The sequence below is a fragment of the Phocoena phocoena genome, chromosome 9 (assembly GCF_963924675.1).
Source record: "Phocoena phocoena chromosome 9, mPhoPho1.1, whole genome shotgun sequence".
Lineage (NCBI taxonomy): Eukaryota > Metazoa > Chordata > Mammalia > Artiodactyla > Phocoenidae > Phocoena > Phocoena phocoena.
In genome coordinates, this window is record NC_089227.1 from 33818967 (window position 1) to 33891055 (window position 72089).

General features: G+C 37.0%; 2 protein-coding genes across 3 annotated transcripts in view; both read left to right on the forward strand.

The window, feature by feature from the left end:
- Positions 1-1287: 1287 nt before the first annotated feature.
- Positions 1288-53209, forward strand: TMEM196 (transmembrane protein 196). 2 transcript variants are annotated; one of them, XM_065884264.1, is made up of 4 exons: positions 1288-1452; positions 44805-44861; positions 48866-49120; positions 53150-53209. In XM_065884264.1, exons 1-4 carry the CDS (start codon positions 1288-1290, stop codon positions 53207-53209), a joined length of 537 nt encoding a protein of 178 aa, XP_065740336.1. The 2 variants fall into 2 exon arrangements, with proteins under 2 accessions (XP_065740336.1, XP_065740337.1); XM_065884265.1 differs by having other exon boundaries at positions 1288-1434.
- Positions 53210-66261: 13052 nt separating this feature from the next.
- The window catches only part of POLR1F (RNA polymerase I subunit F), a 19961-nt gene continuing 14133 nt past the window's right edge, over positions 66262-72089 (forward strand). Inside the window, exons 1-2 of the mRNA XM_065884079.1 lie at positions 66262-66570; positions 71257-71398. Of these exons, the coding sequence (XP_065740151.1) occupies positions 66317-66570; positions 71257-71398 (396 nt within the window). The 5' untranslated portion in view covers positions 66262-66316. The remainder of the gene's footprint in view (positions 66571-71256; positions 71399-72089) is intronic.

Below are 72089 nucleotides of genomic sequence, written 5' to 3' on the forward strand. Positions count from 1 at the left end.
AGGGGAGAGCTGGGGAGGAACCGCGGGCACCTCCCCCGCAGGGGTGAGGCCCCAGCCAACTGCATCTTCCCAACCTTCGGACATGGAAGGTGACAGGTTGTGACAGCAGGGAGTGGCCAACTCCTTAAAGCAGGCTTGAGTGTAACTCTTCTTGAGAGAGGAGTTCCTTGGTGAGTGTTCTTTGGAGTCCTAGTGAATTTAGGAGTCTGTATTTTCTCCCTCCCCTGTGTTCTCTCTGCCTTTCTTTACACACTGTGCTCCCACGTCACCCTGTGTACACGCAGAAGAAAGTTTTATACAGAATGAGCCCCGTGTTGACGTAGGCATCACCTCCCCTCCCATCTGGACAGAAGCCCAGAAGGCAGCGAGAGGGGGGTTGGGGGAATGCGAAGGTAGGGATCGCTTGGATCCCTGTGGTAAGCGTCCCGAGGCGGGGCCGATCAAGGGCCAGACTAGAGTATTGGTTCTGGACCCACAAATAGATCAAGCTTTTCCCTCCTCCATCACCCTCTTAAATCCCAATGAGGTCATTGCAATGAGAGAGAATCAGATCAAGAGACAAGGGGAGGAAGAGGACGACGACGAGGGAGAAGAAACCCAGACGGAAAAAGGCCATCAGACAAGGTCGCTTTTTCTGGCGACACAGAAACTGTGCGGAGTGTGGTGCTGAATATCATCTGCCCGCTCAGCCTGGGGACCAAGGGACTCGTAGAAGCACTTTGTGTTACCACGAAAACAAAGGAAAGGAGACGAGAGGGAGAGAGAAGCTCTGAGCAGTTCCGCCTTGGATCTGGGGAAGCAAAGCTCATCTACTTGGCAAGGAAAGAAAGGGGAGCCTGAAAGGGTTTGGGAGGCTGAGGAGGGAGCGGGATTTCCCTGCGGAGAGTTGGGACGCGGCAGAACTCTGGACAGCGCCTCCCGAGCCGGATTCCAGGCTCGGGGCTCCGGAGCTCCGTGGCTCCTCCAGGGTTCCAGCTCCTTGTTGAAAGCCCTTTCTACCGGTGTGCTCTCCTCTCCTGGACTCCGACCACCGAACCGAACCGGGAAAATCCTTCTACGATCCCTGTCCGAACGTGCCAGGGGATGGAGCGTCTCTGCCTCTGACCCGGTCAGGGAAGAGGGTCTCCAGTTCTGGAAATCCAGTCCTTGTGGATAATGCTTCGCCGGTGAAGAAAGAAAAGTTTTGGGGTCTGGTAGGGGGCAGAAGGGGTAAGGAGGATAGTGGAAGAAAGAAGGTGGATGGTTGGCTTCTCTCTCTGATCTGGAAGGAATGATGACCGAGGAAGGATGTGCACCAGCGGCCAGATTATTGGGAGCCTCTTGGTTCTCTCTGTGCTGGAGATAGGGCTGGGGGTGTCCAGCGTGGCCGTAGGAGCGGTCAGCTTCAGCCTGGCCCTCCGAGAGCACAAGCCGCAGCTTGGAGACTCGTCCCCGGTATGGAGCGGGGTGTGTGTACGTTGAGCCATTTCACTCTCTCTTTACCTCTTTACGGTGATGGTCAGTGTGTGTGCGTTAGTCACTCCCTCCCTGGGGAAGAAAATTATAAATCTCCTCTGGCTTGCATGTAGGTTCATGTTGGCAGGCTATACTTTATGTTGTCCTTTATTTATTATTGTGTTTCCTTTTTTCTTACCTTGACTTGATACCAAATTAAATGGCTTTGTTTAAAGTTGGGGGGAGGGCAGTTTCCACTGGCTGAATCTGCAAAAGCCTGCAGAGTGGTGCTGATTAGGGCATCACACCTGTCAAGGGCAGACTCACTTAATTTCTTTTACAAGGAAAATCAAAATGAAAGTGTCATATCATTTTCTTATACCAGGAACAAGCAAGGGTAGAATCGTGCGTTTATTTCTGGATAACAGTGCCCAAAGTACACTAAAGGCAACACCGATATCACAAAAGGAGAAATGGGGTGTGAGTGTGAAAGGAGCATTTTATCCCAGAAAACACTGCTCTTAATTTTCCCTTGTTAGCGTCTATAGAACTCTTTTGTAAGTTATAGGCAATAAGGTAAACAACAGATTATGATATGTAACATTCTAATTGCAGAATAACTCAGCTTAAAGAGTACCTAATGCTCAGAGAAAATGTCATAATTTTCTCTAGGTCAGAGGGCAGACCCAGTGAGCTTCTTGTTTATTTACTTTGGGTGAATCTCCAGGAAAGCTTTGGAGACCCATTCCTTCTACCAAGGATCAATAAAATAACAGCACTATTCCTAGTGTGAGCCTAATTGTGAAAATCAGCTTTTCTTCTCCTTTAAGTTATATAGCTGCTATATCCACGTCCTTCTGGGTCTCTGGCTTGATTCTATTTTCTCAGATAGTTTAATAGGATGTTATTCTGTCACAGATAATCAGTGAGTATAATTAACAGTCATGGCTTAGTCATGCTCTAGGTCACTGAGGAAAAAATTATTTATGAGTTAAAGAATAATTCTGAAGCAATTTACTTTTGAGAGAAGTTGTAGCATTCTTAAAACTGGCATACTTGTGCTTTAGAAAATTAGTTTTTATATTTTAACTTTTCAGAGTGAAGTGTTTTTAATTTGCAGAAGTTATAAGAAGAAAGAAAAATGGTGTTCATCTCTAACATGGAATTTTTCTAGGAATCCTTGTTCTGAATTCAATAAGTTACCACCAACCTCAACTAATTACCTTTCTCTTTATTATGTAATTTTATCAATGTATATTTTAAATTTAAGTATGAAAGACTAAAAGGCAAATCTTCAACCTAGTAATTTTACATCTTATATGTAGTAGTGATTATTTTGAGATTTGTAGTATTATTTTATTATTATTTAAATAGAAATTGTTAGACTTTAAAACTTCTATCAGACAATTGTCAAAAGTAACTGTAATGTCAACATTTAAATCACGGGAAGAAAATGTGATCTTCTGGTGGCTTATGAGGAAGAAGCCTCAAATACTCTTCAAATCAATTCCCCTCTGAAATTCAAGAAACTGAGTAGATAAATGTAGGTTGTGTCTAAATAGCATTAAAGTATCCAGTTTCAAAAATAAAAAAAAAGTGGTTACATTTGCTTAGTGTCAAGTAAGAAAAATAATTAAATGATTTTTTCCTTTCTTTCCCAACTATTTACCATTATCTAGGTGAGTCGACATATGTGTATGTACAGAAAATGAAAATTCTGAAGCAGCTCAGTGAAAAGCAAATAAAATAATAATACAGTCATTATCATAAAGAATTATTTCCAGTTTTAACACTTTGTTTCCTTAGAGTAACCAAAATTCACCTAGGATTCTCAAATAATAGTTTCAAATTCTATTGTCTGATTCAGTTAAAAAAAAAATCCATATGATTGAATGAATGGATTTAAAACTTGAGTGCCCATAGATTTGGTCACTTTTATTAACTCAACATAAAAAATCAAATTTGTGAAGATATAAATATCCAAATTTGATCTTTGTTTATCACATTATAGGCATGCTAAATTGATTTTTAAAATAATTTTTCAGAGGTCATTTGTGATACATACTGAATTCTCTCTTAATTCTGGCGATGATGAATTCATATAACCAGTATTTATAGAGGGCTTACCATATGCAAGGTGTTTTACTATTTAACACAAAGCCTATTAAGGTGAATCAGAATGCCTAGCAGAGGAAACAAGATGGGTATGTCACAAACTTTTATCAGTAGTGAGAAATTAGTTTGACTTCAGGGAGTTACAGGAGTAGATAAAGGGGAGAGAGGAAATACCCACGGGAGAACTATTATTTTTCTCTTGATCTTTAAAGTTTATTGAAACTTGGAATTAATGTATCACAGTGTTAAGTAATGTATCACAGTATGAAATCTGGAGTTTGCCTGGGTACAAATCGCAGCTCAGCCGTTAGCCATTTACTATTTGGATGACTAGCCAAAGTTGCCTCATACTCTGTAAAATAGGGTTGCTAGAAGTCGCAAATGAAATAATGCTCTTAGTAAAATGCATGGTATGTAGTAAGCACTGAATAAATGCAAACAGCTAGTACTGGGTGCATAGACTAACAGTAAAGGGCATGAGAAAGAGGAACTTTTAGGCAGCAAGGATGAAGACAAAAAACTGGGACGGGATGGGTTGTGTTTCAGGTAGAACAGGCTCTTCTATTTTTCTGGGGCTTACGTGCGTGAGGGAGAGATAAGAATGGAAAGAGTGGAAGGGACCAGACCATGGGAGGCTGCGTGCCAGTCTAAGGCAATAGATTTATTTCCTCACAGTTTTAATATAATAATAATAATAATAATACCAATTTTTAGTTCCCAAAGAGACTGCAGGAATATGCAGCAGAAAACTAGATTGAAAACTACTAATCTCTTTGGTATTCGGTGAATTAAAAATCTGTGTTATTTATAAACACTGGATGGGATTTTATATTAATTAACCTTTCAGGTCATAGTGTATAATCAGAGTGTGTTTTGATTGGTGCCATGAAGTTTTTTCAACACAAATATCATTATTGCCAGATTTCGAATTAAATTTTAGAAGCCAATGGAAATAAAAACTGCACTACGAAGGGATTACTTATTATAATGGACCTCAACATCATAAGCTTTTTTCTAGGTCAAATGCACTAAGAGTTCAGGCAACTATTTGATTATTTGGACTTAAATTATTATTGGATATTTTTGGATTATTGGAAAAATTATTGGACGAAAATTTTTTTTATTGTATTTTATTGTGATAAGAACATTTAACAAGAGATCTTAGCAAACTTTTAAATGTACAATATGTTATTGTGGACTATAGGTACAATTCTGTGCATCAGATCTCTAGAGCTTATTCATCTGATTAAATGAAATTTTATGCCCCTTGATCCATAACTCCCATTTCCTTCTCCCCACTACCCCCTGGAAGTCACCATTCCACTCTTTGATTATGTAAACTCCACTATTTTACATTCCTTATATAAGATGAATCATGCAGTATTTGTTTGTATGTGATTGGCTTATTTCATTTAGTATAGTGTGCTCAGGTTCATCCATGTTTTCACACATGACATAATTTCCTTCTGACTTTCCTTCAGAATTAAGGCTGAATCGTATTCCATTGAATGTATATACCATATTTTCTTTACATATTCATCTGTTGATGGACATTTAGGTTGTTTCCACATTTTGGCTATTGTGAATAGTGCTGCAATGAACATGAAATGCTAATATATCTTTGAGATCCTGATTTCATTCTTTTGGCTAAATACCCAGAAAAAGGATTGTTGGATCAAATGGTAGTTCCATTTTAAGTTTTTTGAGGAACCTCCATACCGTTGTCATAGTGGCTACACCATTTATCATTCTCACCAACAGTGTGCTAACGTTCCAGTTCATCCACATTCTTGCCAACACTTTTTAAGTGGCTTAAAAAAAGAAAAAGGGCTTAAAATCCACAAGGTGGATGCTTATACAGACTATCTCCAGTCACTATTTCACAATCAGGCAAAGGGTACGTCCTGGGACCAGTCTAAAAGATGTGGGCAATTAGAAGGAACAATTACTTAACTATAATTTCATAGTGAAAGAAAGCTATAAATGCCTTATAGGATTTTGGCCACCTCCTGATTCTTTGTTACAGTTTATATAGACACCTCCTTGAGAGCATGAAAGAATACATTATTACTAGATAACAATAAATAAACCATTGAGTAAACTGCTTTGGAAAAGACATAGGCATGGTGAAATATAATTGATGTGTAAGGTATATTGACAGGGAGTTAAATAGACAGGGCTATGTTTCCAAGCTGCTGTGGGATAGTCATTTTTCTCAGTCTCCAGTGAATCATGTATAATGGAAGTGGATTATATTTAGTGGTACACAGATCCAGGAGAATTTTATTTTGTTGCTCTAAGTTGGTACTTGAAAAATCTAAAGATTCGAATGGTGATGTCCAGAGAAGCATCTGATACTGAGTTTTATTTGATACATACCATGCTGAATTCCATCCATCTATATCTGATATTCATTCTATAAATTAAATATATTAAAATAACTTTTCTTAGGCTCCTTACCCCACATGTAAAATAGTTTTTTAAAATATTCAAAGTTTTTCTGATCAAAATCATATAAAGTTTGAGCGCTTTTTATTGCTTATTTTTCTGAAGCATACTTGATTTGTACATCATAACTTCATCTGCTTAAAAAATCCTCTACTTTAGGTGAGTGAAATTTATAGCATAATCAAGTCACATACTTAGTATGTAGACTCCTGATTCACCATGGCAACAACTCAGCCAGTGGTAAGATTGTGTTGAAATTCACCTACTGTACAATCTGACCCATACCATAGCACCACAAATGAGATGCTATGTATAAATGATAGCTGCTCAAAAATGTTATTTCTAATATTTAAGTCTGTTCAGTTAATTTAAGGAAAAACAAAATAAAGTGAAAGAAACCCCTCAAACAGTTACTTCAATTGTACAAAATTTGAAGCTAGTGTGTCTCTGGCCAGATAATACATCATTTTTCTCCAAAGTTAAAATATATAATATAAAGGATGCGTATAATTTGTCATGAGATGAAAACACTGCCCCCATCCTCAGAAATAATTACAAATGAACATTTATATCCAATTTTTTAATTAATTTGAATTATATAAGTAATTCACAAATATTGTTTCAAAGGGTTAAAAAAAGATCAAAACTGAAGTTCTCTTCCCTACCACCTCATCAAGATTAGCCACCATTATACATTTAGTGTGTAATCTCAAGATATTTCTTTATGCATAAATAGTATTGTTTGAACATATAGACTAATTTTAATATCAAGTTTCTGGATATAATAAAGCCCCTTCATGGACTCTCTAGAGCCAGGTAAAGAATATCTTCCTTATCTGAGGCACACCCTTATACTCAAGTGCTACTTGTTATCTACTCAAGTCAGGACAATTAGATAACTGGCAATTAGATGAGTTAGACAAGCTAAACAGTTGGAAAATGTAGTTATTATTCAAGGAATCATACTCTGTGTCAAAAAAAATAAAATGCCAATTTCTGGTGTTGATTGATAATGGTAAGATGGAAGAAAAATGGTGAGTTTTGCCATTATCCGTTGATATTTTTTTTGTTTTAGTCTGTATTTCACCCACACGTAAGTGACATGTGTTGAAATTTCCGTGCAGAGGCCATGAAAAATTCTGCTTCAGAATTTTGGCCCTCATTCAAGGGTATAACTGGTCTTGAAGAATTTGCCATAGAAACGTGAGGGGATAAGTGATAATAATAGCATCACTCACCTATTTGTTGACAGTTTGCTCCATACAACATGATCTAGACAAAGTCACATCTTTTCATTTGGATGTTTTTGCTTAAAATGTTCAAGCTGGCTCTCCATATTGACTTAATTATTAGCCAGATCATCCAATATGTGCTTTGAATATGGCGAAGCAATTTAACTTTCCTGTATATTCACTTAGCCCTCAGATACTTAATTTTATTAGTAGATGGGAGGCATAACCCAGCCATCCAAACTTCATCCAAAGCTATCTTGAAAATTCAGTAAAAATTAGAATAGATTTTGGTGTGTGTGTGTTTACACACTCACCAAAGGGGAAAAACCCCAACAATTTTCTGTTTTCTCTTCAAATGATGTTGGCTCATTCACTTACGAACTGAACAAAACTTCATCCTACTACTGCATTATATATATATATTGATACATAATTCTATTCATTCAAATGGCATTTCTATACCTAAATAACTAAGCCCAGAGTTGTTCAAAATATTTAACTTTATTGTCCTAATAATTTAGTCAAATTACAAGGTGGTTGCTCTGCAAATAGGTGTCCATGTTGAAATACATGGACAATGGCAGATTAATTAGATGATAGTATATAAAGACTCTCACTGAGCATCATTCTAGGAGAAAAAGAGAGAAAGAAAAGACACTATGTGACTACTTTCCTCTGTGATGTATAAAGCCATGCAATCCTTGTCATGAATGCAGATCTAATCTATATATACTTTACTCATATTGAATGACAGATGGGATTCATACATCTCACTCAATATTACTGTAGCTCTGGATAACTATGTGTCTTCACTGAGTCAAGGAGTACCTATTTTACAGGTTGCTGTGAAGTTACTGTGAAGCTAAGACAATGCTTATAAAGCTGTCAGTAACGAGCCTGGCGCAAAGTAAGTGCTCAGTGAGCATTAGCCATGTTTGGCTCCATGACTGCCTGGGACCATTAACCCACTAGTGGTGCACTGGTTCTCAACATTTCTCCAACACCCTTAATCAACTCTAGTTTGACTCATCATTTTTGTTTTTGTTTTTTCTTTTCATGTATAGTATCTAGTTAGCTTTTGATTTAATCCAGGTATATACATTAACGACTAAAAAAATGTACCGAAATATCTACATTAGAGAAGTCATGTAAATATTCACCTTAAAACCGAATGGGGACACAGCTGCTGCTGTAAGACACCTCTCTTTTTGTTTTTCTGTTGGAGGTGGAGAGGGTAGAAACCCTGTGATAAAAATATTTGAAAATCAGATAAGTTAGACAATTATCTAAGTTAGGCAAGTCAAACAGGGGAGGTATGGTAACCACGTTTTATACCATAAAACAAAGTCCTCGAAACACATATAAAACCATATGTTACTGTCATAAAGTCAAAATAAAAGTACAAATTAATACTTCTGACAAAGATACTCAATATCTTGGAAATTCATATGGTTTTGCCCTAACAACCCAAATAGCTTTTGAAGCAATGTTGATTTCATGTTGTACTATTAACAGATTCATCAATGAAATATCTAGATTTCAACAATGACTCTTACAATGTTAATGAGTGATCATGATTTTTAGTGCCAATATTGCAACTCAAGAAGCAATTGAAAGTTCCATTAGTTCATGATCTGTTATTAAATATTGGAAAAAATTAAGGCAAAAATAAAATATTAGTGGTTAAGTATATCACCTTGGCGGACTGGGTGCCTTGAGCTATTTATCCTATAGAAATAATACTAGACATGATTTATTCATGGTTAACTATGGTCCATATGCTTTCTTATACATTTTATTTCTAATTTTAACATCTTTGTGAACAATGTAGTGTTTTACAAAATTTATGTAGGAAAAAGAACTTACCTAGGGTCCACCATTATTTAATCAGCTGAGTTAGTATTTAAAGCCAGAGCAGTCTTACTTCAAAATCTGTACTTCTTTGACTGCATTGTGTGGAACATGGGATATTTTCATGAGAAAGTCATTCACTGAGGCCTGACCTAATTATTTGCTCCCATCCCTGAATCTACGAGTCAGGCAGGATGGCTTAAAAGCCAGGTCCCGATCACTGTTTGTATCTATTTTCCGGAAGAGACTGATATAGTCAACTGATGAACAACACAACCCCGATGTTCTCAAAAGAGTGTGAGATAATAGATTAAATTGTTCCTATCCATAAAGCTTAAGCTTTAGCCTTGAAAAATAAAGCTAAATTATGCATCTCAAATAATCATTAAATATTATGAGGCCAAATCAGGAAGACACAAAATAACATATTTGTTTAAATATGTTCAGAATGAGAGGTATCAATGAAGGATCAAGGGTATTCTTCCTCGTGGTGGGAGAACTGTACCCAGGCCTTGGAGATCGGTCAGATTTCCAGTGGGCAGAGGAAAGAAGATGTGCTAAGCGGTTATTAGTATGTGTAAAATCATGGAAGGGATAATAAATTGGAGAGTTTATGGAGGATTGAGGAGACTGAACTTGTTAGAGCAAAGACATGTTCACAGAAAAACTGGTAAGTGAAGATCTACCTCATCTGACTAGGATGGGTCCAGCTTCAAAAGAGTCCTGAAAGAATGGTAAGACTAGTCTGCTCTTGATTCCCAACTAAGCTTGGTTAGTTCTACTCGGTAGAACTTGGCGGTCATGAGGCCAAGGCAGTGGGGCCAGGCATTGCTGCTCAATTTCAAGGCAAAACACCAGCCCTTGGTCCCAAGATGTGTATGCAGGATCAAGAGAAAGACTTGAAGGAAATCTTGAGACTTGAGGGAAGTGAAAATCTTTCATCACAAACCTAACTCCAGCTTCAAATGGCTTTCCTATTATTGACGGTGGATTTGTAAGATCATAAGTTCCTTTTGTTCAGTTATTCTTACGGCTGCCTGTCATAGAAAAGTAAGAGTTCATTTGTGTAACTGGAAGTATTGGCGTGACACACAGAGATGAAAACAGGTTTTGGAGGTATTAAGACTTGGGTTCACATTCTAGCTCTAGTATTTTCTAGTTGTTTAAGTTTGAATGATTTGAATTATCTCACTGAGCAGTCAGCTAACTCGGTAAAATAGCAATCCTACTGCTTGTCTCATGGAGTTTTCTAAAAATTAAAAGTAGGACTTCCATAAAGGGCTTGATAAATTTTAGGTATTCAGTAACTGTGACTGGCCCACAACAATGACTGCACGCTTTTGCCATATCTCTGGGAAAATCCATTTTCTGTGTGTGGTTTCTATTGTGCATTATAGACATTTTATACATTTCTGAAGGGAGCTTATTGTAAGACCGTTGATGAAATTGACCTTGGACTCAAGACTTAGTAACATTTAGGTCATATATCCTCTCTTAGAAAATATGTACTAGTCATAACTGATTTTTGGCATTAATAGTAGTGGTGATTTAATGTGCTTGTCCCAGGGTCCCAGGAATATTTTCTAGGTCAGTATTGACATAAAGAGGTATAATTTTTGTTTGTTCTATCAAATACAGATGTGTTCTTGATTTTCTCATTAATTTTGCTGGGTTGTTGGAATTTTTAGTTCTTTCTCTACTTGTTTTCTGCCAATTAATCTCTTACATGGATTACTCTGAAGAGTTAAAATAATAATGATAATAATAATGGCATAAATAATAACAGCAATGGCAGCTTATGTTTATAATATACTACATTGCCTAAGAATTCCACCTACTTTTGTTATACCACTTAGCAGGTGAGTTTCTTCACTTAAGGGATGAGAACCTAAAGGATTTAGGATTCAGTGATTTAAGATCGAAAAGCAACAGGTGTAGGGTAGAAACCTAAATCACCTGAAGAAAGAATGTATATGTATGTGTGTGTCAGTGTGTGTGTGTGCATGTACCCATGCAGGTGCTCATACGTGTACAGTGGAGATCGAGAGACAAGTAATTCCTAGGAGGAAGTCGATAATTATCACTGATACGCAGTATAAGCTGCATTTAGGCTGCTAGTGCCCTGATTTGGGGGCAGGTTCACAACGTCGTGACCCTCTCTCAGCTGCCCCTTATCTCCATAACTGGCAGGAACTTTCAGAAACTGCCAGGCATGTTGGATGGACGTTCATTCGTGGTGTTGACAATTCTTAGGAAGAGTATAACTTCTACCCTCCAGTCCCCTGTAGCCCCTGGATATTTTCAACTCTGAGAGGACAGGCCACAAATCACAGACTCAAAGCTGGCATGTACCCAAGGAAGTATCTTTTTACCTTTCCTCTTCACCAAAGCCATCTTCTACATTTTTAACTTTTTTTTTTTTTTTTTTAAATGGGTGTCATGCTTTTTTTTTTTTTTTTTTTTTGTTGGGGGTAGGAGTTTATTAATTTATTTATTTTTGCTGTGTTGGGTCTTCGTTTCTGTGCGAGGGCTTTCTCTAGTTGTGGCAAGCGGGGGCCACTCTTCATCGCGGTGCGCGGGCCTCTCATTATCGCGGCCTCTCTTGTTGAGGAGCACAGGCTCCAGATGCGCAGGCTCAGTAGTTGTGGCTCACGGGCCTAGTCGCTCCGTGGCATGTGGGATCCTCCCAGACCAGGGCTCGAACCCGTGTCCCCTGCATTAGCAGGCAGATTCTCAACCACTGCGCCACCAGGGAAGCCCAACATTTTTAACTTTATTAGGTCTTCCACATGTATCAAGTTGTGAGCTTGATATTTGAATGTTGCCCAAATATATTATAGTATTTAAGTTAATATTATTTATATGACACGAAGGAATCTTAAACATAAAAATACAAGTGAAATCATTGCAAATTGGGATAGCCCACATTAATGTAAAACTACCTTAATTTACATAAAAATACTTATTAAGTTGTTATTATGACATATATGGAGCTCCTGTAAAATGTATATAAGAAGTTTATGCTACTTTAATAAGTAGAATGTCATGGACAGCATTATCTATATCTGGATGTTGAATATTGATTGCATTTTCCTTTACTTCCCTCCAGAACTAATCATTTTTTAAAATTTTAAGTAAGTTTGAATTTTAAAATTCATTTATATGTTATATTTGGCTAAAATAACAAAACTTTGGACTCAGGGGATAAACTCTTCTGATTTTTTTCCTGCTTTCTATGAAATAGTTTTATTTTGTTTTGTTTTAATAACTAACATGAATAATGACTATACCTAAGATTTACTTGGACAATTGCCACTTAAATATACTGCAAATTCAAAGTTCCTCTTGCTGAAAATTTACAAGTTTAGTTAAAATTTTCCTTGCTACTTCTGGAGCAGAAATAGCTCGAACATCAAAAAGCCTTATTCACTTAGCATACTCAAAATATTGAACAGATTATTTTTTAAAAAGAAAAACTATCACAAAGAGTAGTTGTAACAAAATACAATGCATAATTCATTGAATACAAGAAAGATTGCATTACCTGAACCCTGAGTGGGGGTGTGAAGGAATGAATGGCATTCTGAGCATCAAGGCTGATTCTTTCTGAAGAAAGAAAGAATTCCACACTGAGGATTTGGGTCCCAGTAAGAAGTTTCTGAGATTTTTGGACTTGGGTTCATTTAGAAGAGCTTGGCCTGCCGATCAGCCTCATACTATCTATGTTTGATGCTTTCTTCTGAAATTCATTCTTGCGTGTTGATAGTTTCATTCAGTTACTTTACAGCCTCTGCAAAGGTTTCTTTCACTACTTGCTGTGCATCCCCATTTACTACTGTGGGGTTTTTCTTTCCATTTCTCCCTTGAGTGCTTGGTTTAATTTCTTTATTTGCTCTGGTTGCCTCTTACCCCATGCTGTCTGCTAGGCTACCAAGATGGCCTGGTGCTAATAGAGGACTGCTTGCTTATCACATCAGCATAGCTCTTGTACACTTTATCCTCTGGGTATTTTATTTTCCTGTGAAGGTGATTATATTTGTGAGAGGTAATGGCTCTATTGATAAAAAGTGTACATTTACCCTTTCCAAGTTGAACTTTAAAATTTTTTTAAGTTTCAAAATTTCCCGGAGTGGAAGAAACATAGTATATGGATCAATGTATATAAATGCCTTACTTTATTTCAGTGTTCTGTTTTGGGATGGAAAACAAGAAATTAGATCTAGCTTAAGGGAAAAAAAGAACACTGCGTATTAGCAGGATCTTCCATAGACTAAGAAAAGAAAGGACTATAAATAGGAAAGTAGAAAAGTGACTTATTTTAAAAATGAACGCTTTGCTAAAAATGCAGAATAATTGGGAGAGGGGAAAGCAGAGGCCATTGAGGATATCTATAAATGTAATAAAGGCAGAAAAAGCCCAGGAAACTGAGTTGTTAGATAGCATGGTCAGGGCCTGGGAACCCCCCAGGGATTAGGCTTATGAAAATGGGGCCAAATCAACGTTGAAGTCAGTGACAAAGACACTTGATCAGCCTGAGCTACATGGTCTACACTGGGTTGGGATGAGTCAAGAAGAGGAATGACAGCATGGTATGGAGGAAGAGCTATGGAAAATGAAGAGAGTCAAGTTCCTGTTCCCATTCTCATCAGCCATATGCTATTCTCCTCAATTCACTTTCTTATAAGATTTCGTTAACAAGTATTGATTCCACAGCTATGACATTCTATGCTCCGAGTTAGGTTCTGAGGATTTAGCAGTGAATAAAATTATCATGATCCCTGGTCTTCTGAAGCTTAATTTTAAAGGAATTCCCTGGTGGTACAGTGGTTGAGAGTCCGCCTGCCGATGCAGGGGACACGGGTTCATGCCCCGGTCCAGGAAGATCACACGTGCCGCGGAGCGGCTGGGCCCGTGAGCCATGGCCGCTGAGCCTGCGCGTCCGGAGCCTGGGCTCCGCAATGGGAGAGGCCACAGCAGTGAGAGGCCCGCGTACCACAAAACAAGCAAATAAATAAATAAATAAAATAAAAAGGAATATAGACGATGAATAAATAATGCACAAATTAACAATTAAAGGTTGTACCTGTTAAATAGAAGTACAGGCTTATGAAGACTATAACAGTTGTCAATAATGGGAGAATATGAAAATGCATCTCTAAGGAAGCAATATTTTCTGAAGGATGATGAGGCATTACCCAGATAAAGAGGGAAAAAGCATTGTTCCAACCAGAGGGAATACCGTGTGTAAAGACTCTGAGATAGAAAAAGATCCATGTGTTTGAGAAACTGAAAGAAGGCCAGGGTAACTGGAGCATGACTAGTGAGTAGGAGGAGATATAAGGCACTGGGTGAGGTGAAGAGACACACGTGGGGATGAAAATCACTTCAGGCTTTATACATACGGTACAATGTTTTTATTTTCTCCTAATTATATCAGGAGCCACCAAAAGATTTTAAGCAGGAAAGTAACAGGATTATACCTGCATTTAAAGAAGCTCATTTGGGGCTGCATTTAAAAAAATTTTTTTTGGAGTCAGACAAGTTCTTAACTTGTCACAAATTAAATCACAGGTCTAGTTAGGAGGCTGCTAGGGTGTATGAAGCAATAGTTACATGGATGAGAGTTAAAGAATAAAATAAAAATAGAAGAAGAACAGATATTTGAGATACACAGTTGAGAAAACTTTGTGTTTCATTAGATGCCATTGTAAAGTATTAAGAATGAGCCTCAGATTTCAGGACTGAGCAACTGATAGGGTCCTATTTACTCTTGAGATTAGGGGATTAGAGAAGGAAAAACTGTGTGTGTGTGTGTGTGTGTGTGTGTGTGTGTGTAGGGGATAATTGTGTATGGTGGGAAGAGATCAAGGATTTATTTGTGATCTGTTAAGTCGGAGGTACCTGTGAGACATCCAAATGGAGAGATGCTGTGGGCTATTAGATGGGTCTAGATTTCAGGGCTGGAAATCTAAAAATGGGAGTAGACTGTAAATATGTTAAATACATTTAAAGGTATTTAAAGCCACATGACTTGTAGAAACCACCCAAAACAATGCCTTCAGTTACTGTTATATTCAGAAGCTGGACATTCAGAATTTACTATAATACTCAGAAGTAGAAAAAAGAGACTGAAAAGTTGTGACCAGAAAAATACGCTAAAGACCAGGAGAGTGTGGCATCCCAGAAGCCCAAAGGAGAGAGGTTCCTTGTAAGATGTAGAGTGAAATGTGGAAGTCATTACTTACTTTAGCAAGAGAAGATGAAATAAAACAGGGTGTAGAAGGCAGTCTGAAGTCTGAGAGAGAACGGGAAGTAAAAATGCAGAAATAGTAAGTGTAGAAGCTTGGCAGTAAAGGGAAGATGGAGTAGAGAGAAAGAACCATCAGTAGAAAAAGATTTGGAGTCAAGGAAGGCTTTCACTTTTAAGGGAGATTTTGGAACACTTTGGCATGCTGATGTGAATAATGGAGTAGAATGGGAGAGTTATAAAGGGGGAGAAAGTCTTTGAGTAAGTGAAGGGAGATTGAATTTAGAGCTAAACTGGAGGTTTTGTGTTGATAAGTTTTACCTTTGTTTCATGTAATAAAGCAAGATAATATGAGTTAAGATGCAGAGCTTGTCACACCTAATGGCGAATAGAGAGAGGATTCTCTGATGGCTTTTGTGTTTTCTGTCTAATTTGATATCTGTCAATAGCTAAGGGTAGAGAAGAAACATGTCTGGTTTGACTCTGAGAACATGATTAAAATGTCTTCTCTCCCTCTTGATTGAGAATTATAATTAAGTCACACAATATGAACAGGATAGAGACATAAAAATAATTTATTCCAAATTCATCATTTTACAGATAACTAAACTGAAACCCAGAGAATTAGCACTGGTGGCTAACTACAGAACCAGGATAAGAGTCCAAGTCATCTAATTCTTGGTCTAACACTATTTGCACAGATGCAAAACATTAAATATCCTTAAAATAAGTGTTCAACCAAAAGGATAATGAAATTATGTGGCTATGCCCCAAACTGAACAGGAATGATCTCAAATTATTGGCACTGCTAACTATCATGGAGATGTAGTAATTATTTTAACAGATTTCAGGGGTTTCCTCCCAGTTGGGAGTTTCAAGGAAACAGCTTTCCAAAGAAATTGTGACGTGTTCTCCATGGTGCTTTTCCAAACTGACTGAGATAAGCTAATTTTTTTTTTCCCCCACGTTGGGTCTTCGTTGCTGCATGTGGGCTTTCTCTAGTTGTGGCGAGCGGGGGCTACTCTTTGTTGCGGTGCGTGGGCTTCTCATTGCAGTGGCTTCTCTTGTTGAGGAGCACTGGCTCTAGGCACGTGGGCTTCAGTAGTTGCAGTGCACGGGCTCAGTAGTTGTGGCTGGCAGGCTCTAGAGGTCAGGCTCAGTAGTTGTGGCTCACGGGCTTAGTTGCTCCACGGCATGTGAGATATTCCTGGACCAGGGATTGAATCTGCGTCCCCTGCATTGGCCAGCAGACTCTTAACCACTGCGCCACCAGGGAAGTCCCCAAGCTAATTTTTAAAAGTTACTAATGTTTCCAAACCCACAAAAGCTAGTGATCAATTTAGGTAAGTAAGCAGATTGCCTTCAAGAAGGCTTTAAAAACAAATTCCAAAGCTCATTTATCAAGCTTTATGCATTTGTAGAGCTTGGACAGGGAATGTCAAAGTCCTGTAGTTCTGAATATTTTCTCTCTGAGGCTATTCTTTTTAATTCAAACATCTAGAAATCAAAATTAAGTCAGATTTAGTGCAGTTTGCCTAAAGTGGCTAGAAACAAATATGCGTATGTTTACATATATATTATATATATGTATGTATGTAAAACGCCCTTATCCAACACTGTTGTAAAAATTGTCAAAATATTTTATAATGATAAATTTCTTTAAAGGGCCACACTAAAAAAAAGGTGCTCTTTTCCATAAATGTATCTTTGGCCATGAATATAGCAGAGTGTACTTACTAGTGATGGGATGAGCTGAGTTTTGTAGTGTGACATTATGAAATTAAAATACCATTATGAAAGGTTAGCAATTTTCACCACCTTTGTACCCCAATTACTTGTAGTTGAAGGAAAGGATTTTCTCAAAGGAACTGTTCATTTGGCGAAAGAGATGTAACTTTAACTTGTAATTTTTGCTAATGTCTTTTCAGCTCTAGCCAAGGGGTATCGTCAAACATCTTTGGCTCTCAGACCTTCAGAATAGTCTCTTAGAGGGATACTTGGGGAGTTTATAAAATATCGAGTTGAAAGTATCTACTGCATTAAAAGATGCAAGTTTGGCAGACATCATGCAATGGGTTATCAGGAAACTTAGGCGTATAGAGAACAAGTTGCCTCTAGAGCTCACACATAACTGAAACTAACTAATTCAGGAAATCATTGTATCTCTTGGGTGATATTTGGTGGTTGAGGGGGGCACTTGTTTTTCTTTGACTTGTGACCATAACTAGGATTAGGTATTCTCTAGATTTGCACAAATAGAGTAGCCACTAGCCACATGTGGCTCCTGAGCACTTTAAATGTGGCTAGTCTGAGTTAAGATATAAGTATAAAATGCACACTGGATTTCAAGGACTGAGTAGGAGAAAACGACATATATTACCTCGTTTTTAATGTTGATTTCATGGGAAAATGATAATAGTGTGAATATATTGAGTTAAATAAAATATATTGTTAAAATTTTCACCTTTTTCTTTTTAATGTGACTACCAGAAAATGCAAAGTTATACATGTGGCTCACATCTGTGGCTTAGGTTAAATTTCTATTAGACAGCTCTCATCTAGATACTTTTTTCTCATCAAAAACAAGTAGTCAGCTGGTCAAGAAAATTGTCAAGCTTTGTTTACCTAAGACGTGAACTATAGATGAGGACCGCCTTTTAGACAATTTGAGTTCTTTGTGAACTGGGAAGGCTGTGTTGGCTTAGTCAGCTGGTAGAGACACTAGAAGCAGCTAAGTGTTATAGTACAGCATTTTCCAGAATGGATACCTCAGGAGCCAGCTCCCATGACACAAGTCTTTCAACCTCTGTTTTTTAAATGGTGCAATCAAAGACTCTGTGTCACTTTTTGTTAAAGGGATTTCAAGTATTATTTGGCAAGTATCAAAAGTGTTTTGGGGGCTTCCCTGGTGGCGCAGTGGTTGAGAGTCCGCGTGCCATTGCAGGGGACACGGGTTCGTGCCCCGGTCCGGGAAGATCACACGTGCCGCGGAGCGGCTGGGCCCGTGAGCCATGGCCGCTGAGCCTGCGCGTCCGGAGCCTCTGCTCCGCAACGGCAGAGGCCACGACAGTGAGAGACCCGCATACTGCCAAAAAAAAAAAAAAAAAAGTGTTTTGGGAGAGGAGAAGCTTTTTCCCACTTCTTTTACTAACCTGAAATTAATTCATTCATTTATCCATTCATCAACATATATTCATTGAACTTTTTGTATGTGTGAGGTCCTGTTAGTGCTAAAGTTTTAAAGATTAAAATCCATAACACCTGACAAGAAGGAGTTCAAGAACTTTTAGAATGACAGCTATATAGTGAATAATTACCATAAAAAATGATCAGTGCATCAGTGTTATAATAGACATGAATATAACATATTTTGTTAGGTTCTGACTAGGAGTACACAGAGAGGTTGAAAAGGCTTCACAAATAATGGATCTTGATATTTAAGAAATAATTTTCCAAAGAGAGGGAGAAAATAAACATTTATTGGCACCTGCCATGTCCCACAGTCAAGGCTAAGCACTATCACATGGGTTGTTTCTTTTAATTCCATGATCAGGTGATATTAGTATGAGTCTCCTCATTCTTATAAAAGGAATGGAGAATATCGTTACAAATGATAGAACGTGTCAGAGAGCTATGCTATATGTCATGGTAGATACTGGAGAAATATTTGATACATATGGTCAGTACTGGAGAAGTGTCTGCTGAAATTGAGTGGAGAAAACATAGGGTTGCTTGGTTTACAGATCAGAGAACGTCAGAGCAGGGAGAACATCACAAATCCCATCCAGTTCAAATCCCTCCTTTTAAAGATGAAGCCCAGAGAATTCAATTGACTCACCTAATATAATTAAATGACAGAGGAAGACTGAATGAGAGCCTTTTTGCTTTTTTCTCAGTAGTGCATGGCCACAACTTGTTAAGCCCCTGACTACAGAAAGTAATTCTATCACAAGCTGCCCTTTGATAACAACACGTTATTTACTGCTCATCATTTACTGCAAGCTTTCAGCTTATTTGTACAAGATTCCTTTCTGTATTCTACTATTTACAGTTGCAATTACAATATTGTTGCTAATTTTTCACATAATTTCTCCTGTTTTGAAATTCTGATGATTTTCCCTCCTCTTTCCTTGCTTTCCTAAATATGTGTTCCTTTAACAAGACCCATCTTGTTGAGATAGCTATGGTGATCTAAAGCTTCAGGATATACACAGGACCCTAGAGCTTCCCAATAAATCAATGTGACCAATAATTACTGGTCTTTAAATGAAGTGCTTTGCTGAGAATTTGAAGATAGATAAGTATATGGACTCTGGATTTAAGGGTTTTATAGTTGGTGGGGGAAATACATGTAAACAATAACAGATATTGAACATGAGTTCCTCTAAGTGCTTTACACCTATTATTTTATCTAATATTTATAGCAATTCTATGAAGTATGTTCTCTTATGTATTTAATTAAAGGGAAAACTGTAGCAAATTATTTAAGTAACTTTCTCAAAGTCACCCAGCTGGAAAATGATGGAGCCATGATTCAAACTCAGCCAATTCGATTCTAGAGCAGTCATTCTTAATCACTAAACTATTGATATATTGACTCCTACTAATCCAAATAAGTAGAGTTAAATACAGAATGCAGTGTATGAAAATCCTACGAAAGGAAAGTGAAGAGGGAGACAGATGGCGCAAAGGAAAGTGAAGAGGGAGACAGATGACTTCATGGAGGATGTGTTTTAGTGGCAAGTCTGGAAAAATTGAAGTAGGGAGGGCTTGATGGGAGGTGAGGAAAGAAAGGCCTTTCAGGTTGGTGGAGACATGGTCCATGGAGAGCTTGAGAATGGTAGAGGATATTGGTTTCAGAGCACAGAATATGAAGAAAGAAGAGAATCTGAAGAGGTAGGGTTGAGCTAACTGTTAGAAACTTGAGTACTATACTATGGGATTTGAACTTACACTTTTTAAGAAATCGACAGGTACTAAAAACTTTTTAAAGGTTTTGAGGATATAAGTAACAAGAGTCAGTGTATTTTAGGAATAATCACCTAGGAAGCAGTGTGAAGAATTAGAGCTAGGGGCACTATGAATATCTTTCATATTAAAATTTAGAATCAGAATGAAGGTAACTCCCGTAGGAATGGACATTAAAAGGGCATATGTGTCTCGGAGCGGCTGGGCCCATGAGCCATGGCCGCTGAGCCTGTGCGTCCGGAGCCTGTGCTCTGCAACGGGAGAGGCCACAACAGTGAGAGGCCCGCGTACCACAAAAAAAAAAAAAAAAAAAAAGGCATATGTGAGCAACTTTATGGAGATAGATTCGACAAGACTGGGTGGGAAGCAGGTTATGAAAAATGAGGGTGGAAGAGATTGGAAATTAAGGCTGCCTTTCTGCCTGGGTTAAAGAGAATGAGAGAGTTTCACTGAGATCAGGAAAACAAAAATGGAGGCATGTGTGGATGGCAAGAAAACAAATTAAGTTTAGAGAAGTTGTGCTTTGTTAAGTCATTTATTCACAAAATATTCACGTGTCAATTTATAACAGACTTTGTGTTATATACTGGGAATACAATAAAGAACAAGACGATGAGGTCCCGACCTCAAGACAGCTATAGTCTATGGTAGGGAGGCAAACATTAAACAGGTAAGTGTAGAGATAAGTATTTAAATACAGTGCTACAAAGGAAAAAGTCAGGATGCCATCAGAGCTTAAAATGGGAGCTCAATCCAGAAAGTTAAGGAATTCTTCCATGAAGAAGTAATATTTAGGCAGTCATTTTTAGGTCCTATTTAGATCCGGGATAGTACTTAGCCAGTCAAAGAAGAATAGGACTATTTCAGGCTAAGGAAACAGCATATTCCAAGTCCTTTCCTTGAGTGGGATGAATTCCAAGAAGTTAAGAGAGAGATGAGTGAATGTTGAGGTTGTAGAAGAAGGCAGATCATGAAACAGTTTATAAACCATGCAAAGATTTTGGATTTTTTTCTTAAAGACAATGGGATAATATTAAAAGTTGTAAAATGTGGAAGTAACAAGTTCAGACAAGAGTGGATTTGATGAAGGCAAGGGTGGTAAGAACAATTTGAAAGCTTTTGCTGTAATGCTGATGAGAGATGTTAGCGGTTTGGAAGAGAGTGGAAACAATGGAAGTGAACAGAAGCAGGTAGATTTCAGCTATGTTCTGGAGACAAAAAGAAGAATGCTGTGTGGTTCACTGACTGTGGTAGATGAGGGTAGGAAGGAGGTGTCAGTAAGCCATTCCGGATGTCAAGAATAAGAACTGGGTCCATGACTGTGCTATTTCTGGAAGTGAGAAATACTGGAGGAGCAAAATATTTTCAGGGGGAAGATGACAGTATTTTCAGGCGAATATGCTCACAGTGTTTCCAGGGGTAGAAGATGAGGACATTCTGAGTGTGAAGTATTTTTGTGAGGCACCTCAGTGCCTGGTTCCTCTAGCTGGCTTCATTCTTAGTTTTCAGACTGTGGTCCCCAGCAGTTCTCAGATCATATCATCACTGGACCAAGGCCAGTAGAAAAGATAGTCTGCTTCCTGGCTGATGAAACAAAATTTCTAAAATATATTCTCTTTCCCTAGCTTGAGCTTAACTGTATCTTGTGGTCACATCTGAAGCCATCACTGTGACAAGGGGACAGAACATCCTAATTTATTATACCTGGCTCACAGGTCCGTAGGGGATGAGAAGCACATGCCTGAGAGTGAGGGATGGGTGGTTTTCTGGCAGAAAAATGAGGTGCAAATTGCCAGATAAATACATTCGGAAGAGCAAAAAACAGCTTTCTACCACCACACGTAATCAGTGATGCCATAGACGTGAATAAAAGAAAGAGAAAAATGTATAGTTTGAAATTTGGGGAGGACATCGTTGTGAAAAAGACAGTTGGCATTCCGTTTCAGAGTTTAAATAACGGTCAGTACTTGCTGTACAAGATGTGAGAAGTTGTTGGCAGAGAATAATAGTTTTTCTACCAAGAACACAGAGTGAGAGGAGAACTGAAACTATAGCATAAGACGGAAAAAGAATCCAGCAACGGAGACCGAGGAGGCCTGGGCAGAAAAGTAGGAGGGCAGCTGGGGGAGTTCAGTGCCATGGAATCCAGTGAGGAGACTATTTCAGAAATAAAGGAATGGCCAATACAGTGTCACTGATAATCTTTGAACGGGCAATTTTAGTGAAGTGTGGGAGTAAAAACTGTATGTATCACTGTATTTACTCAACAAATAATTACTGAGAACTTACTGACTGAAGTTCTGTGACCAAGAACCTTACTCTTTCATTCCAAAAATTTAGTAAGTGTGCCCTATAAACCAGGCGTCATGCTAAGTTTTCTGGGTGGGGATAAAAACTAGAGTAAAAAAAGAGTCTCTTTCTAAAGAGCTTACTGTCTAATGATACAGATAATAAACACATGAATAACTGTAATACAAGGGAAATATAATAAGGACTATAAAAACAGGCAGCTAAGATACTACGAGAATTCAGAAAAAAAGATGGGATCACACCTGGTGTGATTTGAGATGGACCCTGGAGAATAGGTAAGAAAAAGAATAACATTTTGTAAGCAGAGAAGTGAATATAAGCAAAGATGATAAACTGAGTGTGTACAGGGATTATTAAGTCCACTTTGGCTGTAGGAAATCAGCAAGAGACCAGTTCACAAATTAGGTTGGAACTACCCATCTGGGCGCTGATGACAAGCCAAGAAGTTTGCTGAGCCATTGGGAAAAAAAATTGTATGAAGCAATAAAAATCATGCTTAGAAAGAACTTAGGATGACACTGGAGAAACGGAAGGCAGAGAGATGCTCTAGAAAGCTCTTAGATAATCCAGGGGAGGACTGGTGAGAGCCTGAACGAAATAAGAGGTTCACTGTGGATGTAGAATTAATAGCACATAGTCATTGATTTGATGAAAATGGTATGGAAAGGGGGGAAAATCTAAAGTGCCTCTGAGTTTTGAAAGAACAGTAGTAAAAAGTGCTAGAAATAGTAAAGTTATGAGTGAAAGTAGATCCGAGACTCATTTTGTGAGTGTCCCTAGTGGGCCTCTTTCTTTGACTTCCATGCATCTGGCTGTGAGCACACTGAATTGCAGAATGACTGTAGGCTGAGTTAAAAATAGATGAAGCTTTCGTGATGACCAACATCCTGTGTTATTCTCTGGTCCCTTGGAACATGGGCCCACTTTAGACATAACGTTTTGCCTTGAAGCATCAGGTTCAGTAGCAAATATCATTGGCAACATTTAGAAGACTTCCCTTGCATCACATAGAAATTAATACATTTGATAATTACTTTCTAGAAGGTAGTCCACTTACAAACCTTGAAGTGTTGTTCATTGCAGCTCAGCATATCAGGGCTAGAAGTTTGAGAGAATAATAGTGCCCAAATCCCTGAGTACATATTGTTTTGATGTGGGACAACCCACATCCATGAAGGAGCAAATATATATACAGTTTTGGTATAAGACAAGATTTTGTGACTGAGAACAAAATAACGAAGAATGCATGCACAAAATATTTTTATAATTCCTGTCATGAATTCAGATACTGGTCTATACTCATCAGATACTCAAAAATATTATATAGTTTTAAAAATTATTATGAATAGCTCCATTTGCTTATGGTTCATTGGGTATTAGAAATTATACCGAGCACATCATAAGCATTATCTCATTAATCATTTTAATAGCACTGTAAGGTAAGTGTTAGGATACCTGTAGTAGAGTATCCATTTCACAGATGAGGAAATTGAGATTCAGAGAGTTTAAGTAGCTGCTGTAAGTCCTGCTACTATGTGGCATAGTCACATTTAAAGCCCAGGTTTTCCTGACTCCAAAGTCTGTACTCTTAACCATTATGCTGTACTCCATCCATTTTTTCAAGCCCTGGCTGTAAAGAGTAGCACTGGGTCTATAACCCAGACCTTAGTCAACAGCGCCCATTGATTCATCTTTTCCCAGAGTGAGAAATGTCCTAGAGCATAAATGCGGCTTCTCTGATTCTTCAGAGTACCCAGCAGCCCAGTGTGACAAGAAATTGCAGATACCTTTCTCCCACTTGTAATTCCATTCTTCTAGCTGATGCACAGCCATCACGCTGTCTCTCTTGTCAGGGGAAAGAGGTTCTTTTCTCTTCCAATATTTGTGTTTCTTCTTCATGTCGATTAACAGAAAAACGATGCCAACCTGCTTCTTCCTAGTTCTGAACTTAAACAAAATATCCTTTTCCTGTAATTAGATGCTCTTGTTATTTTTTCCTCCAGAAATCAGGGTCAAGCTTAAAATTGCATTCCATTTTTCACCATCCCCCTCAATTTGTCCCAAGTATTACAGTTACTTCTCACAGACACCTTTGGAAACAAAACACTGTTCAAGGAAATGAGCATTAGGAAATTATAAGCTCTATAACAAATATTTAAAAAGAGCATAATGCACAATTTCTTCTCCTTCAGAGATTCTGAAACAGTATTTTGGTTATAAACTGTGCAGGCCTCACTTTATTTCTGAGGGAATGATGTTAATTGTATTGAGTTCTGTAAAGTATAGAACTATCCGTAAAGGAAAAGAACTGGATAATGGATCGTGTTTGTTTATAGACTGCTAAACATTGTAGACCCCATATATTTTAATCTCTCTTGTCCTGTTTGAAAGTAGAGAATGGCCTGTAATAGACAAAGAACACCAGAGGGGCACTGTTTGAAAGTATCTATCACCCAACAGCAAAGTTCCACCAGTTTAAGACTGATATGTGTTCATTCTTCTGAGATAGAAATATCTGTAGGGAGGGTGGACCAGACATAATGATGATTAGAGACATCAACGATCTGGAAATCTGCTAGAAAGAAATCTTCTGGATAAAAGAAGGTCTGCCAATTTATTGATTTACTTTTCAGGCAGTTCCATTGCTGACAGAGGACACCACAGCGTTCAGGAGAGAGTGATCATGAAGATGGCTGAGAAACCAGGGCATGTTTGCCCTAGAGAAAACACAGGGTTAACAGTGTCCTTGTCCTAAATTGTGGATGATGGGCAGATACCACAGGATTAAGGCTTCAGGCTTAATGAAAGAAAGAACTCTCCGACAGTCAGAGTTACTTAAAGATGAAGAAGGCTGACTCTTTTGATGGAGCAGATTGATCCAAAACTGTAAACACTCTTGTCAAACAAGGAAAGCAAGTAATAGAGTGATATTGGTTGGGTACATTATGACTATATGATTCACTAACATCCTAATTTTCAGTGCAACAAACTGAGCTTAGCCCCAGTAAGTTGGAGGAATTGTTTGTAAGTGTTCTTTACTTGGAAGCAGCAGGAGGATAAATGAAAGAAGAATTTGGAGGAGTTGTTAAGAAACACAAGGCTAACTCACAAAAAGCCGTGACCTTCCCTTTCACCGAAAACAGAACTCTCTGTTTTATTACCGAGGGTCTGACAGATACATAAAACAAGAAAATGGTGTTAAGTCCTTCTCTTAAAAACAGAGAAGTTTCTACTTATAAAGTATAATATGGAAAGAGCTAATCAAAATATTTCTCTCCTTGGCTTTAAGTTCCCACCATGTGAATGACACTGCTCTGGATTATTATCAAGGGTTCTGACATATACATAAAACACGAAAATGGTGTTTTCCCCATATGGAAACTAATTTTTGCATGTAAAACCCACCCAAGTTGTAAGTTAGAATTTAAATGGATGCCCTTTGGGATTTTGTAACTTAATTCAAATATGTCATTCACATGGTGGGAACTTAAAGCCAAGGAGGGAGGTATTTTGATTAGCTCTTTCCATATTGTACTTTGTAAGTAGATCCTTCTCTGTTTTAAAGAAGGGTTGCCTCTGCTGTCTTACTTTCCATCTTTTTCATATTTATTAACTCCTCTAAATGCTAAAGCCATAGGCTAAGCCTTATGTGGTGTGATCAGAACAAAGTTCTGGAAATACTAAGTGAAATATCCTATCATTTTGCATAAGTTTACTGTAGAGAATTGGGAAAATACAAAAGAACAAAAATGCCATTGAAATCACCAATGATTCCAGCACTCAGAGATAGTCAGTGTCTGTATTGTGGTATATTGCCTTAACTTTGTACGAAAATAATAATTTTTGCAATATAAACAGTGTGCATGAAGCTTTGCATTCCACTGTTGTTAAAACAGTGTTATAAGCATTTCTTCATGACCTAACATATTCAAAGTAAACACAATTTTAAAGACTAAATTTTAGCTCTTTGGTCCAGTCCTCTGCTTTTAGATAGTTTCATACAGTTACTAAAGATTAATATTATCTACACCTCATAAAATAGATTTGCCTTTAGTAGACCGCTCCAACTTTCTACCTGACTTCAAATTGTCTTCTTTATCCTATAAACTGATTTCTTATCTCTACATCAGAGAGTTGAGCGTCTTTAGAATTTTGATATTCCCTTTTGAGCTTGAAAATTAGAAGTCTTTCATAACTGCTTCTTTCCTTAGACATGATAATACCATTATCAGAGTCAGCATGAGACAGTGGAGAGTATGCATGCTGCAGAGGCAGCCAGTTCTGAATCTGAATCCTGATGCTGCCATTCATTAACTTTATATACCATCCAAGCATATCTTGGACAAGATCACTTATATTTTTCTCAACCTCAGTTTCTTCTTCTGTAAAATGGACTGGTTTGGTGGATCGAAACGACATGCTTGAAGTTCCTTGATTATTTTAAATGTGGATAAGTTAATACTCAATAAGTCAATGATTATAAGTCTCCTTCCACTTATGTTTTGATAAGCCCTCCTGTGCATTCTTACCTAGCTCTGTCATCACCCTGTTTTGGCCAGCTACACGATAAATACCTTGAAAACCATAAGGCTGAATGGACGAAGCTTCTCTATAGTAATTACGTATAGTCTTTATTCGAAAGGGAATCAAAGGACTTTAACTTAGGAGAGGCAGGAGGGCATCCAAATAACATCCAAGACATCATCATCACTATCATAAAGCTACATGGGAGAAGAACTGGTAGAAGTAAATGCATTACATGAAAAGGTTAATTACTTGAAGGGAGAAATTTTTAAGAAATCACTCCCAGCTAAAGACCAGTATTTCTGTTGTAAATTGAAAAACAACCCTGTAAATCAATTGGTAGCTACTGCCATCAAGTGGTAGAAAAATATTTCTTCAGAGACAAGAATCCAATAGCCTTTAGGGGGGAAAGCTCCGTTATCACAATTTAGTAATTCCCCGTGGACCTGAATTTATTTCATCCCTTCCTATTGCATCATAACCACTCAAAAGCTGATCTTCATTAAATGCCCAGCTGTCTTTGATTTCTATTACCACACTTCCAAAATATCTTCCTGTCCAAAGAGAAAACTTAAGGCTTATTTTGATGGCTGTCCCAAGGGCTTTCTCCAGTACAGAAAGAAAAAAGAAATATAACTGCCATGAATGCTGACCGAGTTGGGGTAAAATCATGATTGGAAAATCCTAATGTAGTTCAGTCTCTAGAGTTAGAAAGATAGGTGTTTGAGTTCTGCCACATACCAGCTGTGTGATGTGGGAGAAAAAATGTTGGTCATAGGATCAGTTTTCTTAGGTGACCGTGAAGACTCAATTAGATGATATATGTAAAATGTTTAGCCCAGAGGCTGGTATCCAGCAAGTGCTCCATAAATGTTAGCATGTTCTTTTATTACTATGACTCTTATACTACATTTCCCTTCCCTAATCCTAAATAAATATTTATTGTCCTAGCAATTAGTACTAATATCATTCAACCCAACCCTAAAGAGGTTCAAGCTAAGAAGGTAAAATCCCTACAACAACAAACTTTGCCAACCATGCATGATAGGGACGTTCTGTGATTTGTCTAGCTCCAAAGAGAACTAGGCTGGGAACACAGGAGTGAAGAAACCCTCTAAATTCTAAATCTAGATCTGGCAGTCCTTCTTTCCTGCTGAGGTAATTAATGGTCATGACAATAAATAGCTCAGGACCCTGAGGACCCTAAAATGTATGTCTTCTCTTTCATCAGAGTGAGAGCATGGTGCCACATGTTTGTCACTGAACTCCAGTTCTTTGAAAATTGATCATCTAGCCATGTGGTATATTACTCTCAACTAAAATGTCAGTATATTTCATAGGATCCTACTTCAACCCCTTGTCCAAACTGTACCAACCGGTCCTCTGCATCCCAAGAGGTGGTCATTCAGTCACTCCCAAACATTTCCAAAGGGACCTCATTAATTTTATGAGGAAGCCTAAGCTACTTTGTGGACAGGTCTGTTCATCGGAAAGATTTTTCTGGTAATGAGTGGAAATCTTCATTCATGTAACTCCTATCCATTATTCTTGGTTCTAGAATTTAAATCTAAAAATAATAGGCAACATTTTATGCTATGCCCTTTTCCCAGATAGGCTAAAGACCAGAATTTTGGATAATACTAGCTTCACCCTATGAATATGTGTATACTGCAGCACAAAATGTACCTGTTATTTAAGTTCAAATAAGCTAAAAAAAATAGTTTATTTTTCAGCAATCATGCAATGTCATGGACAGATATTTTAGTGGTCTCAGCACTTTAAAAGAAATAAAAATAAAGATCCTCTGAGTTATTTGATTTTTAAAAATCTGAATAGAAATCAGAATGAAATGCAAAAGAGTCACCATTTTTATTAAATCAATTCACATAATACTCCAAAGAATGATTTCAATTGGGAGCAGATGACCACAGAAGTGGCCTCTGGCCCCTTTTCTCCTAAGACTTGATATCCTTTTGGAATCATCAGTATGGGGTCCTTCAAACAGGATGTGGGATGGAACACAGCCTGCATATTAAATGAGTAATGCACCGGGAAGGGGACCATTTCCATGCATCTTACAATTGCTTTGTTAATTTTGCTTTTGTATCCCTTTGTTTTTTTATCAAGTTCTTTTGAAAACATCAGCTTATTTTAGTTGTGTTGAGGGGATAATAGAAAGGAATTTATTTTATGCTAGGTTTTATTTACAACTGAGCTGCAGATGTAGCTGGGAACCTCAAGCTAAGTATGATAGTGGCATTGAGGAAAAAGATAAAAAACTTATAGGGGAAGGTTAAAGCTAAGGTGATAGTCATACTTATATAGCTGTCCTTCCTACCAGGGAGATTTTCCTCAAAAAGCTTTCCACTGGGGACATTTTATGCCTTGTCTATTAAAAAGAATCTTTTTGACAAGGTGCTTCTAATATACTTAGAGCTAATATGAAGTAGGGTGGAGTGCACAAAAACCAATGATATGGGAACCCCAGTTTTCAGTTTTCATTGAACTTCTGCCACTGACTTGCCATGTGATTTTTTTTGACATCTTAATTCCTCCATCTACAAAATGGAAATATTAAGGAGTTTTTTCAGCCTTCCCAGAAATACTGGGAGAGAGAGCCCAAATAGTAAGTGTTGCGAACTTCTGAAAAAGTAAACTATGGAAATTTGAGAATTTATACCAACAGAATACTTGAGAAACTGTTTCCATTCGGGGTTCTTTAACAGGAATCAAAATAAAGAGACTGGATGATGAGGATAAAGGTTCATCTGCTAAGACATCTTAAAAACTTCCTTCCAGTAAGGCAAATAGTCTTTGAGCTGAAGAATATTGATGGAGAGTGCAGCGTTTAATATTTTCTCCAAAGACTATAACCCAAGTGTTTTTTTTTTTATGTTCCACAATTATTTCTTTTTGCCACATTATTATTTCTTCCTGTAATCTTTGTGGGGTTTTCAGTAAAAGCACACCTTAACTCCAGGAAATAGAAACTCTGTCAGGCTTAATTTTTCTGCTTCTTTAAGAGCCAACACTTATTGTCTGGCTGTGTTGAGAGTTTAAGTTATTTTTTATTCACAGTCGTATCATCTTATAATACTACAAAGACGTGTGAGTGTGTGTGCCACTACTGGCATAATAAAGTTTCTGACTAATAAAGAAATGAATCAATGGAAGGCTGGAATAAGGGTTCAAAATTATTTTATGATGGCCTTCCTTATCCAGAGAAAGCCGAAAGCCATCCCATTTATAGCATAAATCAATGAAGCTCAGAAACCATCATTCAGAGGTCTTCTGAAACAATTCAGAAACGCAGCATCTTCCCTGGGCTTTTTATTAGCTTAAGTTTATAAATCTTCTTCACCACTATTGCACTTCAATTACAATGATTCCTTCCAAAATTTGGTCTTCAAAAACCTCACTCTCCAGATTCATTTCCTAGTCTACTACTAGTTTTAATAGCCTGATTCATGTTCTGTAAGATCGTACTTAAAATTTTTTAGGCAATGAGAAGTTTATAATCGATTTTCAGTTTTATGTTTTCTAATGACCTCTTTTGAGAATTGATGTACAAATCTCCCTATTTACCTTGTCAACGTTTTAGGGCTCTCTGCGAATCAGATTGAACCAGGTACAGGAAAGGTGGTTGCCGGCATTTAAAACGAGTTTAAAGTTAATTAAATAGGTATGTGGAGAGAAGGGACACTTCACCCTTAGAAATGTCAGGCGAGTTTTAAGTAGTGCTGTGCAACTCATTGGTTACCCATGGTTTAGAGAAACACCTTATTCTAGTTCACCCTTTCCAATCTTTTGATTTTCATAGTCCTATTATGTATACTGACAAGCTCTGGCATAAATATATTCAGGAAGAAAACTGTAATTTCCTTCCTGATCTAAAATATTCATTATAAGAACTGGAGCAATCAGAGAAAGCCTGGCTAAGTAATATAAATTATAATACTGAACCACAGAGTGAAAATAAAATTTTCTGTGTTTATTTCACAAGACTAATCAACTGCTCCAGACTCTATTAAAAGAGACAGGGAGACAGAGAAAGTTGGGCAAGAAAACTTCCCTTTTGTTAATGCCATGTAAAAAGGCAATTCTCGAGGCTCTCTGTGGAATACTGATAGCCCCACCTTTGCTTCAGTCTAGGTGTTCTGATCACCAGAAATGAATCATCATCATGGGAAACAGAGAAAAAAAAAAAAAGCTTAAAAGACCTTAAAAGCCCCAATATACCACCTTTCCTTTTTTTTTTTTTTTTTTTTCTTTTTTTTGCGGTACGCGGGCTTCTCACTGCTGTGGCCACTCCCGTTGCGGAGCACAGGCCTAGCGGCCATGGCTCACGGGCCCAGCTGCTCCGCGGCATGTGGGATCTTCCCGGACCGGGGCACGAACCCGTGTCGTCTGCATCGGCAGGCGGACTCTCTACCACTGCGCCACCAGGGAAGCCCACCACCATTTCTTGATGTGAGAAGTGAGTCTGCCAAAGATAAGCAAAGGCATAAAGTATCTCCAATAGGATCCAGAGAAACCAATATCAACTTCTTTTCCTCTGTGGCTGCCGATATGTATGAATAAAAGACTCTTCTGCTAGAGTTCTTCTGACAACTGACTTAACACCTGGGAATGGAAACAGACATGTTTTCTATGAGAGTTTAAACCCTTCAGGAAAGAGAAGAAGATTGGTTGACCATATAAGCCTAGGGAGTCTTCAGAGTCTTATATTAGACATCCATTCCTGCTCCCTTCGGGACTACTACTCCTATGCTAGGCTCCATAGGTGGCCAGTTCCTGGTAGGGCCAGCTCACCTAAGCCAAACTAGAGAGTTAAATCATTCCTTTGATTCTACAGCTAAGGTTCTCAAATTATAGGAAGCATTAACAGTTACCTTGGAATTTATCCAAGATGCAGATTCTTGAACCCTACACCACCAACATTTGATTCAAGAGGGGCTCATGACTGCACTTATAACAATTATCTCCATGTCATTATGATAAAAATGGTTTGTGGTTGTTATTCTTGGAAAAATTCTAGTCAGTACTTTGTAACTCATTCATTTCGGCTAAAGGGGGTCCAGTTGTTAAGACCACCAAAAGCGTATTCTCAAAGACTGTTCTTGGAGAAGAAAAAGGGATGTAGCGTGAGCAGCTTTTACACACTGCCTAAATCGGAAGAGTGTTGGGGGAAATCTTGTTACTTGAAACTGGCTGGATACATATTCAGATGGGACTATTATGTGAAACATACGTCCTCAGATGGGGAGAGCTCCCTTTATTTTGAGAGAGATCTTAACAAAGAATTTTAAGTAGAGGACATAAAGTCAGGATTATTTTAATTGAGGCATAAGCCCTAAGGTTTGATGGAGCTGTTCTTATGGATGCTACTCTGCCTGCCATAGTATTCTCTTTTTCCCCAGAAGGAACACATGAAGATAGTAATTACCTCCATTTAGTCATAGCCATTTCAGCACATCCCACTGCTTATAATCAGAAAATGAGGTACCCTCCTTGCTTTAGAATGTCTGCTTTCAGACGTGCTCGGCTTGCCAGGTGTAGTACAAGAAGACTTAAAAGAACCACAAAGTTAACAAAACAATTGACCTATGTTTTTAAAAAGAAATTGTATTCTCATAATTTGATGTCCTGAAGCTTTTTGTGATGTCCTTTGATTGTGTTTACATTATTTGATCTTGACTGAATGAAAAGCGTCTGGATTTCTTCCAGGAGCAAATTTCTGAATGGGATTGGAATAGTGTGCATCAAGGTTGAAGGGTGATTAAAGGGGAAATTACATTATTATCACTCAGAACAGTTTACTGTAGATCAGACCAGCGGATAGTAGGTAATAGCATTCAGATGAGAGTACTAAGACACTGCCCGACTTCTAATTTAACCAAAGGGGAAAAAACTATTCTGGGTCTATTCTGAAGCCAAGCTTGGGGTTCTGAGAGAAAATGAATCAACACCTGGGATATATACTCATTGGTTACTTTCCCAGATCATTTTCTCTCTCACAGAACTAAGAACACAAACTCATGTAATGTTATATGTCAATTATACAACAGTAAAAAAAAGTTAAACATTTTTTTTAAAAAAAGAACACAACGTTTTCTAGTTTGGGAAGCTACCTCTCATTTTTTTTTTTTTTTTTTACTTCTCATCTTTAAAAAGAAACTTCTGGCAATTATCACTTAGTGCCAAGGTACTATCTTTTTCAGTGTTTTTGTTCGTTTGTTTTCTTTTGTTGTTGAAATGTCTACTTATGCTGACATCTCAAGAGCATCTGAGGTTTTCAAATGCTACCATTGATAAGAGAATTAACCTCATCTGATCAATCATGAGTGTTTCATAAAAACAAAAATTAATTCGATTTTATTCAGTGAAAAGACTAATTGCACCCAGTTATGTCTTGGAATTGGCTAAATTTCATTAACTTCTGCCCTTCCCCATGCATACTGTAAATACATTAATGCATCCATCTACTAATTCATTCATTCAGTTCGAAATTCCATTATGTCATCTAGAAACTTTATTTCAACAGCACAGCTTTCTCTGAGGAGATATGGCAAAGTTGGATATAAAAATAGATCTCTCACCCTAAGAGTACCAGTAATGGCAAATGAAATAACACATTCAATTCCATTTTTGTAGTAATATGAGGTTCAAAACTGTTCTTTTGCTCCATTATTTCTTTTCTTCATTTACTTGTCCAACACGGAGCAAAATTCCCTTTTTTTTTTTTTTTTTTTTGCGGTACGCGGGCCTCTCCTTGTTGTGGCCTCTCCCGTTGCAGAGCACAGTCTCCAGACGCGCAGGCTAAGCGGCCATGGCTCACGGGCCCAGCCACTCCGCGGCATGTGGGATCTTCCTGGACCTTGGCACGAACCCGTGTCCCCTGCATCGGCAGGCAGACACTCAACCACTGCGCCACTAGGGAAGCCCAAAATTCCCTTTTTTCAATCCATTTTTCTTCTGCAGCGTTGAGAGAATATCAAAATGCTTTGCAAAATAAAAGGTTTATTTCCGCTACCATTATGAATGTGTAGAACTGCAAAACCTTTTCTAAATAAAGATGAAAGATGATGGTCGTTGAAGGTGAAGCTGCATCTACTTTAATATGTAGTGGTTTATGATTCGTTATACTTAACTGAGAATAAAACCACATTCAGCCTTCAATCACAATTATCCATGATCGGCTCCATTAATTTCTAAAGGACTGAACCCAATTCTTGTAAATTATTCTGTGGCACTTTTGGATTTGTGCCTGAAAGCTCTGACCATAGCAGGTTCCAAACTCAGTTCACCAGGCAAAACCAGCCTTGCGTAAAAGCAAGCAAATGATGATGGCCTTAGTGCTGTGATTGAAGAGAGACTAGCACAGCTCCTTGGCTCCAGAATATGGGCTGCCATCGTCCTTTCCAAATATGCATTCTGAAAACATATAGACTGGGGAGTTTTTGTTAGTTTTTTTTTTTTTTAATACTCACAAGAGGCATGGAACTTTGAGTCATTCACCAATCTATATATCTATTTATCTTGGCTGCTTAGTCACAAGATGGAAGTCATTCTCTAGTAAGGATGAATCTTCATGGGCTATTCTTTCCTAATACCTCACTAATAATTTGGCCTTGAGCAAATAGGGGGCTACTCATTTAACTTTTTGAATAGGTAACACCTGTACATGGCTTAAAAAAAAATAACCAAAAGTATTCAACGAAGAGTCTAGTCTCCTTTATCCAGCTGGCATCAGTTCTCCAGCCCACATAATCACTCTACTCTATGTTTCTTACATGTTTTTCCAGAATTACCTTATGTGTGTAAGGGCAAATATGTCCATAGATTATTAATATTTCTTGTCTTTTTATACAAAATGTAGTTTATTACATACACCATATTGCATCTTGCTTTTTTCGTTTAACTATATATGGTAGAGAACTTTCCATATCAGTGTATAGAGAACATTCTCACATGTTTTTAATAGATGCAGAGAAGTCCATTGAATTTAGTCAACTCTCTACTGACAATTGAGATTGCTCCTCTTGTATTGTTGCTAACAGTGCTAAAATAAATAATTTGACACATAGATTGTTTTGCACACTTGCAGCTATATCTGATAAATTCTCAGATGCAGGATTACTGAGGCAAATGAGATATACAGATATGCTTGTATATGTATATGTGTGTGTATAATATATATGCATACATATATAAAATTTTGATAATTGTTGACAAGTTCTTCTCAGTAGAGTCTGTTTCAATTTATCTTTCCACAAGCAATGTATGACAATCTGGTTATTTTTCCCAGTTTGTCACTTTAAACTTGTTCGTAATTTTCTGCCATGTAGCAATTTTTTGCTTATTTTCGTGTTTTAATTTTTGAACAAATCAGTCTTTTATTTCATGGACTTTGTAACTTCAAAGTAATAAAAGAATTCCTCTTCTAGTATTTTTATGATTTAGTTTTAAATTTAAATCATTAATACATTAGGCTATTACCCTGTCATATAGTATAAAGTGTATATATCTAGTTTCATTTCTTTTTCCAAATGGATACACAGATGTCCAAACACCACTAACAAAATAGTCTGTTTTTCATAAATGTTTAGAGATGACATTTTATTATATACTAAATTTCATATACATTCTGTCTATTTCTAGGTTTTATAATTCTATTCTTCTGTTCAGTTTTTCTGTTCATGTGTCAATGTCATTCTGTTTTAATTGTTGAGGGTTTGTAATATGTTTTGATATCTGATGCTAACATTCACCCTCATTGCTCATCTTTGCCAGAGTTTTACTGACAAAGTTTAGGTATTCTTTTATATTAACTTTTGGATCATGTTTCCAGTTAAAAAATTGATCCTTTTGTTGTTTTTATTGAATTATGTTAAATTAACAAATTAGATTAGAAAGTACTAGCATATTTTTTACGTTAAAGCTTTTTATCCAAGATCATGTATTTTTCCATTTGTAAAAATATTCTATTACCTTATTTATTAATGTTTTTAAGGTTTATTTTATTCATTAAAACTTGTATTATAAATGTATTTTTAAGAATTTTATTATTATTGAAAATGGGATTTCTTCCCTTACAGCCTCCAGTAGGATGTTGTTTGTCTACCTTAATTTATTAGTTTCCATATATTAATTTGTGCCTTGCTACCTTACTAAATCATCTTATTTTTTGCAGTGAATGTTAGAGTTGATTCTCTTGGAAATTTCATGAGTTAATCATACTGTCTGCAAACAATGATAGTTTTAACTCCTCTTTTCCAATTTTAATACCTTTAATTTCGTTCTACTATCCAATTGCATTGTCTAGTTGTGTAGTAGCTCCATTCCAGTATTCAACAAAAGTAGTGATACTGGGCATACTGATTATGTACATGACTTATTGCTGCTGGTGTTGACCATGGTCACCTGGCTGAGGTAGTGTTTGTTAGATCTCTCCTCTAAGTTACTCTTTTTTCCCCCCTTTTCATATAATACTCTTTGGAAGGAAGTCTTTATGTGTGGACCACACTTAGGGAGTGGACCACACCCCTCTGAGAGTGAGGTATCTACATAAAATATTTGGAATTTTTCTGCATAGATTTGTCTCTTCTCCATAGTTATTTATGTACTTATTTATCCAATCATTTATTTATATCAGTATGACCCCATGAATATTTATTGTACTCACTGGTCACAATCTAATACTATTTTATTTATTTTGCTGCTCAAATTGTTCCAGGTTTAATCATTGGGAGCTCTTTCAATTGGCCTCTGTATCCCTCTGACAAACCTCAATCAGTGTGGGTTTTTTGTTTGTTTTTTGAGCATCTCCATACTTTCTGACACTATAGTATGCTCCTAGCCCATATCATATATTTTCTGCTGCATTCCAAGGAACACACATTTCTTTAAGGATTTGTGATTCCTTTTACTGGAGGACAGTTTTAGAAATCAAGAGCCGAGTGATAGGTGTGTTCTTTGCTACTAGTATCATTACATCTAGGCCCTCTCAGCTGACAGCAAGAAAATGTGTGTATACTAATATATATATTCACAGACCTATAAATAGTTCTACATGTAGCTATATTTATAAATATTAAGTTAAAAATTACTTCACACTGCTATCTACAATGCTAATCTGTTACCATATAGATCATTCTAGGCTGTTCCCCATGCTTATCTATAAACTCACACTCCAATACTAAGAAACCTGTCTCCCACCGTCCATCATCCATTTAATTTAATTGTTCAATTTTAGTATACATATATAGTAGGATCAGAATTGTTAATCAGTAACCCTGTAGGAAACAACTTTGTCCGACAGAGTATGGTGCTTATGTACAGTTTCTTTTGCCTTTACTTACTCAGGTCAGTATCTTTTCCCTCACCTCCTTCAGGGAAACCATTTCATACATTCATTGTTATACCGTAGATTGCTTTGTCACATTCTGCATTCCATCCTGTGATTCCATGACCCTCGAAATGATTTTTTAAATTTGCGTGCATTAAGGTTTATTCTTTGTGCTGTGAAGTTCTGTGAGTTTTTACAAATGTGTAGTGTCATGTAACCGTAATTACAATGTAATACAGAAGAGTTTCACTGACTTAAAAATATCCCCTAGTCACCTATTCAATTTCCTCTACCTTGCCCCAAACACTGGAAACTACTGAGCTTTTCACTGTCTCTTTTGTTTACTTTTTTCAGGATGTCATATAATTGGAATCATATGGTATGCAGACTTTTTAGACTGGCTTTTTTCATTTAGCAGTATACATTTAAATTTCATACATGTCTTTGAGTATCTTGATACCTCATTTATTTTTTTATCACTGAATAGTATTTCATTGTATGGATATACCTGGTTTATCCGTTCACCTATTGAAGGACACCTTGGTTGCTTCCAGTTTTTGTCAGTGATGAACAAAACTGCTGTAACGTGGCAAATTAGATGGGTAAATACCTGAAGGCACAATTGTTAGATCATATGGAAAGACTATGTTTAGCTTTGTAAGGACTGCCATGCGGTCTTCCAAAGTAGCTGTACCATTTTCCACTCCTACAAGGAATGAATGAAAATTTCCGTTGTTTCACACTACCAGCAACTGGTATTTCCAGTTTATTTTAAATTTTAGTTATTCTAATAGCTGTGTAGTGGTATTTCATTGTTGTTTAAATTCATGAGTTTTTAACAATAAATGATGGTGAATATCTTTCCATATGTACCATCCTTAGATCTTCTTTGGACAGATGTCTGTTAAGATCTTTTCCCCAAGTGTTAATTCAGCTTTTTGGTTTTTATTGTTGATCATGTTTTTATTTCAACCTATTCCCTTGCAGTATTTTTCCAATGATGATTATTTGCATCAGTTTCTTTAATAGCCTATTTTCTTAATTCCCAACACAAAATTAGTCAGATTCTTCCGGATAATAGTGTATCATGCTCAATTCTAGATCTAGTTAACTAAAACAAAACACAGAAAATTTAGGGAAAATTAGGATTTCTATTAAGAGAAAAATCTATCAGCAATGACGAAAGACACTGGGTAGAATAAGCTTAAAAATTATGAAAGAGTGCTCTCTATTTCTGTGAACCATTAGAGACCAAAACAGCCCTGACACTTTGAACTTATGTTACGAACAAGGACTTTGTGTTTCTCCCTTGAAGAGCACTTTATTTGGCTTCATATCTGTTGGTATCTCACTGAGAGTAATTAAGGGGAATATCACTGCTTCAATGAAGAGCTCTAAAATGAGTAGGCCTGCTGGCAAAGCACAGGTGAACATATTGAGTGCAATTCCAGACCATGAGAGCACATTGGAGTCACCTGCGAAGATTAAAATATTGATGCCTGAGTCCCAGCCTGGAGATCCTGATTCTTAACTGGCCACGGAATCAGGAATTTTAAAAGCTAGTAAGCAGCCAGCTTTGAGAATCACTGCCCTCGGACAGGCTTTCCAACTTGATAAACTTTCCTCATTTTACACATATAATTGATACTGATACTGGAGTCACTAGAGAAACGGGATCCCAAAAGAAAAGAAGCCCATGACAGAGAGGACATCCTTAGGAGTCTAGCCAGGTGTCATGTAAGAAAGTCAAAATCATATCAGCACAGTATCAGGAAGACTATGAACTACTTTGGCATACTAGCATTTTGTGAGTTAAACTACAAAATAATGCTGTTAGAGACTTCAGTTATTATTCTTTAACAGGTGATTGAAGTAGAGTAAAAATATTCAAGAACTGATGGTAACAAAACAAATCATCAAACTTTTAATCCAGGTACAAGGAGAAATATACCATTTTAATCAGAGAGATTTCTTTTGAATCAATTTTTCAACACTTATTATTTTTTGTGTGTTTTCCTAATGGTTTTTCTATATGTTTTAAAGAAACTGATTAATTTTGATGAAACAGTATAAATCAGTAAATGTTACCAAAGCATTAAGTTCAATTTGTGGTTCATCTCATTATCTTGAAGGGGGAAAAAGTACCATTTCTATTTTCGAATGTGTATATCTTCTGTAATTGGCTAGTGAATTTCAGTGAAAATTAATTCCCCTGAGGTGGTTAAATGTTACATGAGAAAAATTTTAATAAGCTGTCTCAAAATAAGATTGGCCCACTGTCTTTCATAATCCCATCTGCCCAGCACTTTCTTGTTCTCCTAGCCAGCTGATAGAACCATTGCTTTTATCTGCTTCCATTACAACCATGATTCCCAAATTTTCCATTACATAATTTAAATACAAATTCTACAATAGCCTTTTTTCTCTTAGTCCTTTCGCAAAATAAGCTTCTTGGACAGAAAGAAATAGTAATAAGGAAGTCATTAACTAGCATCTAGGTCAGGACTGAAGGAGAAAGAGAGAGAGAGAGAGAGAGAGAGAGAGAGAGAGACATTGAGAGAAAGGGAAAACCAGTGAGAGAGAGAGAAAGAGAAAACCAGTAAGGAAAGAGGTTTTCATTCATTTTAGGAAAGTTTTAACAAATCTTTTCCTCTTTACCTAGCAGAGTGTCTCTCCCTCTCTCTATTCTCCCTATTATTAGAGAAATTGAATACATTCACCTGTGTTCTGATTGCTTTACATTACTGAAATTATTTATACCAACTTATTTTATAGTTTCACTTTATTTCCATTCATTTTTCAAACTTTCCTGACATCTGTTGGTTCAATCTTTGTCGTCGTCGTTGTATTTTTTTCTCCTTACTTTTATTTTTCTGGTCTTTGATATTTTAATGCACAAATTTAAACTTCTACTTTTCTATCAATATCTGGCACATTAGTGCCTCTAGTACTCTGCCAAATGATACAAGAATCTTAGAACATTTTACTTACATGCTCTTTAACTCTAACCCACCATCTCTCATGCCAACATCACCTGGGATATTCATTCTAAACTGATATTATTTTTTCTAATCAATACATTTCTATTTAAAATATTTCCTGTTTTGCTTTATTTTGTGCTCTTGCTACTTACTATATTTCTTTCTTAACTCATGTCTTCCCCTGTTTGTTTTCCTGAAGAACAACTTCTAGTTCTTTTAACAGCTTCTAATTCTTTTAGACACTGTCATGTGAAATAATGTTTTGAAGCCTGTATTAGTTTCCTATTGCTGCTAGAACAAATTACCATAAACTTAGTGGCTTAAAATAACAGAAATTTATTCTGTCACAGTGCTGGGAGGCAGAAGTCTAAAATGGGTCTGCAGGGCTGCATTCTTTCCGGAGGCTCCGGGGAGAATCCCATTTCCTTACCTTTCCAGTTTACAGAGGCCACCTACATCGTTTGCCTCATGGCTCTCTCCCCCCATCTTCAAAGCCAGCAGTGTAGCCTCTTCAAATATCTTTGTCTCTGTGTCTTCATATAACTTTCTTTTGACCTTCTTGTGTTCCTCTTAAGGGACCTGTGATTACATTCAGCACCTACCTGATCCTACATTTAGCACAATGATCTCCTCATCTTGAGCTTCTTAATTTAATCACATCTGCCCAAGGCTTTTTTGCCATATAAGGTAACATTCATGGATTCTGGGGATTAGGATGTGTGTATATTGGGAGCCATTATTCAGCCTACCACAGTTCTTTTGCCCAAATGAGCACATCTCTTTGTAATCTCTTGTGTAAATGAGAGATTGGCTGAATGTACAGCACAAATTCAAGTTTTTCTTTCAAAATCTTGTATTTTATTTTAATATCTACTTTTAGGCTGTTAGTGTGAAAGGTGGAGTCATCCTGGTGAGGAACTGATTTTACTGTTAACAATGATTATCTTTGGTGCATCAAGTCTTCAGATTCCATTAATGGAGGGCTGTGGTTACCTGAACTTTTTCAGTGTCAGTGCCTCACCCTCAGCTTTCCATTGTCCCTGCTCACTTCTAGAAAAGTTATCAGTCTGTAGTTTATTCACTTTTTCTTACTGTTAAGGTGGTATTGCTTTAGCCTTTCCTAAGCAACAGCAGAAGGCTCCATGGACCTTTCATTAAGATAATCCACTCAAATTTTAGAATGCTATGTCCATAACAGCTCCATTTCATTCTACAATGAGTCACAGCCTTAGTTATCTATTGAATTTAATCTAAGTTGAAATCAAACAAATTCCACTTGGAGGACTTAACTAGTTTTATTGCATAGTTGTCCTTGATGCCCTATCATTAGATTGCTTCATTTATATTACTTCCTAGTAAGAGCAAAGCAAATAATTCTCCCTGGATTAAAATTAAAATTAAGCAAATAATTCTCCCTACCTTCTCAGACATAAAATTATACTTTCTCATGTAAAATTGTATACCTAATTCAGGATAGAGACAGAGGTATAGATATCCAGCTATCAGTTTTACTTTTTTTTTTTAAAACTAATTTGTTTTTCACTTGTTTCATAATTTCTGTAATGTGGGTCAGTGTTCTGCATCCTGGATAAAGTTATGTTGAACAAAAATAGTATCTTGAAATACTATAACAGACTCCTTATATAGTAAGGTACACTTAATTTTAGACTGTGATACAATAAACTAATCTTATAATTACTTTTATTACAACAAAAATTAACAAATGGCAAGGGTAAAGAGTGCAATTATAGATGATGAGGTGTCATTGAATGCTTATGGTCGGATCTGCTAGCATAATGCAGTCTGCACTAACACTGAAAAATCCTTTTGAAAAGCATTCCCATTACATTATTACAAGTAAATTAACTTAGACACTTAAGCCTGAGATTTTATGTGTGATCTGTGACCTTGATGTGTGACCTTGAGTAAGTCACTAAACCTGTCTGGACCACTCGTTTCCCATCTTTTAAGATCCCTTGTGGTGCTATGACTTGGGGTAAAGTTAGCCAATAAAATAAAAGATTATTTACTGCTTTTTTGTGCTTCTTTTACTCTTTTCTGTAAACTGATGACTAAACTCAAGCCAGGATCCCTTAAAGCCTCCTCAGAATTGCATAATTTTATATACTTCCCATTACATGGGTCTGTTTTTTCTCATGTTAGTTTTCTCTATGGAGTGTGGATTTTGGATACCCAACAGAAGTATTTACACTGCAGGCCTGCTTGAGAGTGGAAAAACATTGTAGGATTCCCTTCCTACTCTACCTTCCCCCTCCCCAAAGTTCTTAGAGGTACAATAGGAAGAAGCAATTTTATTGCACTTAGTTTATCCAACCAAGTGAATGGACAGTTAGGTTGGAGAGCTCTGCTTATGGTCCTGAGGTCCCCTTGGGCTTTGTTGTGAATAAATAATGGCATTGTTTATAGATTTCAAAAGATCCAAGGAACACAAAACTGCACTGCTTTCAAATTATTTCAAGAATGAGTTCTGGGTGAATGGACTTTCAGGGTGAATAATGGGTCAGTCAGGGAAGCAGGAGTAAGACATGCTGAATCTTTGGTTTGGAGCTTGGAAGCACTGAGAGGCACGGAACTGGTCCAAACTGGAATGACTTGAGCATAACCTTGAAAGGTCTGAGACGGGATCAGTAAGAAAGAGTCCGTGAGGACAAGATCATCTAGACTTAGAACACAGAGAGGGGTGAGAAGTAGTCACTCAGAAGTTGCTTTTTAAGGCTTCTGAAAATTCTGCATGTATTCACATTTTATAAAGTTCTGAGTTTCTATCTGCTCATGGTTTTATGGTATGAAAATTATTCTGTTAGATCTATTTATATAGTATGTCAACACTTTGTCTGTTATATACTTTCTGAATATAATCCCAATTTTATTTTTTGCCTTTGAGAGTTATGGTATTTTTTACTAACAAAATTATAATTGTATGTGTTAGTATTTGTAAGTATTTTCCGTTTTGGTCTGTGACTTTGCTGCTATGTTTAGAAAATCCTTCCCACTTCTCTAAAATCGTATAAATCTTTTATCATCTCCTACCACATTTTTTTTTATACATTTAAATGTTCAAACTGCTTTGTAGGCATTTGGTGTATGATGTTAGATGATGAAGATGAACAAATTGTCCCAATTACGTTTATTAAAGAAATAGTTCTGATCTTTTCCCCATGAATTTGAAAGGTCATCTATATTATATACCAAATTCTTATATATCTTTGTGGTCCCTTATGTGTCGTGCTGCATCATTGCTTGCTTTATAATCATTTTGTTCCCCTGTATGGAAAGTTCCCTGCAAAGGTAAATTTTTATTACCTATTATTTTTAATCAAATTTTGTTGGTGCTTCCCACAAGCATATTACTTATTTCAGATAATCCTTAGAGTATTTTGATGTGTATATTTTAAAATCTATTCATGTGTAAAATACTCAGTTAAAACCACTTATATTATTAGTTCTGACTTGAGATAGCAACGTTTAAAAGAAAAATCAAATGAAAACAAGCTTAACCATATTCAGTTTTCTTTGCTAATCTGAAAGCCCTTATTAATGAGTTTATTATTTTACTTATATGGTTTACTTCCAGCAAAAGTATGCACAAATGGCCCTAAACGTTTCTCTCCAAATTAAACAATTTACCCCTTTCTGATAACCAAAATGTGTAATAGTGCGGAACTGGTAGACGATTTATTGCAGCTGCTTTTGCAAAGCAATTATGTCACCAATGTACTTATTTACAAGCAATTACATACCACTGATAGCTTCATCCTGTTGTGTTCTTCTGACATTTCTGGTAGAATGAGGAGGCAGCTATTTTACCTGACACAGTTTGAGAGGTACAAAGAATATCTCTACGCAAAAAACACCTCCCTGTCTGATGCCTTCTCTTTTTATGTGTGTTATATTCCCTTCCTCTAGCAGAGCCCATCGATTTCTAATTACTTAGTATGAAGGAATGTACCATACAGCCATACCAATGAATGTATCATACCACTTTTCTCCCGAGAAAATAGGAAGGGATAAGGAGACAGTGGAAGTAGGCAGGAGGAACAGAACTCTAAATTCATCTACTTCATCATTTTGCCTGGCGGTAAAACAGGTTCAAGTTCTGCTTAAATTCCACAATCACCTCTATCAACTTTGCACAAAACTTTCATTAGAGTTTGCATTTTTATCCCTTACTATTCTAAAATCAGGTATTTTCCTTTTCAGCTTTTGATGGGAATGTAAAATTTTCAAGTTTCCCTGGAGAAAGTGTCATGAGTGAACTATAAACTAGAAACTAGGAGTTCTCTTATCTTTGGATATGAAATAATTGTTATTCTTTTCCTTTTCAGTTTCTTCTTTGTGGCATATGTGGAATATTGTGCGCCAAAAAAAAATCTGGACTTGTCGTAAGTTTTTGCCTTGTTTGTATTGTGCATTGAAGTGTTTGAAATGTAAGAATTCAAAAAGGGAAATGATGACTAGCCAACTTTCATATCCTGAATGTTACTCATTTAGGATAAAAAGAAGACCGACACATAAATCCTGGCTTTTTTCTTTTCAAAGAAAACCATCAAGATTATTATAGACTATGACAAAAGAAAGGAGAAGCTTTGATATACTCTTTAAATACATGAATCTGCAACCCTTAATGACCGCTGTGATGGCAGTCTCCACTTTTCGTTTATAGATTCCCAGACACTCACAAGAATCCTTCATTGAGCTGAAAAAGACAGAGCTTGAGTTCATGGGAAATTTAACTGTTTAGATATGGAGCTGGGCCTAAAGATTACTAGCCTTGACTGTGAAGTTAATTTTGCAAAGCAGCAAAACAGCTGTGTTGTTATAGTTGTAGTTAATTCCCAAAGGGTTTTAATTTATTTTATGACTGTGAATGCAAATGTAAGCGTTCTCAGAAGTTTATGGTACTGCTGTGGGTTTTGGGGGTTGTGGAATACACTCCCAGTTCACTCTGATATTGGCTGGAGGAGGATTTCTGTGTGCTGCAGTGTGGATTCCCTACTGTCTTTCATGACATTTTTTGAGAGTTAGAAAGTAGGAAAAAGCATGTTTATTTTTTTGAGGACAATAGGAAATATCACAGACCTTTATAAGTTGGCAAAATATATTGTACATGGACCCTAGAAAGTGGTCTTTGAGACTGAAAAAAGGAGAAGGGGACCAGGATACCAGGGAAGGGGAAGTATTGCAGTCATTTGTTCAACTCCTTTTTCTAATCACAGTTTTCTTTGTGAGAATACCTACTGCGACAAAAAGGGTGAAGCCCCCATTGCTTTAGATATGTGAGATATAATTTTTAAAAATTACATTAAGGGAAACCTTTGGATAAAAATTTTTTTGGAGGCTTGTAATTTGCATTTGTGATTCTCCCATCACTCTTTACTATGGTTTGCTTGCTTTCTACGCTTTTCCTCTAGCAAAACTCTTCATGGCTATATAGTAACAATTTCTTGGAACATGGATGAAAGAAAAGGAAAGGAATAAAGGAGAGAAGGAACAAAAGAAGGAAAGAAGGAAAGAAAGGGGGAGGGAGGGAGGGGAAGTAATGAAAAGGGAGGGAGAGGAGAGGGAGAAAGGAGGAAGGGGGAGGGGAGGGCCAGGGAGGGGAGACATCTAAGTCAGTCTGGGCTGCTGTAACAAGGTACCATAGACTGGGTGGCTTACAAACCACAGAAATTTATTTCTCACAGTTCTGGAGCCTGGAAGTCCCAGATCAGGGTGCCAGCATAGTTGGATTCTAATAAGACTCTCTTCTGGGTTGCAAATTTCTGGCTGTGTTCTCACGTGGCAAAAGAGGGAAGCAGGCTCTCTAGAATCTCTTATAAAAACAGGGACCCTGTTCATGAGGGCTCCACTCTCATGACCTAATTATCTCCCAAAGGTTCTGCCTCCAAATACTATAATATTGGGGATTAGGCTTCAAATATGAATTTTGGAGGGACACAAACATTCAGTTCATAGAAGAAGGGAAGGGAAGGGATTTTTTTAAAGGCCACTAGCATCTTTTCTGTTTTCCTAATGCTCTTATAAGTTATAAAAAAAAAATTATAAGATCTAAGCTTTTTAGAAACTACCATCCACTTTATCCTCCTGTACCATCTGAGGTTCCCATAGATGACATTAACTGTCTAAGATTCTCTACCCTTTAATCAAATTGTGTGAAAATTTCTCCACTCCAAATAACTCTAAAGTCTAGAATCTCTAGTCTGGTAAGATTTAACAATAGTATATGGTTATAAACTTGGTACAGATTTTAACGTTTTAATTCCTGAGTGAGAATGTTCTGTCTGCACATGTTAATGAAGTGTCATACCTTTAAGGAATTAATGGCAATAACATCAGGAGAGATAGTGTTTTCCTGTAATAGTCTATTAAATTTGTTATTTATTTTATTAATTAACAGTAATTCATTATTTGAAGGCTAGAATGTAATATCCTTCCATATTTTCTGGGAATGAGTAAACACCAAAATATATTTCCAAGGAACAGCATGTCATTTGAATATACTTTAGAAGGAAGTATAACTGATTGATTCTATTTGACATTGGGAGCTACAATTTCCCACTTGGGGTGATTCGTTGATTTGGTAATTGACATTCAATGCTATATTTCATCAACCATTAGAAGATTATACTCATCCATCACTGGGTTTTCAGTTTTGGTGATAAGTACAGAAAGACAGACACAATCAGGAATGCTGAATTAAGTCAGAGAAAGAAAACAAACTACCTGTAGTTCATTCTGCCCATTGTTCTATTTCATACATCCATGGCCTTACCCTTTGCTGGGAACTACATGCACTTAGCCTAGATGAACTGTTGTCAAGGAGGCCTTGTCTGAAATCCCTGGTTGGGCTACATTCCCCTGCTCCATACTCCAAGGGCTACCTTTCATCCTTCTTTCTTAATATTTGCCATATTATGTTGGAACGTTGGATCTTCTCTCACACAAGGCTGCAGTGTTCTCAAGGGGAATAACTATGAGCTGTTCTTTTTTTTTGTAATGACAACTGCTGCCTCACTCATGGCCTAACAGATGCTATGTGCTCATTAAGTGTTTGCTAAAGTCAACTAACTGTCAACAGAAAATAATACCTAATAAAGTAAAATTAAATGCTAACCTAAGTTATATAGCTGTTTGCCCTGTGGACTTATGCCAAAGGAGATCAGTCAAGTCCAGCAATGCTTTCTGAGGAAGTTAGGACTAGATTTGTGTCGGTCTTCCCTCTAGGGAACCAAGAAAGAAGCAAAATAATTTCCAGGAAATGAAAATATCATTGAAATGGGAATGAACAAGCTATACTGAGGGACAAGGGAGGTGATTAGAGTAGAGACAGTGTTCCAGAGAAAAATGGAAATCGGGTTGGATAATTAAATTAGTATCACACTATAAAGTATCATCAAAGCTCATGGGAGAATTTAGACTAGACACAAATACAGAATAAAATTATTAAAGCTATTGGAATATTAAATTTATTAAACATTTACTGCACAAAAGGCATTGTGTTGTGCTTGGTTCTGCCAGAGATCCTATGATATTTAGGTTGAATAAAAACCCCTAGCTCAAAAAAAAAAAAACAAAAACCAAAAACCCTAGCTCTATTAACAGAGACCCAGATCAAGCGAAGAGTAGGATCAAAAGGAAAGCTACATCCTGCGTTTCTCCATAGCGGTCAACCAAACAGTGGTTTTGGACTATCTATTGTGTGGTGTCACAGAGTAACAAAAGATTTGTAACATAAAGCACCAGTTCATAGAGGGTCCCTAAACTATCTCTTGGGAAAATAGATACTAAAACGATAAAATTCTTATAAATGAAAACAAAAAGGAGTTAACTAAATTCCCTAAGCTCACACAGCTAGATAAGTACGGGGAGGTTTGAAGCTCATTGGAACTAATGACATTTCAGGGAGAAGACATTTAAATATTGGGGGGCGGGGGTGGGAATTAACAGAGAAACCGTAATTTGAGTCAAAAAATCTGGATTCAATTCTTAAATTTGAGTGTTAACTGCTCATCATTCATTTTCCAAATGTATATCACCTCTCAGAGGATAGCTTGGTGGGTTAATTGAAATGCATAGTAGCACGCAATAGATATTAAATATTATTTAAATCTGAATCTACCTAGAAGATAAATTTTGCTTACTTCAGAGTTTTCATAAGATGTATCCCTGGCCTTTATATAGTCAACTATTAATTCCTGAAACACTGTGGTCTACTCCCTCTCCACTGAGTCAGAGTGCAGGGAATCTTGGTGAAAAGAGAGCCCCTGTCCTCTAAGAAGCACCAAAAGCACCTTCTCTTTATTGTAACTCAGCCATCCTTGACGTGCAGCAGGTCGGTGCAGTGTGTTCCAGTCAGCTTTAACTCCCCCTCTCTTTTTCGTATCAGATGATCCTCTTTTCTGCCTGCTGCATCTGTGGACTCATTGGGGGCATCTTGAATTTTCAGTTCCTTCGGGCAGTGACAAAGAAGACCTCTTCCCTCTATCCCCTGCATCTCGCGTCCATGTCTCTTGCGTGCATTGGGATCGGGGGCTGCACCCTCTCTTCGTGGCTCACTTGTCGACTAGCCAGCTATGAACAGAGGAGGATGTTCTCAGAGAGGGAGCATTCTCTGCATCACTCTCATGAAATGGCTGAGAAAGTGAGTTTTGTACCTCTGCCTCTCATTGCTATCACATGAAGACTGCAGTCAAATCTAGGTGAATCAACTTGCAGCTTTAGATGAGAATTTGAGGAATTGGATTTTATAAAAATTTGGCCCTATTGGACTAAGAATAGGAATTTTAAATTATTTTTTCCCTGTAATTCTGGGCACACCTATTTTTGACATAATTTTCTCTATCTGTATAAAAACACAGCTCCTAAAATAGAACTAATAAAATATTGAATGTCTTATAAATATGGATTTTTAACGTAGTGTCCTGAGGAAAAACATAAACTAAAAACACTCTCAACTCAATAATATCAGTTTTAGAAATCCGATGGCTTCTCCTTTCTAACTCACCCCTTGTGCTTGTAAGTAGATGCATTTGATTATGTAAATTAGATTTTCACGCATAAAGGGGCCTTTTAATAAGGCAACAAAAAGCCCTGCCTATCAGTGCAGATATTACAATACACATAAAGCTTCATTTAATTCTCATCTAAGCTTCATGCATATTTGGGTAGCTTTGCCTGTATTTTAAATAATGTTCCTTGCATAATTGTTTCATGATACCCATTCAAACAAGAAGTTACATTTATTGCATCAAAGGACAAATGATATAGTGAGCTGTCTGTGTTTCTTCTACATTTTGCCCATGTTTCTTAATTCAGCTCCTGCTACTGGATCTATTAAGGAAAAGATAAAACATTTGTAAAATAAACTCACTAACATAATGGCCACATCACATTTTACTTGATACCATGGAAATAAAATTGCATAACAACAGAAGAAAGAGTAGCACGAGTTACAATTGCATACTTCTTTATAATGTGATTTTAAGAAAAAATATTCTGTAGTTTATGTGTTTCCCTTTCATATACAATTTATACACTCAAATAAGGAGAGTAGACGCTCTTAAATTGTTCCCAGAAAGCAATTTTAAACAGATCTACATGTATCCTTCAAAAAAGAATTAATAGTCCAAATAGCAGGACTGGTAATTTAAAGAAATGGATTGTTAAAAATAGGTTATCATTATATATTTGGATAATGGCTCTTTTGTGCTCTATTTTTATATTAGTGTGATTTAGGTTTCTGTGTCTATGCTTGTGCAATATTTATTGTATGATTGTTATATTTATATTAGAGATTGAGGGCTATTGAAATAACCGACTTGCCCAGCTGCCCGGTGGTGCCCCCGACACCAGAGTTACCTACAAGGTACGCTGATTTCTAGGGAGTTACCATGTTGTAATGTCACTGCAGGAAGCACTGCCTCTTCTAGGAAGCCATGATGTCAGCAGATCAGTCTGGACTGATGCTGTGATATTGTTCCTCAAAGTATTGCTTTTGTGAGAACTACTTTGAGGACCTGATATAAACCAACATGGCAAAGTCTTGCAGCTTGAAAGTTGGTTGAGTATATATTCAGCCTGCCTGTGAGCATCCAAACACATGTCTGCTTGGATGATTTGTGACTCCTTTATTCTCTGCTACATCATGATTCTGACTCGATATCATCATTCACAGACCAGAGTTTTGTTTTTAATAATACATGTGTCGATAAAGGCAAACTTTGTATTGCTCTCATGCTAAAGCTGCATGAGTAGATAACTTAAGTTTGACACTAATACAGTAAAAATTCTGTATAAAAGCTTTTTTCTTATAAACCTATCTGATATGATACATTTCAAATTTATTTCCCATATTTTATACTTCTGAAAATAAATAGTCACCATTCTTGCTTTGGTTAAAAAATATAATAAGAAATACAGGGAGTCACACAGATATTATGGCCCAATTGCAGAAAGTATATCCACTTGCAAACAGTCACAATTGGTCCTGCCCAAATTTAAAGTATAATCTTTTGCTAAATTGGACATGCCTATCTGCAAATAAACTGAAGATACTTGACCACTTAAAAACTAATTTTCACTGTTTTTTTCCTACCAGTGATTTTTCTGTGTCCATATTAGGGTGACTTTAGTTAAGAAAATTCTTTGTTTTGGTAAGGTTTTTAAAAACTGGATTTTTTTCTTAATCCCACAATAAAAGTTTATACCTTAATTTTTTATGATTATTTTTAAGCTACTTTTTGAATGCAGAGTTATTTTAAGAGAAGTAAAGGCATCTATGAATCTTCTATAAATTCCTTAGAAAATTGTTTTTGTCCTACTAGAAGGAATAGAAATAGATGGATGAGTAAATTTTATTAAAGATCATTTTGGAGAGATCATTTCTATTTTTCTTGCCACCAGTAGTGAGTTTTTAAATGAACCTCAAATCAGGTATCTTATCAATAAACTTACCCTCAGCCCAATAACCCCAATGTATTATCGGACCTAATTTCACAGTATATATCTAGCAGAGACAGCCTCTCTGTTATAGTGAACCATTGCCAGACCGTAGAGGCTGGCTATTGGTGCCCAAAGAACTTCTCCACTTTTTGACAGAGCTTTTACCCTAAACTGGTATGAGATTTTAGGCCTTAGGTAATTCCTCAGCACCTTATTAGGGTAGGTATAGTGGATACCCACATGCAACACTACCCTTATGGCCTGGAAGGGGCAAGGCACTTTGCATGGAGAGATGGGTCTTGATGTGAGAAGAGGAAGAGTCTTCTTTGCATATTGTCTTCTTCCTCAGCATTTTCTTGACGGTAGCTCTACCCCGTGTTCTAAAAGACACCAAAGTTTTCAAAAGCAAAGTTCCAAAATCAGACCAATTCCTACCTTCCAGTCTCTCACTGATTCTCCTAAGCAACTTTCAAAACCACCAAATCCAAGAAGTAAGCATCTGTATTTTACTCCATCTCCTATATTGAGTTTTCAAAGAGAAGATACTAAAAATGAGGCATGTGATATCTTTTCATTTCTGAAATAAAGATTTGGAAGAATTTCTAAAGTTTACAGAAGCAAACACATTACTTTTTACTTTTAATTCACCCAAACAGAAAGTATAGATATACCTGATAGGCTTAAGATCATTGAGAAAATAATTTATTTCAATTGGAGTCCTCTTTACAGCTCTTTTGCAAATAGGCTTGTTCAAGTGGGGAAAGATGTTTTCATCTATTTTTAGATAGTTTTGCCTAAATATTATTTATAATATGGTGCACTAACCATTATAAATGTGAATGGGCCTCACACATCCTCATTACCTTTTATTGTGTAGGGAAGAGTTTAACGTTTAACAAAACATATGAATTCAAAGCATCTGAATTTTTCTTAAATTAACATATTTTCTAAAATTGCAAGTGAAACTTTTTATGTAAGTTCATTCTTGATATCGAAATTTCTGTTGCCTTCCCATGTAGTTTTCCTTATTAACTACTTAGTAATTGATCTCTTAAAAAACATGTTAAGAGCTTTTTTTCTAATTTTTATTTTTTAAATTTATTTTGTGTGTGGTTTTTTTTTTTAACATCTTTATTGGAGTATAATTGCTTTACAATGGTGTGTTAGTTTCAGCTTTTACAGTTTGCTTTTTACTGTATGAGTGAAGTGTTGTGAAAAGCAATCTGTCCTACTGTGAATTATTAGTGATCTTCAGTTACAGATAGGCAATCCCCTGGTGGACATTTTTCAGTTCTTCACGAAAAGCCCACACATTTTTCTATAGAGCAAAGGTAACCCCTAGAATCTGTTGGCATTTTGTTGACATGCTCAACAGAGGAAGCTATACATTGAAAAAACTTAAGTATTTAACCATCTTCTTTCTAGGTGAGGTCTTTCCAAAACAGAGTTGAGGGCCGAGAGGGGAGACTAAGGGGGCTGGGGAGAGATTGAACTGTTGCTGTGGGTAGAAGACTTTGGTCTAACAGACTGTCACTTCAGTGTTTCATGGGTTCCAAGATGCCATGAAATTTCATTTCCTCAAATTCAGCAACAGCACTAATCCTTGTCCTTCCCCAAAAGTCAGCAAGTTTTTCAATGGCTTGAAATTTCTGTTTTGTAAACCCATTAATCAAATTAATGCCTTACTCTGAAAGTGAATTTTAATTAATTCATGTTATTTTCCTAACAGGAAATGACAGACAACATGAGCAATGGAGGACCACAGCTGATATTTAATGGAAGAGTATAATCAATATTTTAAAGAAGTGAACATTTTTTAAGATTTTCACGAGGCAAAGAAATACCAAAGGACTAGGAGATAAGTTAAAACAGTTCTTGCCTTTGCTGTTATCTCTCCTGAGTACTTACTAAAATTATTCTTCCTCAATTTGCCTCACTTTACTTCTTCAGCTTTTTTTTACTGGTGAAAAACTTTCCAGAAATGTTCTAGTACAGTAATTTCAACCAACTTTCCAGATTGTTCTAAAAAAGACTTTTCAGGAAGAAAAAAAAAAGGAATAGATAAAATAGAAAGATTCATATTCTACACAAACACTATTTGACTAGCATGAGTGTTAGATTTGTAATGACATATTTCATATAAGTAATTTAAAAGTGCAACTATCAAGAAATAATAATTTATTGATGTCTTTGTTCTGAAAGACGATGGCTTCAAAGAATGCCACAATTTAAAACCTCAGCAATGCCTTGTTATAAAATCATTGTAATTATTTTCAATTTGTGAATGAACTATATTTCATAATTTATTTGTAAATTACAAAAAAAAAACCCAAAAAAACCAAAAACACCCTAAAACATAAAAAAGAGGTTTTTTTAGAGAGACAGTATTAATCTGTATGATATTTTTGCATTTTTCCACAGAGTGAAAAGTTATAAATGAATATGTTTTGATTATACTGTGTAAATTGATGGGCATGTTCATGAATGAGCCTAAGAATAAAATAAAGTATGTGTGTGTGTGTATGTGTGTGTATATATACTGTAAATATAGAAAATATATATAGGACATATTTATAGCATTCATGAATGTAAATAAGTAGTAGAAAGGAAATTGTGGTGTTGTGGGGATATTGTCAAGATTCTATTCCCACAGAAATGGGAGAGCAATTGTTCAAGGCTTTTCTATGCCCACAAAGTCACATTTAATTTCTACTAAATTTTTTCAGTTTTATTTCTTTATTACGTCTGCTGTATGTAAATATCATTGTGGCTGATATTATGGAGTTAAAGTGATCTGAATAGTGGAGTATCAAGATAGATTGCTTAATTATTTGGCCATTTTACTATTATTATGATATTTATGTAAGAACAATTATTAATATTGATTTATAAGCATAACACTTTAATTCAAATACTTTCACATTTATAAATATAGACAGAATGACTTGCAATTATTCATGTTATTTATATTTCAAACACTTTACAGCTCAATTAAATTATATAAAAGGACAGATGATGTACGCCCAAAAGATGCAGGTACAATTAGCTTTGTTAGAATTTAATTCAGGTTTTTTGGTTTTGTTTTACAATTCACATGGAAAAATACAGACCATTTTTTAAGAATGCCTATATCCAAAGAGCCTGAAAGAGTTCTCTGTAGAAGGAAATTAAAAGATAGGCTTATATTTACACAGCTAAATTCAACCCTCTCTTCCATAACGGAATGTTAAAATAGTAATCTATGACACTACATGTAGGCGAGAAAATGGCTTGGTCTTTGAAAATATTTGTGAGAATATAACTTGTGGCAACAGATAAAGAAAGTATATATTTTAAAATATATAACTCATTGTATTGTACACTTTTATTATTCCGCAAAGCTAATCAGTTTTCAGGTCATTTTTTATAAGTTACTTACTGAACGATAGGTAAATTAGCACCTTTAATATCCAGTATGACAACATGTTATAATTTAGAAGCAAAATGTAGGTTTTAGTTGGGCTAACAAAATAAAAATAATGCCAGTTAATGGAAATCTGAAGGTCTTCTAGTTTTATAACAACTTGATCATCACCTACCCTATTTAAATCAGCTTATAAAAAATCTGGTTGTATATGTTCAAAAGAAATGACGGGACTGTGGTTGTCTGGTGTAGTTTTTTAAGTCTCTCAACTCGTATGAATAACTTCACTAGCCAGCAGATTTACGGAAGTGGCCCACAAATGCAGCCTCAAATAATAAATCAACTTCACTTCTGTTTATTTGATGCCATAAATAGGCATGATCTTTGTCACTGAAAATCTATACTATATAATGCAGGTATTTTGTGTGTATATGGTTCTCCTGATTTTATGCAAGGATGTAGTTTTGTACTGAAAGAATAACCACTGACTCTAATTTTAGGTGGCACTTCTTTGTAGACATGTTTGTACAATACAGAGTTATAATACATCAGTAAGATGTTTTAATTTCTTTTGAAATGATATATAAAATCACCCATTAAAGGACAAAAGTAGGCATATCACTGCTTAGACATAGAGTTAAGAAGAGATGCCATCATCACAGTTATTCCAGTAGTCTACAGTGTATTTAACCAAGTATAGATGTATCTTTAATGTAATTATTTTAACTCAGTAGTTTCAGGACTCAGTTATTTAGAGTGATTTATTTGGGATATGTAGTGATTCTTTTTGAGATAAGTAGGGGAAGTTAGGAAGACATTGTTCAAGTACTTAAAAATTTAATTTTCATAAAACATTGAACTATGAACTAGAATAGTTTAAGTGACCACATTACAGTTTTAGCATGAGCCCACACTTGGGAAAAAGTAATGTGATACTAAATTAGAAAAAAATATGTGAAACTAATGTGGTGGTGTGCTGTAGAGACTAGCTACAGGAAGGTGCAGTAATTATAAGCATAAAACAATAAAAGTGGACTCTGCCTGAAAAATTTTCAACATATGTGTGTGTGTCTCTACACATACATATATATAATATGAACTGCTTAGAAGTGGGACATAGTATGATGACTCTGATATGTCTATATAATAAATGGTGTGTTTTGAAACTACATATGGTGTGAGCTTTCTTTCCATCACGATACAAAAAATAATTTCCCCAATAACTTGATGAATAGATGTGCAGTTCTGAGTTTGGCAGGGGACAGGATGCTGTGAATGAGGAGAGGACATGGGATTAAGAAAGGGCATTTAATCTTTCCTGTTTGAGCAAATGGGAAAGATTAAAGTACGCTCTGATGTAGACAGGAAGTGGTTGAAGATACAGGATAAAATGAGCATGATAAAAGAAGGTGAGATCCCTAAAGAGGCAGGAGGAAATAGGTTAGAGATCATAGGAGACAGAATTAACTAGAGATAGGAGATCTCACAAATGAAATCTTTACTTGAAGTATTTAGAGAACTCTGCTGACCTATTTGGATTTGTCAGATTGGTTGCTACTGGCATTTAGGGTGGACAGTAATGCATTGTGCAGACTGTACTATGCATTTCAGGCCATTAAGCATCTCTGGCCCCCACCCACTAAATGCCAGGAGGACATTTCAGTTGTGACAATAAAAAACTGTCCAACAAATTTGCACCTATATCTTTGGTAGGGAAGTTTTGCCCCCGAATTTAGAACCACTGAGGAAAACCCTTGAACATGATCCAGAGCAACCAATGTTAGGGCTACCCACAAGTGTAAATGTGAATTGCTCAGGGTCATAAGTTCACTGTCTAAGGTCTAACTATATTATCTGATACAGTCGTCACAATCCTATCCACATGTGATTATTTAAATTTAAACATAAATTAATTAAAACAAAATCAAATATTCAGTTTCTCAGTTGAGCTAGTCATGGTCCAAGTGCTGAACAGCCACATGTGGACAACAGGTATAGAATATTTTTCATCATCTCAGAAAGTCCTGTTGGACAATGCTAGTCAAAAGCACATCGAAGAGAATGGTTCCTCACCCTCAGTACTTATAAAACTTCTTCCACAGTCAGCCAATTATCATTAGAACAGAATGTGTGAAAAGAGTTGGTAAACACTCCATGGAATTTGAAGTTGATGAACCAGTTAAATCCAAGGACTGAACGAAACTAGCAAAAATACAGTGTAGGTCAGACACGTAGTAAAGTTAAGTTGCATTAGAGATTTCATGTTTAAAAACAAAATCTGTTCATGCAAAGATTCCACTAAATTATTAAATATTTTATGTTTGACAGATAAAGTGAGATGTATAACTCCTATTTTCGAAGAAATTTATTCATCTTATCACCATGTGTCAATGGAAAATTCTGCATTTCTTGGGCTTGAGAAGGTGAGAACAGTATGCTGCCCTCTACTCTTCATTGACTTAGCTTGAAAGTGGCATGTTTAGAACCACATTTTCAAAAATTATTTAGCAAATACATTTCAGAAACTTAGAGAGAGCATCTTAAGTACCATTTGGTTAGAACACCGTTTCCAAATAAAGTTTCAGAACTTGGCATCACTTCACTCTTTTCTCCCTTAAATCATTTTTCTGGAAACATATGTAATATTTCTTACTCAAAGTATATGACAGCCAAGAAGTGCAATTATTCCGAGTCCATAAATCACACGTCATCAGTTACTCACAGCAGAGGAAACCAATTCAGAAATTGCTGGAATGTGGATGCCTAGTAAAGTTATACAAAAGGATTTTTTTAAAGCTCTTTTTGTCAGGAAAATTATCTACTGAATACAAAATCTTTTACTAGGAATGTAATTCCCAAGAAATACATTGTGAAAAGTCAAATTCTAGATCTAAAAAAATTTATTTCACTATTTTAACAGTTCAGTATTATCTACATCAATTAACGATAGGCAGATCTAGGAGCATCTTCACTTTCCTTCACATTAGCTAAAGACTACTGATTTCAAAGCTTTTCCTGCCTTAACATCCAAAGGCTGTGCTTCTTTAGCCACACAAGGCATTGCAAGCCTTACCCCCAAAGCCAAAATGTACTGTTACTGAAAATTGCTAGAGAGACTCTAGGAGCTTCACAGAAAAACCTAAAATCATGTCAAATTTGCATTGTTTTTTATTGACTAGTGATCGTTCCTTGTTATTAATCAGGATATTGGTCTCCACCTACTCACTAAGGCAGGGGACCTCAAACGTCATTCCACAATCTCTGGGGCTGAGGCTAGAAGAAATCCCTTGGGCGCTCCAAGCTTACTGCCCAGGCAAGAAAGCCACAGCCCTTTGTGGGTGGCTATACAAGCCAACACTGTCCTTCACTCTGTCCCTTACTGTGAATCAGCAAGAAAAGAGGTAACATTCAACCTTATTCACATAAACGGACTTAAAGGGCCCTATGCTGCTAGATGTCCACTGCCCCATTACTATCCCCAGAGTCTTTCAAGATTTGGACATATCTGTCTTTTCTGTCTTCTAAGTGTATTAATACTTTTACATCAATATCTGAGCAGAATACAATAAAGGCTCTGTGTCCTTTATAATTAAACAAATTGCAGGAAAGAATACCAAGTTTTCAAGTCATGATAGAGAGGCAATATCAGCCTATTGCCATCTGTCAGCAAAACCTATGGTGGTGTAGCAGGTAAAAGACAACCATTTATTAAGTGCTATTATAATGTACATTGTCTATAAATGTGACTATTCCTCTGTCACATTAATAGCATTTATTTTATGTGGAATAAAGAAAAGGTGGCAAGACATCAGTATTTCACCCGAAAGGTGAGGTCATTTCTGGCTGTAACCGTGACTCTTAAAGTCATTCAACCAAATCATGCAACTTATATACACTTAGGTCTAAAACGCAAACCACAACTCCACTGCGTATGAAGCACTCCCCTTGACTTGTTCTGCCTCTTCTGATTTCAGATCCAAAATCTGCTCTGTGGTGCTACCTTGATTTTGGTTTCTGGCCCCTGAACTTGAACCTGAGACTTTATCTCTCTGGTTGTCAATCTTTGACTGCCACAGCCATGTGCTTCACTCTAAGCAAACAGGACTTCAGCAGCATTAGTTGCCTGGCAAACAGGCGTGTGCTCAAATTGAAAACAGGAATTCAAAGGAAGGATCTCAGGTGACTAAAGGGAAAGCTTGAGCTCTCCATACCTTGAATGTAAAAAGGCTGAAAAATCTAGGTGGTCATTGGAGACAGCCAGGGAGCTGTAAGTCAGAAACCAAGGCAAGATCATTTTTCCTTTTATTCTTTCTTTTTTTAAATCGGGGTATAATTGCTTTACAATGTTGTGTTAGTTTCTACTGTACAGCAGAGTGAATCAGCTACAGTTATACGTATATCCCCTCCCTCTTGGACCTCCCTCCCACCACACCCCCATCCCATCCATCGAGGTCACCACAGAGCACCAAGCTGAGCTCCCTGCGCTATACAGCAGGTTCCCACCAGCTATCTGTTTTACACATGGCGGTGCACATATGTCAGTCCCAATCTCCCAATTCATCCTATCCCCTGTCCACCTCCACCCCCGTGTCCACATGTCCGTTCTCTGCATCTGTGTCTCTATTCCTGCCCTGCAAATAGGTTCACCTGTACTATTCTTCTAGAGTCCACATATATGCGTTAATATAGAATATTTATTTTTCTCTTTCTGACCTCACTCTGTATGACAGATTCTAGGTCCATCCACGTCTCTACAAATGACCCAATTTCATTCTTTTTATGGCTGAGTAATATTCCACTGTACATATGTACTACATCTTGTCTATCCATTCATCTGTCGATGGACATTTAGGTTGCTTCCATGTCCTGGCTATTGTAAATAGTGCTTCAATGAACATTGGGGTCCATGTGTCTTTGGGCTTCATAAGGGGATTGGACCAGTAAGCTATAAAGAAAACTAATTTTATAATGAACAAAATTCTGCTTTTATATGTTAGATCTGTTCATTTCTTGTAGTATCTGTCTTTTTCTTCTTTTAAATCTCTAGTTTAGCCTACTCACCTGCACCAAAAAACATCAGATGAAGAGGTTTTATTCAAGCAGAGATAACACTGTCAGTAAGTATCATTCTAAAGCCGGTACGGTGCATGACAGCAGGAATCACACTAAGAAATGTCATGGGAAAGTGAGACACAAGGGAATAGAGTTGCTTTCATTTAGTTATTGGTCCTCCTCACCCAGAAATACCCATTTCAGTGTGAATTTTGGAGTTCCAGAGTTTTATTTGGCCAATGTGCCTTTTATGTAGTGTCTTCCCTTGTAAATTCTGCACACTGTTGCATTCTTTCACAAGTGAGAAAGTCCATTTTGCCACTGGATAAAGATAAATTCATTATTGCAATCATTTCCGAAGCATAAAAGTATTAAGAGCATCTTGTAGCCATAAGAGGAAGTGGAGAATATGATCCACTAGTATGCATTCTGTGTAATTACTTGAGAGTAAATTCTAGGTCAAAATGCACCATGTCTAAACTCCATGTTTATCTGCTTTCCACTCTCAAACTTTCCATACCACGTTCTTTGGAATATATTTAATGTCAAAGATCTGCGAGTTCACACCTACACGAACTCTGCAGCCAGCAAGTGGTTTATTAAACTACAGCTTTAAAGTAATATTCAAAAAACAGAAAAGGAAACAGTGTTCTCTTTTTGTTCTGCAGTGAGCTAAAGACAGATGGAAGTAGATGAGAATTTCCATAGACACCCCTGCAAGCACCATGTTTAATTTTATTGGCCAGATTCCTCGGATTTGAAAACCTTGAAAGAGGGGTGTTGAAACTCTGTTGCAGAGATATCTACTTGAGAAGGATATAGGGCCTTAGGAAAAATACTGGCCCTAGTTTTCATCAAAGGACAGGGAGTTATATAAAGATGGCACCAAATCCTCAGAAAGTAACCCAACCCTTCTGATACCTTCTTAACCTCTTTCCAACCATCACCAGTGCATACAGCTACACGTGTACACCCACATACACAAACACACACCCCAAATGAAATTTATTATTTAAGCCAATCCTTTTCACCTAGAATCTTTCATCCAAAAGGACTGTGAAGTTGCCTTCCTGGTAATGACTGACAGATACCTAGGTAGATACTTGCAACCTCAGGTGGGTGAAGCTAAACCATTGATATGATTTTATGATTTTATCTAAGTCCATATTTTAAAGTTCAGGTTTAAACAAATACACACACACACACACACGTATATATACATGTAGAGAGAGAAAGAGAACTCTAACGCACACATTCCTAGGTAATAGTCAGAACATCTGAACTGTGGCCAGGAGATAAAAATCTAAGCATAAAGATCAGGATGTTTCAACACTATTATATCTGGTTACCACGGAAGTCAGACACAAATAATTACCTATCTAGGGAGTGAAAATACAATGAACACTTAAGATTTTTGCCCTTGTTATTACCCTCATAAGCACCTAATGTGATTTACCAATAGTCTATTTATTAAAACTGTGTGAAAACTGTATTTATATATTAAAGATGAGAAAAAAGGTTGCCTCTATACTGAAGAAGTTGAGTAAACACTGACTCTTCATGGGAACTGTCAATTTATGTATCCTTTGAGAAATTTTGAATTAATAAAAATATTCAAATAGTAAGATAATTGAAGCATAGTAGTGTTTAAGATAAAATTATCACATTAGATAAACAATTTTTGTACACCTTCTCTTTTTTACAAATGAAAGTATGTCCGGGTGTATTTGTTGTTAATTTAAAATGGCTGTGCCTCTTATTTTAGTGACAGAAGAATTGCAGGAGGATTTGACTATGCCTTAGAGAAAACAGAACATATACGTGTGTTAATACAATAAGAATAACACATGTTTTGTAGAGGACTGTTTTCTTTCATGAAGATTGTTCTCTACTCCTTGGAAATAATCCTATTTTGACTTAGTTTGAATTTGTTTCAATAGATAGGTTGTAATGCAAAATTTACCATAATGTTATCCCTTTCAATATAATGCAAAGGGTAATGTAAACTGAAATTCTTCTCTCAGTATAAGATAGGAATGGAAATTAGGTAATGGCTTCTACCCTTCTGAGTCAATGTAAATTGGGTACTATTTTATGTTCCTTATTTTAAAGACTTTATTGTGTTTGAACACTAAACCATATGAAAGAAGTAATTAACTACATTGTTGATTATCATTATTTACATCAGTTATACCTGAACAGAAATAATAAATTCAGAGCCTCTCTTCTGTATTTCAAGCCTCTTTACAGCCCCTGGTTCTCAAACTTCAGCGGGTATTATAATCACCTAGAGCACTTGGTAAAATGTATTGCTGGGCTCCATCCCAGAGGTGTGATTTAGTAAGCCTGGGTGGGGCCTAAGAATCTGCACTTCTAACTACTTCCCAGGTGATGCAGCTGTTGCTGGTCCAGGGACCTGACTTTGAGGACCACCAATAAAATATAACCTCATTAAAGCAGTCAGGTCTTAACTTATAGACAGATACATTTGAATAATTTCATTTCTATGTATTTTCAGCAATAGCTATAGCTTGCAAAATATAAAATCAATTACATCCAATAAAATGTAATGCAGTGTGCTTTATTATTTCTTTTTCTTCAGTGCAAGCACGGTGTACATCTGTTAGTTCAACAATCTAAGAAGCCAGTAGGAAGGGCTTTCAGAGTCAAAACTTGATCCTATGTCCTTTATTGAAGGATTATAGGTAAAAAAAAAAAAAACAAAAAAACAAAACAGCTGTCAATAAATAGTTGCCTTGGTTTTTGCCATTCCTACAGTACTTTGTGCTAAAGCAAAACTTTATAAATGTAAAGCTCATGTTTGCCATCTGCTGACACATTTGTGAATTACAAGTAGTCTGCATGGTTGGTATATATTGTGTTCAGATTTTTGTGTTTTGTTTCTTCATTTCCAAAACCCATTAGGTAAATTTTATACATGTATTTTCCCCAAAAGCACTGTATTTCACAATTTATTGAACAACTAAGATACAACTGTTTCCCAAACTGAACACATTTATTTCAAACAGCTAGTTTGTATTGAAGCTATTTTAATTTTTCCTACTGACAAATGAAATTGCAAGTTTGTCAGTAGGAAATTGTAAAATCTTCAATAACGGGAATCCTTTTGCTGATTTTCTGATTTTTTAGTATAAAACAATGCACACTCAATATAATAATATATGAAAATTCACTCAAAGGGAAAAAAGCCATAAACCAACCCACCCTCAAGAGCTAACTAATATTAATACACGGTATTTATATATCCATATTCTTTTCTAATCACATAAGTGTGCATATTTCCTGGAAAAATCAAAGCATACAGCTCAAATTACTTTGTAATTTATTTTGGCCAAACCACCAATTATCGCATATTTATATTGCTCCAGGGATTCTTTGATTGAAAGAAATAGAAACAGACTAACATAATACAGTGTATGTGTGTGCATGTTGGGGAGGTAAGGATCAGTGGTTAAAAAAAAAGTATAGCAAGTTAAAGGAACACTTTTCTCTCTTTCTTTGGGGTCAGTGGACATGAGGTCAAAGTCATTTCTAACCTCTTCTCTTTTTGAAAAAAGGGGGATTTTCCTAGCACAGACTTGCCTTTGGCTTGACAGGGCTTTTCATGAGACAGGGACCATCGTTGCCTGACTTCCTATTACACTTTGATCAAATTTTAGAGAAAAAGGAAATGGTGCAGACTGAATATAGGTCACAATGAAATAAACTTTGTGTATGTGTGTGGGATGGGAGATAGGTAGGAGGGATCTCATTGTACTTCTGTTTTCTTCTTCCCTGGAGTGGTAGGTGGAATAGGTTAATTTGGGAAGGTCACTCCATAATGTTGAACATTTACACGCAGGCTGAATCACCCTTTCACTCTTTGAAATCATGCAGAGTGTGAATAGTAGCTAACAATCAAACCAGATTTAAAAGATTAAAAAGTAGAAAACAATTCTCAAAATCAAACAAGCAAATTGCCTTTGAACATCCAAAGAGTTACGTTACAAAACTACTTCATAGTTTAAATTTGTGTATAATCATTACTGGAGTAATTGATTTCAGGTAAGTTTTGTTTTGACTGAATTGTCTTGATGTCCAGCTTGTTTTTTACTAAATTGTGTTTGGACAAATTGTTTTCATTCATGTTTTATCATCTGCAGACAGCCTAGATGCATCTTGACTCCAAGGAGAGGTTTTGATTAAATTGGTCTGGAGTGCCCTCTAGGCATCAGGAGAAGTTAAAGCTCCTCAGGGGATTTTGATGTTCAGCCAAGTTTGAGAACACTGAACAAAGGGGTCCAGCACAGGACGGCTGTAGGACTTTGCAACAAAATCAAGGTAAAGTCTGTTACATTTCCCATTTATGGACTTAACATGTTCACCATTGGGCTTTGGGAGCGGTTTCTTCCAATTCTCATCTCTTGCTAGATTTGAAGTCAATTAAAGAATACTAAAGAAAATGCTTTTTACTTATTTGAACCTTTTATCATCTCTGTGGTAGGCAGGGCAAGTATCATTATCCCTATTTTACAAGTGGAAAACAGGTACAGAGAGAGTTTTTTCACAGTACCTAGGGGACGTGGGAGGGTGTTAGTACTCATACCACTAATTGTTATACATTTCTCTTGGCACTTAAGCAGTCTAATACGTGTTACATGTTTATGTCTAGATACTACTTCCTAACTTAGACTGTAAGCTCTTTATCACCTTTTATTTTATTCATTCATTTAAGATGCATTGTGTTGACAAAAAATTTAATCAATTGTTGATCTAAGCAAGAAATGGAAAATTTTATTCGAGCCAACCTGAGGTTTATAACCTGGGAGATGGCTTTTCAGAAAGCTATGAGAACTGTTCTGCCCGTTAGATGGCAAAGCACACTTATACACGTTTTTGAGACAAAGCGTTATACATCACATGAGGCATCAGCAGATTACACAGTCCAGATAGGCACTTAACAAAGTGAGTAGTGATCATCATGGCCCCTTACAGGACGAAGAAGGAAGGTTATCTCCTAGGGAGGTCTTGTTACTGCAGACGCACAATACACACTAACGGGGAGGGAGGAGGCCCAAATCAGCAGAGAAAATTCTCACATTAAAATTTTTCTTGTCTTGCCATAAAATGTGAATTTTATTTCATCTTTATTTTATTTTTGAGTCATATGGGGGTTGCAGTGGTGAACTAGACTGATATCATGGTCCCAGCCTTAGTGACCTTGGAGTTTAGGTAAGGAAGGGGGGGAGGGGAGACAAACGGGCAATTAACATAAAATTAATATAAAACCAGTGTTTGATGGTGATAATTTACAAAGATGGGGGAACTACCTTATCATTAGGTGGGGAAGAGAAGTAGGGTGGTAGTAAACTACTCAGAGGAAAAGGGTATATATCTGAGCTGAAATTTGACACAGGAGTAGAATTTTCCCATGTGAGAGAAGCTGCCCTATTCCCAGATAGAAGGAATGGGGTGGGGGTGGGGGGGGAAGAGAGGGGAGGGGAGAGGGAGTGGGGAGGGGCAGAAGGTGGGCTGAGTGGCTCACTGAGCATGCTGGGGCTAGCGTAAAGTGAGGAGTGGTAAATGAAAATACTGGGCGCAAATTGTAAAATGGTTTGGTAATTTAAGAGCCGGATTAAGCAGTCTGTGTCGTCCTGAGGGAAATGGGGTGCCTGTGTGAGGCTTTAAACAGGGCAAGCTCATGGAGACCTGGCTGCTCCAGAGTATCTTCACCATAAAACTAAGCTTCCACAGGCAATCCTGAAGTTTCGGATGCAAGGCCGGAAAGAAATGTACAGAGTGATGTTTCGGCTTTGTGTCCCACAGGCCTTGGGGCTGGTGTGACGTTTGGGGGTACAAGAGAAGCCCTTGGGATGACAGACCGAGCCATTTGGAAAGTGGTGGTATGATTTCCTGAATTAGTGATACAGAATGAGAAGAGAAGCCGGGCTGGAGAGGGATGATGGTTTCGTTTTCAGAAGTGTTGCGTCTGAGGCATCTGGGCTGTTTTTTAGGATTGGGTTCTCTGCACAAAATATATTCCATAAATATTTTAACATTTATTTGTTGTACCGTCCAAGCTTGTAAACCTACCAAACCACCTTACTACTGGATATGATCAACGTGTGAACCCCGAATAAATCTACATTCTAAATCCAATGAGGACGTAGCGAAAATACGGGTTTGCGGTCTCTTGAGCGACGGGGTGATGGTTGGCCTTTGAGCATGCTCAATGCTTAACCACAGGCTCCTAGCTCCACAGGCGTCCAAGTGCGAAAAAGCGGTTGCCCCCTGCTGGTCAGAATTGAGTACTTCAGCGCCAGGAGAGGCAATTTCCTAGGGGCGTGGTAGCTGGTGGATGACGTAGAAACCCGGCGTCCAGAGAGAGGCGGTTATTGACTGCGTAAGCAAGTGCGCGCCGTGGGAAACCTGACCAGCCGCATGGCTGCGGGTTGCTCAGCGTCTCCGCGGCCGAAGGCGGCCTCAGAAGGGCCGGTGGTGGGACCGGCCGGCGTCTTGCCTTGCCTAGAATTGCCTACCTACGCGGCCGCCTGTGCGCTCGTGAATAGCCGCTACTCCTGCCTGGTGGCGGGGCCGCACCGAAGACACATCGCACTGTCGCCGCGCTACCTTAACAGGAAACGCACCGGTATCCGAGAACAGCTCGATGCCGAGCTCCTGCGCTATTCCGAGAGGTACCAGTCTCTTACACTTTTCTTTCCCAGAGCGGACAACATCATAACGTTGCTTACTGCTCCTTCTTTGGGGCACGGGAGGGGGCAGCGGGTGGACGTCTTAATGGCGCAGCAGAAAAGGGGCGAATGGGAGGTCTCACCGGCCTCAGCGAGCTTACCCCGAGGCATTCTGGAGTGGCAGTCCACCTCGAGAGGCTAGTGCCTCCCTGGTCAAGATCTGTAGAGTCCCTTTCATAGGCAAGAAAGAAAACGTTAAGGTGACATGAATTGTGTTGGCGGAAGGGGTGAAGAAGCTCGCTCCACGAGAGGAAGAGGTAAGAATAGACCAGGGGTTTGGAGACCGGTTAGTTTTATATGTTTTCTCATTTGATAATGAAAGTTCGGAATGCAGTACTTCAAAAGATTCTCTTTCACTTTATAGAAAATTATACATGAAGCATTAATACTTCGTTCAATCGTTTATTTATAAACCACGAACGGCGGTTTTTATTGTTTTGGCCCTGGTACTCTCCCTGGTTTCTCTTCTCTTGGACCTGATCAGGGATGAGAGAAATACTATTACTTTGTTTCCTTTTTAAGAGTGGGAAAAGGAAAGCCTATTGCTCTTGAAGGTGAAAAAAACCCTTTTGCTGCATTTAAAGTAAGATATTCGAAAATAACTTGAAAACGCTTAGAATTACAAGGGTGGAGGGTCAGGGGGAGGGGGCAGATAGATATACCTTAATATTCCTCTAGACCACTTGGCTGGAAAGTAAGGGTTATAAAACTAGAGTGAGTGGATTCCCTGGGGATTCGTTATTACCCTTCAGGAATTTAATGAACCCATGGAAATTGCAGTTTTCCTATGTCAGTTTTCTTGGGTAAAGCATCCAAGGTTTTCACTACTTTCTCAAGGGATCCTGAACACTACATAGGTTAAGCATCTAGAATTTGCAGCTTCCTCCAAGCACCAGCACACACTTGTGTATCTATTTTGTATACTAGAGACTTGGGATATAAAAAAAAAACAAGGTCCCTGTTTCAAGAAGCTTTAAGCACTAGTAAAGACACAGATGTAAGCCAGATAAATCAATGAAATGTTAAAATTTGACAGAAATCTAAAGTTATAGAAAGAAGAAGTGGTGAATTGGATCTTAGGACCTTTGAGAACAACTTGGTAGGAGGAGGGTACTTTTGAGATATCAGCATTCTGGGCAAAAAGAGTGGCATAAACAAATGGATAGTAGTTGTGAAGTAGAATACTTTGCCCAGATAATTGTAAGTACTTTGTAACGGAAGTAAAGTTTATATCAGGGAAAGACATTGGGTACAGCTGGAGAGGAGGGCAGTGGCTCAAAGATGGGGTGGAGGATAATTCAGAAAGGATGGCCATTTTGCTCTTCCCCACCTGCCTTTGCCAGGTGTTTTTTTTGTTTGTTTGTTCTGTTTGCTTAAGCAGGAAGCAGGGTTACCACTTTGTCCTCTCAGTAACCTCCAACTCTGAAACTTGGCACACTCTTGAGACAGTGGTACCTGTGATGTCTGGGACATAAGCAGATTTGCAGTTTAAGAAACCACTTGATAGCATTATGTGATGGGTTTAAGGAGGATGAGACAGTAAATATGAAGAAAAATTAAGAGCTTGTTATACTTGTCCAAGAGAAAATTGATTAGAGAGGATGCATTTGGAAGATTTAAGGATATGTAAGGTGGTCATAAAATCTGGAAACATAGATGTTTGATCTGTAACTAATTAATGCCTCCACTTAGGCTAGAGGAGTAGGAACCATTACACCAGAGAGATGAGGAACTGACTGGATAATGATAATTTCTGTAACTGAATTGGACAGTGTGACCATGTGGCTTAAGTTGCACTCTGAACAGATCTGAACTCCCCACCCTACCCCCCATTATTCTGGGGGTGTGCTAAAAACTCCAGTTTATTCTGTGCAAAAGGGGCACCATACATTTAACTGTGCATTAATAATGAGGGACAAAACATTGAATATATCAAGAATTGTAATATTGATCCACCATTTATCATATATAGTTTATGTTTCCAGACTTTGGGGCCATTCGGTACAATCAGGAGGACATGCTTCTCTTTGTTTAAGAAGTAAGGAAAAGGGGAGAATTGAGAATGGCTCTCATGTTAGTTATCTCAACAGCATCCTCTACATGACACACTGTCCACCTTTTTTTTCCCAGTGACAGAATTTTTTAAAGATAATACCATTTCAGTTTTGAAAAGTCTGCTTAGAGAAAATGGGTAGGTTTCCAAAATCACATTATAATTTCTAAGCTATATCTTTGAGAGGTCATTTTCTTATCCCTTTTGTATATAACAGCTCTTGAGTTATTTGAAGGTGGCAAATATGTTACCTCCCAGTAGTTCCAGAAAAGTCTTAAGTGTGCATGCAGTCTAATCATCCCTTAAACTTGATTTGTTTTCTAAGTATCTCAAGTGAGGCTATCACTCGGCCCTGAAACCTACTTAGGATGGTTTCAGAAGAGCAAAGGTAAAAGAGGGAAAGGTATAATGTTGAGGTGTCTGTCTCTGTCTGATGATTTCTAGTAAATATTATGCAGTGAGTTGCTTCTGAAAAGGTTTGCTGGATTTACACAAGTTCTTTTGGGTTTAGGCTCTATGGTCACATTCCCTAGTCAGCACTTCTGAACCCTGCAGAACTCAGTATGCCCTCTTATAAGAAATATTTTGCAGTACTACCTTTACTGTCATTGGAAACACACTTTAGTGTACTGAAATGAAACTTAAAGATAGTATAATCTACCTACAGAATTGAAAAAACATTCATATAGTGCTCTCATACAATACAGCAAAATGTATTTCAGTGTGATAATGCTCAAGCATGACTACCTGGACAGAATAAAGCCTCCTTAACCTTGAATCATTGTGAATGTATCAGTTGCAAATGTAGCTTGGTGCAGGGATCTTGGGTTGATAGCTCACACAACATACAGTGTCTATAGTGGTAAAATGCTATCCTGAAATAATGTGTATATTCTCAGTAAAGTTCCATGCAAAACAAGCTACTCTTGAATTTATATATTAGTTATATTCCTGGAAATTTTAAATTATATTGAAACCATGCAAAGATTTTATGTTCATACACACACACACATATATGCATATATTTTTAGGTACTACGACCGACTGTTTATAAATGTTTATAAAATGAGGTTTGTCCACTCATTTAACTCATGTAGAGCTAGGGACAATTTTCATTGTGTAGGACTGTTTTGTACGTGGCAGAATGTTTCCCATCCCTGGTCTTTGCAATGTGACAACTATGATTAGTACCACGAACTCCCAAATGCCCCTTAGGGGACAACAGTTTTCCCCCACTTGAAACTCTTTAATTGTTGATTAGGGGAAACAAAGTGTTAATTTTGTTTTTTTTTCTCATGTGGCGGTTACTTTTTTTTTAAACCCCTCCTTTCTCTCTGTTTTCTGGGCCCCTAATATTTTCTTTGTGATGGTATAGTTCCTGCTTAGGAAAGCCACATGCAGAAATTAGTAATTCAAAAGGGTGCTTTCTGGAGTAAGTCTCTGAGTTTATGGATTTCCTAATTTGGTATTAAGTTCCGTTCCAGTGACTCCTGGCTGTTTTAAACAACTGCTACTAGGTATAAATTCTTACTTTTATTCTCTGTGAACCATTCTAGAAGTTTGAGTTCACCAAAAATGTTCTCTGCTCTCAAAGGCCTTAGATTCCTGTCTGGAATCCAAACATGTAAACAAAGAGATTAGGTAAATAAGAACTGTGCTCAGAGTCCTATAGGAGTAGAGGCAGCATGATTTAAGCCTTGCCTGGGGGAGTCAGGAAAGTTTTCAGAAACATGTAGGTAGTGGCTGTGGCAGTGAAGTCACCAGCTCAGACTCCTTAGTAGCTGTAATTTTTTTTGGCGGTACGCGTGCCTCTCACTGCTGTGGCCTCTCCCGTTGCGGAGTACAGGCTCCAGACGCGCAGACTCAGAAGTTGTGGCTCACGGGCCTAGTTGCTCCGCGGCATGTGGGATCTTCCCAGACCAGGGTTCACCGTGTCCCCTGCAGTGGCAGGCAGATTCTCAAATCACTGCGCCACCAGGGAAGCCCCGAACATACAGATTAAAGTGTCAGAATCAGTTCTCAAAAAATGAAATAGTTGTATTTGTTAACATTTTGTTATACTAGCAACAGTTGCAGTTTGGGGATTTTTCTCCATTAAGTCATCATTGGCTTTAATATTCAGGGGCTTCAGCTTTGACCCTAATACTTCTCTTGCTATATGCCATCTAGTACAGAAATTCGGTAATGGTGGATAATACCAAAATTGCCTCGATTCAGTAATATTCACAGAAATAGACATTTTTCTTGCTAAGTCCCATTTTGTCTCTCATTCTAGCATGACTAGAATTCAGATGAATAGGAAATAGGGAAGAAGTGTCAACTTATTGCTCTTGTATACTTGGACATTTTGTTTCTGGCTACCTATCTTGAATAATTATTTTTAACTTAGCCATTATTTTGGAACCCTTTGACGAAATTGAACTTCTAAAGTTGTTGCAGTCTAATCATATACTATTGTGCTTTTGTCATGGGTGATTATATTAGGAGATGTATACTCTGGACTCAGCATATCTAATCAATTAAAAGGGGATAAATATCGTTTTTCTTTTCTATCTTTTTTTTTTTTTTTTTTACAGCCTTTTAGGTGTACCCATTGCTTATGATAACATCAAAGTAGTGGGTGAATTAGGAGATATTTATGATGATCAGGGACACATTCATCTTAACATTGAAGCAGATTTTGTTATTTTCTGCCCTGAACCAGGGCAAAAACTTATGGTATGTATCTTTTTTATTCTATCTTTCTTTATATAGTTATTTAATTATATAATTAGGAAAATTTTAAGAGACTGTACACCTTGGAATTCACAAGGATTGCTTTTGTAGGTAACAAAATAATTTTTAAGGAAACAATAAAAATTATTTTCCATCAGTTTAATCTAGGTAAGTTTTTAAAATTTTTATTGAAGTATAGTTGATTTACAATGTTCTGTTAGTTTCAAGTGTACAGCAAAGTGATTCAAGTGATATATATTCATATATACATATATATTCTTTTTCAGACTCTTTTCCATTATAGATTATTACAGGACATTGAATATAGTTCCCTGTGCTATACAGTAGGTTCTTGTTGTTTATCTGTTTTATATATAATAGTGTGTATCTGTTAACCCACCCTCCTAATTTATCCTTCCCCCTCCCCTTTGGTAACCATAAGTTTGTCCTTTATGTTTGTGAATCTACTTCTGTTCTGTAAATAAGTTTATTTGTATCATTTTTTAAAATTCCATGTATAATTGGTATCATGATACTTGTTCTTCTCTGACTTATTTCACTTAGTGTGATTATCTCTAGGTCCATCCATGTTGCTGCAAATGGCATTATTTCATCCTTTTTATGGCTGAGTACTATTCCATTGTGTGTGTGTGTGTGTGTGTGTGTGTGTGTGTGTATGTGTATGTGTACCACA

Coding starts and splice junctions, on each gene's coding strand:
- TMEM196 (XM_065884264.1), top strand. CDS start 1,288: ATGTGCACCAGCGGCCAGATTATTGGGAGCCTCTTGGTTCTCTCTGTG. Junction 1,453..44,804: donor CGGTATGGAGCGGGGTGTGT/GTACGTTGAGCC, acceptor TTTCCTTTTCAG/TTTCTTCTTTGTGGCATATG. Junction 49,121..53,149: donor CTCATGAAATGGCTGAGAAA/GTGAGTTTTGTA, acceptor TTTTCCTAACAG/GAAATGACAGACAACATGAG.